This window comes from Hyperoodon ampullatus, assembly GCF_949752795.1.
Source record: "Hyperoodon ampullatus genome assembly, chromosome: 14".
In the NCBI taxonomy this organism is placed as follows: Eukaryota; Metazoa; Chordata; class Mammalia; order Artiodactyla; family Ziphiidae; genus Hyperoodon; species Hyperoodon ampullatus.
The window spans coordinates 24,155,187-24,225,431 of NC_136927.1; the positions used below are offsets into that span (position 1 = coordinate 24,155,187).

At 52.5% G+C, this 70,245-nt stretch overlaps 2 protein-coding genes and 1 pseudogene across 3 annotated transcripts in view; 2 read left to right on the forward strand and 1 right to left on the reverse strand.

The window, feature by feature from the left end:
• ZNF205 (zinc finger protein 205) overlaps positions 1–4,610 on the forward strand; it is a gene marked incomplete at its 5' end in the record, with an annotated part of 17,570 nt that extends 12,960 nt beyond the window's left edge. The window contains 5 exons of the mRNA XM_079718985.1: positions 389–602; positions 866–957; positions 1,316–1,436; positions 3,003–3,104; positions 3,365–4,610. Of these exons, the coding sequence (XP_079575111.1) occupies positions 389–602; positions 866–957; positions 1,316–1,436; positions 3,003–3,104; positions 3,365–4,431 (1,596 nt within the window). The 3' untranslated portion in view covers positions 4,432–4,610. The remainder of the gene's footprint in view (positions 1–388; positions 603–865; positions 958–1,315; positions 1,437–3,002; positions 3,105–3,364) is intronic.
• Positions 4,611–10,060: 5,450 nt separating this feature from the next.
• On the forward strand, positions 10,061–14,520 carry ZNF213 (zinc finger protein 213; the record flags this gene model as incomplete). Its single annotated transcript, XM_079718442.1, has 5 exons — positions 10,061–10,459; positions 11,210–11,333; positions 11,525–11,592; positions 11,793–11,916; positions 12,973–14,520. The coding sequence occupies 5 exons, from the start codon at positions 10,061–10,063 to the stop codon at positions 13,614–13,616; spliced, it is 1,359 nt and encodes a 452-aa protein (XP_079574568.1). The 3' UTR covers positions 13,617–14,520.
• A 9,717-nt stretch (positions 14,521–24,237) lies between these two features.
• LOC307063018 (mediator of RNA polymerase II transcription subunit 10-like) lies at positions 24,238–36,906 on the reverse strand (annotated as a pseudogene). The gene is made up of 4 exons: positions 36,883–36,906; positions 33,682–33,808; positions 33,248–33,447; positions 24,238–24,674 (listed from the first exon to the last, which is right to left on the reverse strand). The product of its transcript is annotated as a mediator of RNA polymerase II transcription subunit 10-like (transcript).
• Between the last annotated feature and the right edge of the window lie 33,339 nt (positions 36,907–70,245).

Below are 70,245 nucleotides of genomic sequence, written 5' to 3' on the forward strand. Positions count from 1 at the left end.
ATAAGGTCACATTCTGAGGTTCCGAGTAGACATGAATTTTGAGGGTACACTATTCAACCCAGCCAGCTACACTCAGTTTCCTCATATATTAAAAGAATAACAATCCACACTCCTGTGGGAGGTGTGAGGCTCGAATTGGGAAGAGGCGTCTGCCCTGTGGGCACCCAGCAGGGCCTTGATGAGCCTCCCCTCCTTCCCTCACTGTCCTGCCTCACAGGGGTGAACCATGGATGTGCAGGTCTTAGGGACGGAGACGGAAGCAGGGCCAGCCTTGCATCTGGGTGTGCGTTCTGCCACCCTCGGTGTCTGCCTCTGCAGGTCCCCGGGCGTGGAGTTCTGCTATGTTTCCCATTCTCTGTCCCAGTGCTGATGGGGCTGTTATTTCTAGACTCCAGGTCATGGGCATTCTTGTCAAGAAATGCTTTCCGAGTCAGAGGGGACAGTGCTGTTGGGAGCCGCTCAGGAGTCACCCCACATCAAGATGGAGCCGGAAGAGCCGCACCCTGAGGGGGCATCACAGGAGGCCAGAGCTCAAGGAGTATGGGGCTGGGTGCCCCTAAGCCAGGGCTCTAAGGAGAAAGCGCATTTCCTGCCTGGCGGAGGTGAGGATGGGGATGTGGAGAGAGGCACTTTCCCAGGTGGACGCTCAGCCCGGGTGGGGAGACCCTGATATCTGCCCCACCTGCCCCTTGGAGGCCACCCCTGCTCACCCTCAGAGCCCACTGACCCTCTTCTTGGATCAGGTCGGGGGTGGAGTTGGAGGCACTGTGGGTGTCCCTGGTGGGCCTGGCATGAGCTCACTGTGGGGAGTGGGAGGGCCAAGTGGGACGAGGTGGCCGCCCTGAGGACCTCTCTCCTCTCTCAGCCCTCCCCTCCCCCCAGATCCCTGTGCTCTCTCACGAGGGGAGGACCAGAGACCGGCGGATGGCTGCGGCGCTCCTCACTGCCTGGTCCCAGGTGAGTGTCCCCATCCAGAGCTGGAGCCGAAGGACATGGAGGGACAGCGTCTCTGAATTGTCCTCCGGATCTGAGCGCTGGACCTGAGGGTGGGGACTGGAGGTCCTGAGCTTTGGCAGTGTTGCCGAAAAGAAGGATCCTTGTTTTCGTCTCTTGTCTTCTGCTGTACACAAGCGCTTTGTTCTTGCCCCCAGAATCCTTCCTTGGGCAACTGTCCTGCTTCACCATCACACCCGAGGGCCAGCCTCACTTTAGTCAGCAGGATGGGAGTCGGGGTCTTGCCCTTGTCCTGGCACCACCGTGCCCCTCCACCACGTCCTGGCATGTCCTAGAGAGTGGGCATTTCATGTTGTTTCAGATGCCAGTGACCTTTGAGGACGTGGCTGTGTACCTCTCCCGGGAGGAGTGGGGGCAGCTGGACCACACACAGCAGAGCTTCTACAGGGATATCCTGCAGAAGAGGAATGGGCTGTCCTTGGGTAAGGGCTCACTCGTGCTGGGGTGCTGCTTCCTGAGGCCCTGGGAAGTCAGCGGTGGGGCCTATCTGCCATCACCTCCTCCTCCCTTTCCAGGGCTTGAACCCCCTCTTGTGGTTCATCCAGACCTCGCTGTACTATAGAAGCTTCCTAGTGATGGATGTGTTCTGGTCGGTGCTGATATGGTAGCCATGAGCCATATGTGGCTATTGACCCCTAGAAATGCAGCTAGGGCAACTGAGTTCTTTGTTTTATCTCATTTTAATCAGCTCAGATTTGAATTGAAATAGCCACACGTGGCTAGCGGCTGCTGTGCTGGACAGTGCCGACCTAGAGACTGTGCTTCTCTCCAGTTCTTCCCTAGCTTATTCCAGTAGTTCCCCCGCTTCCAAGCCCAGCTTCAGAGGTATCTGACCAGAAAGCCTGGCTCTGGGCTGGGCTGCTAGCCCAGGGGATGGGGAACAGTGCCAGCTAATCCCTCCAGGCCTTTGACTCTGAGCTGTCACATCCACCCCAGGGCCATGTCCTCTTCTCAGAGGGGCCTTGGCTCCCTTGGTTTTTCTCATGGTAAGCAGTAAAGTCCCAGGGCTTTGATTCCTCAGTTTCAGGCTCTAGTTTTCATGGCAGACTTTTATGAGGGCTTATGGAAAAATCAGCATTCATTCATTCATTGTCATTCATTCGGTCATTCAGTCTGTTTGTCTGTCAGTGCACATCTGTTGCACACCTGCTAGTCCAGGTGGAGCCAGGATCTTGGTAATTCCACCCTCTGACTTTGATGGTGGGCCAAGACCCCTGCTGTCCCTGGTGGGCCCCAGGATCACAGCAGCTGCTGTGCTCACACCTTTAATTATCTCTGGTTTGCTCACCACCCATTGTTAGCACTCTCCGGGGCCCAGGCCAGCAGGTCCAAGCAAGTCCTGGGAGATCAGAGGGAACCAGCATCCACTCCACAGCCCCATGGCAGGCCTCACAAATGCCCTAAAGCACCCAGTTGGTCCAAACATTCCTTCCCTCCCATGGGGCTTGGATCAGGGCATGGAGGCCAGGGCCCCTCTGCTCTCTTCCTGACTTGACCAGAATTCCCAGGCCCTCACCCTGGGGTACTTGGCAAATGGGCCTTTGGTCCTTGACTTCTGGGTGGTCAGTGTCCCTGGCCCTCTTATTGCAGGCCCTCCCACTTGGCCTCTCTTTGCCCACTGCCCCTCCCCCAGGAGCCTTTTTTGCCTGTGATCCTGGGAAGGTGCAGGTGCAGGATAGGAAGACTGCATCTGGTTTCTGACATTGCTGGACTCACTGCTGGGGACAGTGTGACATAGAGGTGGCCAGCAGCTGACCTTGCCCAGCTCTGAGAAGAGTGTGCCTGTAGGTTGCCCCGGAGTGTGCATCCTGAGAGGGCATGGCCATCTGCCCCCAGTGACTGTTGAGCTCACTTGGTTTTGCCCCGTGTTTGCAGAGCTGCATCCCCTCTTCTTTTGCTCCATCATCTCTCCGGGGAGGTGGGGGTGGTTTCTCCTTGCTGTGCAGCCCGAAAGTTCCTGACTGAGCACAGCATCTCTTCCCAAGCAGGGTTTCCCTTCAGCAGGCCTTTCTGGGCCTCTCAAGTGCAGGGCAAGGGCGAGGCCTCAGGATCCTGCCAGCAGATGGGAGATGAGGAGGAGGAGAAGAGAGGTGCGTGCAGAGGTGACAGGTGGGCGGGGCAGTAGGGTCGTGGCTGTCACTCCCAGGTGCCCCATGTCAGTGCGGGCTGTTTCCTGTGGGGTGCAGACACACAGCCCCTCCTGGGGCAGGGCCGCCAGCCCTCCCTCCTGTGTGGAGGGTGGCTCTTGCTTCCAGGCTTCCCAGCAGGTCCTTGCCCTAATTTCTAGCTCCACAATTCCCCCGGGGCCCTCATGAAAGCCTCTGCCTTGCTGGAATCCCTCTTTATCCAGGAGCCGTGGAGGTGGGCAAGGAGGAGCTAGCCCCGTCCCTGGGAGCCCCTGGGGATATGAAGTCCTTCAAAAGCAGGGTGGGGAGAGCCCAGGGGGACGCCCCACGGTGTGGGCAGCGAGCGGCCGGCGGCCAGAGCTCAGGGCCAGCCAAGGACGATGTGCAGCCGGGTCCTGCGGTGGAGGCACAGTCGGAACCAGCCCCGCCTGACATCGGCATCCCGAAAGCCCAGGAGGGCCGCCTCCCAGAGCAACCCAGAGAGGGGGAGACGACCGCCCCTGAGAGCAGCGAGGAGGGCCTGGCCCCTGACGGCGACGCCGGCAAGAAGACCTACAAGTGCGAGCAGTGCGGCAAGGCCTTCAGCTGGCACTCGCACTTGGTGACGCACCGGCGCACGCACACGGGCGAGAAGCCCTACGCCTGCACGGACTGCGGCAAGCGCTTCGGCCGCAGCTCGCACCTCATCCAGCACCAGATCATCCACACCGGCGAGAAGCCCTACACCTGCCCGTCCTGCTGGAAGAGCTTTAGCCACCACTCGACGCTGATCCAGCACCAGCGCATCCACACAGGTGAGAAGCCCTACGTGTGCGACCGCTGCGCCAAGCGCTTCACCCGCCGCTCGGACTTGGTCACCCACCAGGGCACCCACACGGGCGCCAAGCCGCACAAATGCCCCATCTGCGGCAAGTGCTTCACGCAGAGCTCAGCCCTGGTCACCCACCAGCGCACCCACACCGGGGTCAAGCCCTACCCGTGCCCCGAGTGCGGCAAGTGCTTCAGCCAGCGCTCCAACCTCATCGCCCACAACCGCACGCACACCGGCGAGAAGCCCTACCACTGCCTCGACTGCGGCAAGAGCTTCAGCCACAGCTCGCACCTCACTGCCCATCAGCGCACCCACCGCGGTGTCCGGCCCTACTCCTGCCCCCTGTGCGGCAAGAGCTTCAGCCGGCGCTCCAACCTGCACCGGCACGAGAAGATCCACACGGCGGGGCCCAAGGCCCTGGCCATGCTGATGCTGGGGGCAGCCGGGGCTCTGGCGGCGCCCCCTCCGGCCCCCACCTAGGAGGCTGAGAGACAGGGGCCGGCCCGGAGACAGGGAAGGAGGGGGATTGGAGCGGGGGCAGCTGCTGCGGGGGTGTGACCTGGGAGGCCCAGGAAGGGAGTTGGGGAGGTGCTGGCATGGGGGTGGGGCGCGGCAACACGGGAGGAGCTCGGGTGAGGAGCAGGCATGCTCACTGCAAATTAAAGGCCTTGGAACTCGAGCGACAGTCTGTAGCGCTGTCTCGTGGGGCCCTGGAGGCTGACCCCGGACTTGGCGGGGGGAAGTGGGGGCTCCGGGGTCAACGCAGTGTCTCCTCACTCAGCCACCCCTATGTCATCCCTCTGGGGGCTTGGGCACCTTCCTCCCCAGCCATCACCTGGCTTGGACCCATTCCAGAGCCTATAGCAAAGGCTTCTGAGCACAAAGGTTTGCATACCTGAAGTCAGCTGGCCACTTCTGAAATTGTGGACCCGGTGGGGTGGTCTGCTGCTGTGGTCACTTGTCCCAGGCATTGCCCACTGAGCTCTGGACCCTCCCTGGGCTCTTCTCTTTGGGAGCCGGGAGGAGGGCCAAGCCAGCATGGAAATTCATGCTCAGTGTCTCCTGCCTTCCCTGTCTCCTGTCTCAGGCACTGGTGCCTGCATTTTGTGACTGGATGTTTTCACCTGCGTCCCTGGGGACCCAGCTGTAATCCAGTGAGGATTTCTCACTTACCAGGGACCCTGCCCCTCCTGGTCCTTTCTGAGGCTGCTGACAGCTCCCTCTCCTACTTCTCACCTCCTTGGTCTCTTTGCACATGTCCTTTATAATTTGCCCTATCCGCCCCTGCCTGGCTGTTCTACTCCTGGCCTTCTGGTTTTTTAGCTCTGAAGCTTCCCATTCTCTACGTTCCCCCCCCCCCCACCCGGGGAGGGGTGAGCTCAGCTTGCTTATTGTCCTAGGTTTGCAGCTCAGCTCTCACAATTACATTCAGTCTGACACCAAATGACCTTGAGGACGTCTGCATCAGGGAGGCTGTTGGGACCCCACCTGTCTCTGCAGATCACAGGGCCAGCAGGGCAGTCGCAGCCCCGGTTAGCTCCCAGCCAATAAGGGATGAAATGTCTTGAACAGGACAGCGGACTGAGAATAGTAATAATAGCTGCCAGTGTCAGCTGCCCTGTCAGGCGTGGGGCCAAGCACCATATATACGTTTCCTCAATGCTCTACAAGTCTAAGCAGTGGGTTTCATCTTAGTTTTATAGAGGAGGAAACAGACCAAGAAGTCCAATAACTTGTCCAAAGTCATTCAACCAGAGAGCTGGAAGCTGGGGCTCAGGTCCAGGGTTTTTATTTGTTTGTTTGTTTGTTTACTTGGTTGCACTGGGTCTTAGTTGTGGCTCACTGGCTCCTTAGTTGCAGCACATGGGCTCCTTAGTTGCGGCTGCAGGGCTTCTCAGTTGTGGCTCACTGGCTCCTTAGTTGTGGCATGCGAACTCCCAGTTGCAGCATGCATGTGGGATCTAGTTCCCTGACCAGGGATCGATCCTGGGACCCCTGCATTGGGAGTACGGAGTCCTATCCACTGTGCCACCAGGGAAGTCCCAAGATATTTAGGGAGTTCTAGACAATGCTATAAGACTAAGAAAATAATGAGTATAAATTCTGGAAATGAATATAAATTTTCTGGAAAGAAAATTTTCCCTTTTTACATCATAGAAAAATAAACTAAAGCTATCAGAAGGAAAGTACAATAAGGTGGTCAATTTCAATATAATTATATACAAATTATTTATCATCCATCAGCAATGCCCAATAGAATATATGGTAGGTGTGCTAGTTATTAATTTATTGTCCCTCAAACCCCCAGTACACCCTTTTTGTCCTGCTTTGTGGTAATGGAGCCGGATCCCATGGATGTTTTTCCTTTGCAAGCCAACTTGTTAATCTTTGTCAGTACAGGGTGAAGAACAATGTAAGGGCACACTGGAAAAAGGGACTTTCAAGTTCCTTCTTCCTTGTTTAGTTTTCCACTGGGGCCAGTAAGGGGAGAAGAGGGAGCCCAGTAGCATCCACTTCAGCGGTCTTCTTAGAACAGCCTGGGCTCCTCCCTTCCAGCAAGTAGTTCAAGCAAATGCAGGAAGGTGTACGTAGTAAACATCTGCAAATGGAAAAATGGAAACAATCTAAATATCCACGAGTAAGGGACTTTAAATGAAATATGGAACTTTCATGCTTTGGAATACTATGCACCTTGCACAACAGATGGATTTTGATAGACTTTTTCTTTTTTAAATATTTTGTGTCTCCACAAGGCATTACGGTAATCTGAGATGAATTTTTTTTAATTTGTTTATTTATGGCTGCGTTGGATCTTCGTTTGCTGGGCGCGGGCTTCCTCTAGCTGTGTCGAGCGCAGGCTGCTCTTGTTGTGGTGCGTGGGCTTCTCACTGAGGTGGCTTCTCGTTGCGGAGCATGGGCTCTAGGTGCGCAGGCTTCAGTAGTTGTGGCTCGCGGGCTCAGTAGTTGTGGCTCGCGGGCTCTAGAGCGCAGGCTCAGTAGTTGTGGGGCTCCAGCTTAGTTGCTCCGCAGCACGTGGGATCTTCCTGGACCAGGGCTCGAACCCGTGTCCCCTCCATTGGCAGGCGGATTCTTAACCACTGCGCCACCAGGGAAGTCCTCTTTGATAGACTTCTGAGCCAACAAAAATTCATTAAATAGAATGATTCCAGATTTACCTTAGAAATAATCATAGATGTAGAACTTAAGACTAAAATATTAATAGTGCTTATTTCTGAATGGCCTTATTAGGGATATTTTTAACTTTCAGTTATTTTAACCATCAGTTTTTCAACAAATATTGTGCCAGGCACAGGATTTAAGTTCTGGAAGTAGGGCAGTGAAAACAGTCTGATATCATGAAAATTATAGTCGAGTAGTGGGGGGCAAATATACAAATATGTCAGGTAGTGATAAAAGTTAGGAAGAAAAATAAGGCAGGGCAGAGGCAAGGCAGCGGGGGCCGGGTGCTGTTTACATGGGGTTAGGAAAAAACCACTTTGAGGGAGTGCCATGTGAGCTGAGTGAGGAAGCTAGCTTTGTGGATATGGATGCCTTTAAAATTTTCCGTACTTTATTTTCTTTCCTACACTAAGGATGCAATACTTGCATAATCAAACAACAACAACAACCACAAGAAAGGATTTTCTATTTCAGAAAAAGATCTGGAGCCTCATATCTCCAAGGGGAGTAAGAAGAGGGTGGGAGCAGGTCCAAATGCATAGAGCTTCCCCGACGCGGCCGGCCTGCTTTAGATTCTCCCCAGCCTGGAGAGCCCCGCTGTCCTTCAGTCAAATCTGCTGGTCGGGGTCAGCGTCCCCGACGGCCGCGTCCTGCCGAGAGACCCTAGCCGACCCTCGGGAACAGAGGATCGGCGCAGGAGGCTCCCCGCCCCTCACTGGACTGCATTTCCCAGCAAGCTCCGCGCCCTGCTAGAAGCGGCTAAAGACTATTTGGGTGGGTGCGGGACCCTAAAAGCTATAAACGAGTCTCCTAAGGCTGAGTTCCGGCTCCTGGACCACGGCCCCCTCAGCTCTCGACCCACTGTGTAGCGGAAAGAGCAGGGGACGGAAGGAAGAGTCCACGCCCGAGCATCCCTTGCGGCGGAGCAGGCGATTCACTCGTAGCTGGGCCCAGCGACGTCCCTGCCCAGCAGGCCAGCCTTGGCTTTCCCTTTTCACCCTTCACGGGCCAGGGGAACACAGGAAACTGAAAGACAAGGGGAGAGGGAGAAAGCGCGAATCTAGGGGCAGACCTCACCCTGGGGGCATGGGTGTTGACCACATGACGTCACTGCCTTCTGATTGGCCATCCCTGGAAATTCTCACCGTTCATTGGTCACCCGTCAGGGAGAAGGCCGGTATAGTAGGCGAACGCCCTCCTGAGGAGAGTAGTTGGGCGGGCTTGTCTCGGCGCATGGGCTGTGTCGTTTCCCGGCGAGCCCCGCGCGAATTTCCGGCGCTGAAACCTGGAGGCGGAAACTGGGAACGCCTGGGCGGCTGTGGGAGGTGTGAGTCCCGGGGGGCGGGACAGGCGACGCGGCCCGCCTGGCTCCGAGGTCGAGCGCAGGGCTCCGGGCGGCCGGGGCCGGCGCCCGGAGGCAGAGGCCGAAGGGGGTGCACACCTCAGGGAGGTGCAGGGGAGAAGCCTGGGGCGCCGCACCCGCTGCCCGCCCCTCCGCCTCTCATCTCTGCTCAGGCAAGGCTGCTGGGACCGAGCACGGGGCTCTGGCCGGGTCCGCGTTCCCGACTGCCGAGTCCTACTGAGCGACCCTGGTGAGTCCCTGGCTCTGTCCGAGCGGAGCCTTCTCCTCGGTCACTGGAGGATGAGCATGGAGAGCGTACCTTTCAGAATAAAGTAAATAAAGTGCTTAGTGTGTAGTAGAAAAGAATTGGAAGCAACCTGACTGCCTCACTCGGGTGGGTATTCATTAAGAAACGAGTACATCCATACCGCGGAATCTCCTAGAGCGGCTGAAGCAGCACTGTTGGGTAGAAAAGCAAATGACAAAATAGTATTGCGGTAAGACCTGATTTATGTAAAAACACGCACAAAGCACTTTTCCCCCGGTTTCTATGGATATATTTCCAGTAAATGAACAGGGAAAGATTTGGGAGGTCATATGTCAGACTGTTAATGGGGGTGCAGCTGCAGTGTGGAAGGGAGAGTTTCTCTTTTATGTATTTCTGTATTGTTTAACCCTCCCTTTTTATTACAATGGTTTGTATCACTTTTTTTGTTGAAACAAAAAGCAATTAAAAATACTCTAAAATATACACCTTTCAGGACTGTTGTGAAGAAAAGCAATAAGGTATAACTATGTCTCACGTTCATGTGTATCTGGATAAATGGCTCAGGATGGTGTCTGTGGGCCCTTTGCTGATACACTAGGGGCCAAAATTCGAGAAAAATACAGTACATGTATTGTATATTAAATAACGCCGCCAGCGCAATCTGGTACAACACTCAGTAATCAAAACATTAGTTTAAAAAAACATTTTTTTTGGCCGCACTGCACGGCTTGCGAGATCTTAGTTCCCCACCCAGGGATCGAACCCGGGGCCCCTAGCAGTGAAAGCGCGGAGTCCTAACCACTGGACCGCCAGGAATTCCCAGTTAAAAAGAATTTTTTTAAATTGAAGAATAATATACAGAAATATACATCAGAAGTACAACTTGATAGATTTTTACAAACTGAACAAATACATTAATATTTCTCCCATAGAACATGTGAACATTTACATTAAGTGAGATAAATGGAGGTTATAAATATGCTCATCTCGTGTCAGTAGACCAGGTAGTGAAAACCTCGGAGTTTTGGATTTTGGAGCTGAGGATAAGGAGCCGCGGATCTGTATTGGTAGAAGAGAGTCATGTGAGCACGTCTTTATAGGAGAGCCTAAAATAGCCTTCAAGGCCAGGAAGAACGGGAGCTGGAGTCCCTGGATGTCCCTCAAGGCTGGTGATTGCTCATGTACCGCCCCCCTCCTGCTAATCTGCTCTTTTCCCAGGAGTGCCTGTCCAGATGCCAACCCAGCTGCCACTGGGGATCCCTCTGGGAGATTGAAGGCCCAGGTTGAGGCTGACCAGCCCTGAGCCTTAGGCCAGGGGAATGGCAGCCCCCCCAGAGCCTCAGGACCAGGCCCCTGGGGAGGGAGAAGGGCTTCTGATCGTGAAGGTAGAAGATTCCTCCTGGGAGCAGGACGCTGCCCAGCAAGAGGACAGCAGGGATTCAGAGGCGTGCCGCCAGCGCTTTCGGCAGTTCTGCTACGGGGATGCGGGCGGGCCCCACGAGGCCTTCAGCCAGCTCTGGGAGCTCTGCTGCCGCTGGCTGCGGCCCGAGCTGCGCACCAAGGAGCAGATCCTGGAGCTGCTGGTGCTGGAGCAGTTCCTGAGTGTGCTGCCCGTGGGCGTCCAGGGCTGGGTATGCGAACGATGCCCAGGGAGTGGCGAGGAAGCTGTTGCCTTGGTGGAGGACCTGCAAAAGCAGCCAGTGAAAGCTTGGCCACAGGTGAGGGGCCCCTCCCGCATCCAGGGGCACCTGGATAGCACCTGGACTGAGGAGAGGTGGCCATCTCTATAGAGATGAGTCCTCCAGGGGGTGGGGCGGGGGTTGGGGCTGGGGGAGGACATGGAGAGCCAGAGGGAGTGTCCACAGGAGCTTGTCATAATGTGGCCTTTCTGAAAGACACTGTCCAAGTGAATCTGGTTTCTTTTTGGTGGCTTTGGAGGGCAGCAGCAGGACCAAAGTGGGCGTGCTCCAGGAAGGCAGGTTTTAGCTCCACAGGTTCTGCAAACATTTATTTGTGTTCTGCTCTAGGCCAGGCCCTGGGGATACAGTGATGTGCATAGTGAGAGCACCAAAGGGGGTGTGAGAAGGTAGAGCTGTCCCTGTGAACCCTGCTATCTTGTGGGGTGTTGGGTCCTTGACACTGGAAGCGTCTGGGGAGATGCTAATGTGTGGCGGGGGTGTGGGGTTCTGCCTTTGACAGGAAGGTCTCCCCCACTGCCCCTTGCTAAGTGGCTCTTTGATTCTGGTCTTTGGGGGCTGGTTCTTGCCTCACGCTTGGTTGGGGAGTGTCCCTGGGCACATAGCACTGCCTGGTGTCACATTCTCATCTGGTCTTTCCTGGGGCCCTGTGTTGACCTTCCCCACACCCAGCCTCCTGAGGGATGTGTCCTGTGTCTCCTTCCCAGGGATTAAACTCTGTCTCCCCCATCTGGTCTTGGTGCTGATGAACATGTTGTGGTTCCTGCACAGGATGTGCCCTCAGAGGGGGCGGAACCTGAGGCTGCAGTCCAGGGATCGCAGGCCCAGGGGCCTCCCCGGAAGGCAGGGACACAAAGCCGGCCACCTGTACCCTGGGAGCAGCACGGCCATGGTGGTGAGTAAACTTGAACGTGGCAGAGTGGCTGGACAGGGGCCTGGGTCTTTCCTGGACGTTGCCCTGAAGGGAGCAAGTAGGGTATTTCTGTTCTGAGAAGGCAAGGTGTACGTGTGTGTGTGAAGGAGAGTGTGTGAGATCTCACTCCCGGCCTGGGCTGGCCTCTTTGAGGCTCCATTCTTTCCCTGCAGCCCAGCTTCCAGCTCTTCTTAAAGAGGGGAGCACCAGAGAGATGACAGATACCTGCTTTGCCTCTGGGGTGAGTAACCAGTTCCTTTGTCCCCTCTGATGCTGATGAGTCCCTGTAATGGGTCTTGCCTTCTCACCAAGGCCTCTTCCATCCATCCTTTTCTGGCCTGGACCTGTCCTGTTTCCCATCCGCCTTCCTGTCTCTGCCCATGACTGCCTGGGAGTCCTGAGCAGGGCAGCCCTGAGCTGGGTTTTCTCACCTCATTCCAGGGACCTGTGACATTTGGAGACATTCCCTTCTATTTCTCCCGGGAAGAATGGGGGTCTCTGGACCCTGCTCAGAGAGATCTCTTCTGGGACATAAAAAGGGAGAACTCCCAGAACGTTGCCCTGGGTAAGCAGTGGGCACAGCGAGGGGCCTAGGGGTCCTTGGCTCTTTTGAGCTGGAGGCTCTCGCCTCCTTGGAGTCCCAGCAGCAACGGGTGGGCCCAGGCTGGCCCCACCCCTGCACACCCTGCTGGAATCCTCAGTCTTCCTCCCAAGTCCTGGCTTAGCTGGCTCCAAAGAGGGCTTTCCCTGCGTCTCTTTAAGAGCCCCCGGAGGTTTCGTTTGTGCTGGTGTTCACTTTTCTCTGCCTGTGATGGCATGGGCAACATGCCAGGACTGTGCTGAGCACGGGTACAGGCATTTTCTCATGGGATCCTCACAACCCACTGCATGAAAGCGTGTGCACGTTGATAGACGAGGGACCTGAGACTCAGAGAGGTTGAAGGACACTGAAGGGACGGAGCTGGGACTTCGTGCAAACGTGGTTGTGAGGCCCCCTCAGCCTGCCCGGTGAAGAGGCGCAGACAGACACCTGCTCACTAGGGGCCGCGCTGCTGGGTTTCTCTCCAGGTCAGGGCCTTCCTAAGCACTGTTTGGGGATCATCTCATTTAATCCGCGCAACCCAGTGGGACCAGCTAAGATCCCTCCCGATCCACTTCCGTTTGTTCTTGAGCTGAGAGGCCAAGAGCTCGTGTAGCGAGAGGAACCATATTAGCTGAGCCCTGTGGTTCCTTGGTTGCTGATAACAAATGGTGAGGGTTGGGATCATTTACAGATGACCTCAATCTATGCAGTTTTGGAGTTTGAATAGCCAGGGCTTGGGGTGGGACACTGGATCGCAGTGTGGGAAGGGGGCGTAGATTGGTTAGGCCTGTAGTTAGTAAGTACCTCTGCTGGAGACGCCCAGCAAGCCCCTTGCCGCTTACTCTGAACGGTTTCTCTGTCGTCGTTTTCTCGTGTCCCCATTCCATGGAGGAGGAAGCTGAGGCTGGAGTTTGCTGGAGCCCAGGGCTGTCTGAACCTGAGCCCCAGGCGCTGGCCGGGAGCCTCGTTTCTGCCTCCCCTCAGCTCTGTCCCTGGAACCGCGTGGCACTGAAGAGGCCGCCTCCTCCCCGCTTGCAGGTTTGGGACTCACAAGCCACAGCGAGAGATCCCGGCTGGAGGAGGTGGTGACGGCGCTCCCGGGCCAGGCTGCTGGCGACGTGACCGTGTCCTGGAGGCTGGAGGAGGCCGAGGTCCGGCCGGGGGCACCCCGGGGGCGGGCAGCGGGGGCGCGGCGGGGGCGGCCGCCCACGCGCCGGCGGCAGTTCCGAGACCTGGCGGCCGAGAAGCCGCACAGCTGCGGCCAGTGCGGCAAGCGCTTCCGCTGGGGCTCCGACCTGGCTCGCCACCAGCGCACGCACACGGGCGAGAAGCCGCACAAGTGCCAGGAGTGCGACAAGAGCTTCCGCAGCTCCTCGGACCTGGTGCGCCACCAGGGCGTGCACACGGGCCAGAAGCCCTTCTCCTGCTCCGAGTGCGGCAAGAGCTTCAGCCGCAGTGCCTACCTGGCCGACCACCAGCGCATCCACACGGGCGAGAAGCCTTTCGGCTGCAGTGACTGCGGCAAGAGCTTCTCACTGCGCTCCTACCTGCTGGACCACCGGCGCGTGCACACAGGCGAGCGGCCCTTCGGCTGTGGCGAGTGCGACAAGAGCTTCAAGCAGCGCGCCCACCTCATCGCCCACCAGAGCCTGCACGCCAAGATGGCCCAGCCTGTGGGGTGAGGGCCGGAAGGGCGGCCCAGGCGGGGTCCCCACCCGGCCCAGTCCACCATCTCCACTGCCGGCAGGACTGCAGGGTCCCCCACGCGCAGAACCCATCAGCCCTGCCCGCCTGGGGACCTGGCCAACGCCCCCCAGGCATGGAATCCCCTGTAACCTCGTGGCCATGCCCCTAACTGCTCTGGGGTTTTTCTTGCTCCCTGGTTTCCTGGAGCCCCGGCACATTCCAGGCTGGTGGCGTGAGCACAGGGGAGAAGCTGGGGCACAGGGATATATGAGGACTTGGGCAGGCCTGGGGTCTCCATCCCAGAACCCCTTCAGCCTTCCTTGGCCCCGTCGTTCTCTGTTCCCGGCCTTCTTGGCTGGGTCCATGAGCTGGGCCTTCTGTCCTGCCATCCTGTGCCTTCCCACGGGGGGGAAGGCTAAGCCTTAGGGTGCTACTGGACTCTGGGAGGGTCAGTCAGCCCACACCCATGAGGACCTGGGTCCTGGGTGCGGCCACAGGGGCTTTCTGGCCTCCACCCCTTCCCATATCCAGACATTGACCGCTCTGCCCTGTCCCAGCAGCATGCAAGCTGCCTGCCTCTGCCCTCAGTCAGCTCGCCCCCAGCTGAGTTCCCAAGAGTCACCCTCTACCAGTCTGGGGAGGGTGGTATCAGCTCCGGGGACAGAGGCCAACTGTGCAGACCAAGAACAGGGCCAGCGGAGGCCCGCTGCCCCCGCTGCTCCCCAGTCTCCTGGAGTCTCGGGGTTTATGGTACTTAACACTAGCACTCCATCAGCACCTTGTCACTAACTCCTGAGGCGCTATATTCCCTGCAGAAGGGCATTCACAGGGAGAGACCACAGGCCCTCCCAAGAAGCTGGCCCAGCTGGCCTCAAAGGGCAGCAGAAAGGTTGAATAAACATGAAAACTTCCTCCAGGCTGTTCTTGTTCCTTAGGTGGCTGCTGGGGGTTGGGGGGACCTGGAATTCGTACCCCTGGGCCTCCTGGCCTGGTGGTCCTAGTGGCACGTGATGCTGGATGGTCATCAGGTGGAGCCACATTCTTGGCTTCCAGGTCACCTGGGCCCCAAGGGCTGCCATGAGCCTTGGGTCATTCATCCTGTCAGCTAGTGCCTGCCCTAGTCTGAGGACAGCTCAGGATGGGACAGCTGGTGGCACCCCTCCCTACTCATCAGGAGATTGAGGGAGCTGACTGGGAGTGGGGTCTTTACGAGGCCACTCTCTCTCTCCCTTTGATGAAATGAGGAACCAGGCTCAGAGTCCGTGACTGGTCAGGGTGGTGGCTCATGCTGCCCGTAGAGGATCTGGAGCGCTAAGCTGGACCCTGTGCTCAAATCCCTTAGGGAGAGAGTGCTGCTGAGTCAAAATGGGCCATGCCCCAGCCCCACCCAGCCCCCCCCCCACCCAACCCCTGTCCCCAGGCTGGGCCCCGTGGAGCTGGTGGGCACGTGCTGAGACCATCTTCTACCCCACCAAGTCCTTTCTGATTCACCAGGTGGTGGCCTCAGGGGCCACCTGAGTGGCGGTGGGGGTGGGCTGAGACAAGATGTTTTGTCCTGCAGTGTGTGTGTGCCAGCCTCTCTGCCCCCCATTTAACCCGGGCTTCATCCTGAGGTCACTGGACAGACCCCATTTCCCAGATGAAGCCGCCGGGGTCTCACTGGACAGCTGAGTCCAGCCCGGGGTTTCTACCTCTGGGATGATGCCCTTCACTGCTCCCCATGCCCTCAGGCTGGCAGTTGTGTGTGTGTGTGTGTGTGTTTGTGCGTGCACACGTGTGGGTGCCCTGAATGAGTGAGTAGGGGTGATGGGTGGCGGGAGCAGTGCACACATTTCTTTGGTGCTGGTGGCTGGCTCAGAAGGGAGACACTGGCGTGTAACGAGATCAGATAGCAGGTGGACCAGGAGCTAAGAATAGGATTGGATGCAGGCTCCTGGTGCAGGTGGGGGCCTGTTAGTGCCAGCCAGGAAGCAGCCTGCTGGAGTCAGGGAACAGAGCATGGCCTGGGGTCGTAGGGCCCAGAACGCAGGGTTCCAGGGCAGGGGACAGGGTCCAGCTCAGCTCATAAACAGAGCTGATAGGACGGGACTCAGGGAGAGGCCAAGGGTTGGGACCAAGAGCATTGGCACTGGGCCTGGGAGGTGAACTCTGTGCTCGGAGGGAACCCCCACATAGCCCCATGGCTTTCCTGGTGTCTGGGACCCTGCAGGTGGCCTCGCAGATGGCAGATGCTCGGGACAGCATGAGAAGAAAGGTAGTCGGAGGCACTCCCTGACCCAGCCCAGCTGGCTCCCAGCTGAGCCCCACCCTGGCCCGACTCTGGCCTTGCCTCCCCAAGGTAAGTACAGTGGGCAGGGGCCAAGGGTGGCCCTGACACTCAGAAGTCCTGAGGTGTCAGCCTCTACACTCGCTGTCCTGGAGAGTGTGTTCCGGACGCTGGGCTTTGAGAGCTGCCAGAGGCGGGAGGCCTTGGTCCAGGCGAGCCCTCGCCTGCCTCTTCACACCTCCGCCCCCAGTCCCACCTGGGGCCTCCCTGGACTCAGGCCCAGCACTCGCTCTTGCCCTAGGGTTTCCGTGGGGAGCTGGTTAGGTTCCGGGAGCAGCTGGATGCGCACGGAGGCCCTGTGGGCTGTGCTCTAGTGGCCTTGGTGGCCCCCAGCGAGCAGCTGAGGCAGCCCCAGCAGCTGGTCCAGGAGCTGAGCCGCTGTGAGGCCCTGTGGGGCTGCCCCAAGTCTTCCTTCTGCTCTCCACTCCCCCCCCGGGGGTGAGTGGGCTGGCCAGGGACCCCCAGTTGCGGGGCAGGGCAAAGCGGGTCTGGGGGGTGGGCAGGAGGGCTGAGACCCTCCCTCCAGGCCTGTGTGCTGTTTCCCCACCCAGCTACCCCCAAGCCTAGAGCCTTCCTCACTGGCCTGGGTGAGCTCTGTGGCCGTCGTCCCCACTGGTCGCTGCTGCAGCTGCTGACCAGGTGAAGAACCAGAAGGGGCGTCCAGGAGGGGGGCTGTGGCTCTGCTGTGTTGTCCTGAACCCATTACCCCCATCCATTCATTCCACAACATAAGGCCGTGTTGTCTGGAATGGGTGTCAGCTTCAAAGCCTCGCCTCCCACCCCCACCCACGCCCGTCCTCACAGCCCACTCAGGGTCCCCCACACGTTGCAGTATCTTCTCAGCTCCGTGCCTTTGCCCAGGCTGCTCCCTCTGCTTGGCATCCCTCCCTCTCGACCTAGCCTCACACAGACCCTTCTAGGCGTCAGCCATGCCCCTTACCATCCCTGGGTTGACACTTGTATTCCCACCCACCCCTGTTCACACTTACCTGGCAGTGACTGTCTCATCAGACTGTGGGTCCCTAGGGCCCAGGGTTGGGGATGATTCAGGTCTGGTCCCGAGGCCCAAAGGTCTCAGTGGGCAGTTGGGTGGTCACTGGAGGTGAGAATGGGCCCCAGCTCTGCTCCACGGTTCTCCCCGGCCTCCCCAGGCGATGCCCACCCTGCAAGCCTTCCCAGACAGGCCCTGACCCGCTCTGGGAGCGCCCCATCTCTGTGCACGCTGATCCCTGGACCCCGGGGAGCAGCATGGCTAATGGTTCAGCCACTGCCTACCTGAGGCCACCCACGTCCTGGGAATCCTGTGACGTTCAGCCTGAATTAGGACCCCCCTAGGGCCCTCCCTTTCTTTTGTCTGTCTCCTCCTCCCTCCATTCTGGCAGGGTTAGTGTCTGGCAGGGTTAGGGTCTGGTTAGGGTCTCTAATATGCCCCCAGCTGTGCCAAACTAGTCCTTACCAAAGAGACTGTGGTAGCCAGGAGCCTGGCCAAGCTGTTCCCTGGAGCCAGGGTCCTGCTCCCCCATAACTGCACCCGCACGGAGTGGCTGCCTGAGGAGTTCTCCGGCCCTACCCCCCACCAGGTCTTCTGCTGGACAGCTGAAGAGTCCTCAGGGGCTACCTACTGCCCAGTCTTTGGGAGCTCCTTGAGGGTGGCACTGTGCCTAGGGGACGTGGAGCTCTGGGGGCCCGAGATGAGGGGGACAGGGCTGGGGTCCAACCATGTGGCAGCAGTTTCTTTTTTTTTTTTTTTGACATTTATCATGGTTTATTTTATTTTTTAATACATGTTTGCTTTTCTGTGGCAATAGTTTCGACTGGGAGAGAGGCTCGGGAGACCTGAGGCGGGGAGGCGAGGAGCTGGGAGGTCCTCAGACCACTTTGAATCCACCTTAATCCTGTCTGTAGCCAAAACCCAGCCCCAGCGCACAGTATGACCTGCCTGGGGCCAGGGCCGCCCTCCTCCTGGTCGTGAACCAGGACCGGCCTGGGGCCCAGCACGATGTGGAGGCACTGGGGGCCTGTGCCAGGCCCTGGGCTTCGAGACCACCCTGAAGACAGACCCTACAGCCCAGGTGAGGGGAAGCCCAGAACTTCTGGTGGTGGTCTGAGGAAGGGCACCCCCCACCAGGACCCTGGGCACTCTCTCCTTAGCCTCTTACCAATCATGGGCAGGAAGTGCACCCCCAAGTCTAGCCCCCATCCTCCCTGCTGCACACACCCAGAACCCACTTCCCTGCCTCTGGAAGCACAGTCTCCAGGGACCCTGAAACCCCCCACACTGGCCATTTCTCATCTCCCCTGCTCAAGGCCCTGGCTGGACCCTCAGGCTTTTCCTGGGAGGGTCTCAGTTTCCTTCCCAGACACCTGTCAGCTCACTGCCCTCCCCTCACAGCTCTTAACTTTTTGGTGCAGCTTCTCCAGGGGGGCCAGAGAACCAGCTGCAGGAGGCTGGACCCATGTCACCTCCAATGACGCCATGCAACAGGGGCGTTAGAAAAAGAGCTTGTGGGACTTCCCTGGTGATCCAGTGGTTAAGAATCCGCCTGCTAATAAAGGTGGCACAGGTTTGATACCTGGTCGGGGAACTAGGATCCCACATGCCATGTGGCACCACCAGAAAAATTTTTTTTTAATTTAAAAAAAAAAGAAAGAAAGAAAGTAAAAGGACTTGCTCCCTGGGCCTGAGGCTGGAAGGAGGTGGGAGGTAGTGTGGCAGGGGGTTAGAGAAACCACCCAGAGAGAGGGCCACCAGATGCTAGGGAGGCCGTGACTGTGGCCCTGGCCTGATCTCATCCCCACCCCAGGCTTTCCAGGAGGAGATGGCCCATTTCTGGGAGTGGCTGGATGCCTGCAGGGGCCCTGTGAGCTGTGCCCTTGTGGCCCTGATGGCCCATTGCGGGCAGCTACTGGGGGCTGATAGGTAAGAGGTGCAGCCAGAGGCGCTGGTGCAGGAGCTGAGCTGCTGTAGGGCCCTGTGGGGCCGCCCCAAGATCTTCCTACTTCAGGCTTGCTGTGGGGTGAGCAGGGCCTGGGGCCCTCCCTGGAGGCTTGGCCGGGTCCTGCCCTGCAGCCGGCCTCCTGCAGCCCTGGCTCTCCTCACCCAGCCCTCAGCCTCCCAGGACTTGCTGTCCACCTCCTCCAAGAAGCCTGAGTGAGCCCTGCCCTTTCCCCACCCCCTCTCCCAGCCTCTCCCAGGGGTCATGTCCATGAACTTGAGCACTTCACCCTCAGCACCTGTCATTCGGTGATCTGAATGTTTCCAGCCTGGCAGCCTGCCCAGGAGCTCTGGGGGCTAGAGCCCTGGAAGCACCCCCAGGTGTCTCCTGAGTGAAAGGACCTGACTGTTCCCTCCTTCCCCAGGGCACAGGGACGCTGGCGTGGGACGCACACTCTCCCCTGGTTGTGGCGCTGGCTGCGGGCACCACCAGCCACCCCCTCCCTGGCCGATGTCCTCCACATCTATGCTGATGTGCAAGGTGGGTCTACCTACCTCAGGGAGCCTGGGCTTGGGCGGGCCTGGTGGGGGGAGCTGTCTGGAGAGCACTTCCAGGGCTCTGAGCTGGGATCCTGCTGCCACCTCCTTCCTCTCTTCGCCAAGAAGATGGGAAGGAAAACTTTAAATGGCTAAGGCCTTTGAAAATGGAGAGTTTCTTCCCCTACTTGAGCCCGATACAACCCTGGAGACAGGAAGGTGAAATAGCTTTTCCGAGGTCACACAGCTGGTAAGAAGTAGCAGGGCTGAGATTTGAAACTTGATCTGTCTTTCCTGCTCTGCACTCTTTCTACTGCCCTGTGTGCCCTTGAGCAAGACTGGAGGAGACCCTTGGGGCTGGTGGAGTCCCAGGACGCTGGGTAAAAGGCATTGGTCCCTCTTGCAGGCAGCTTCTCCAGGGGCCCCACTCCAGGGAGCCCTAACCAAGCAGACATCTTGATGGTCTACACAGCCACTGAAGGTAAGGGGATGGGTCTTCACAAAGTCCATTACACAGGGCCTAGCCTCCTGGCCAGAGATCTGAAGTGGCTGTAGGGGCATCTGGCGCTTGGCTGTTGGGGTGCAGGGGCACCAGCCTCGCTGCAGTTAAGCCATCTTCCTTCCATGTATATTATTTATGATAATAGTAACAATGGTGAGCACATATTGAGGGCTGGCTCTGCTAAGCACTGTACCTACATCCTTTCCTCTAGGCTGTAAGTTCCATGAGGGCAGGACAGTTCTGTCTGTCTCAGGGCCCTGGCCAGTGCCTGGCACGTAGTAGGTTCACAGTAAATGTTTCTTTGATATTGAATCCATTGTATATTCACTACACAAACATTGAGCAGCAACTTGATCCAGAAGCGAGAAGTTCCTGCTCCCTGCCCCATTCTCTTGCCTGACTGCTGGGGTCCTGTGTGCTTGCCCCCACTTCCACCAACAATAGGCCCCTGGGGATTGGAAGGCAGCTGGCAGGGGCCTGAGTCTGACACTCTGGCCCTGGTCCCTTGGCCTGGGCTGTGTAGCCTTTCGGGATGAGAAGGGCTCAGACTTTATCCAGACGCTGGTGGAGGTCCTCAGAGCTGATGACTGAGGTGAGTTGGGGGTGGGGGGTCGCCTGGGGAGAGGAGCTGGATTCATCCTTCTTCTCAGCCCTGGTGTTCTGGTCACCTCCTATTCACCCCATTGCAGAGGGAGGGATGCCCTGCCCTCAATAGTATGAGATGGTTGAACACACAACACCCGGCCCTGGACAGTGAGACAGACAGCAGTTATTAACCACATATACTCACAGCTGGGGGAGGAAGACACCTCAGGCCATTCAGGCCACTCAGTGTTTCCCTGGGGAGCACGGGGAACCAGCAGGGGCTGTAGACGCAGACTTTGTAGTAACGGGGTGGGGTACTAGTTTGAATAATTTCACAGGTTGGCAGGGAACTGAAGCCCCTCAGAATGAGAACTGGGGTAGAGTGTGGCTGGTCTGGCTGGTGGGGGAACTAGCGAGATGGTGGGGCCTTCCCTGCTGGGTGGGGGGGTACAGCTGACAAGAGCAGGGAAACCAACGGGGCCTGTGAGACCCAAAGATGTGAAGGCAGCTTAAAACTTTAGGCCTTACAATACACTGGGTGCCAGGCTGGGCGCTGGGGGACCTGGCAGTCCTGGGCACAGGCTGGGTGTGGTCGGCACAGGTCAATCGGCAGGTGTGCAAGCTAGACGTGCTGGGTCGACGTGCTGGGTCCCGACTGTGATGAGCGCCGCAAGGCCTGTCTGGAGATCCGCAGCTCGTTGAAGCGCTGGCTCTGCCTGCAGGCCTGACTGAGCCCGCGGCTACAAAGGGGGTGCTGACTGTGGGTGGCCACACACCAACGCCACCCCTGACCCCATCCGCTCCTCGGTTTCCTCATCTAAAAACGGCGCGATAGCACGGGAGGCTCAGCCGCCATGGAATAAACATGATGATCGCTGTACACGTGAATAGCGCCTGCACGCAGGGAGCTGTGACACTAAGTGAGATAATGTATGCGGAGTGCCTGGCACTTCAGAGGCTGGGCCCACCGGGTGAGGAGGGGGAGCAGGGGAGGCGCCAGGGCAGCCTCCGGCTCTAAGAAACCCAACATGGGCTAGGCTGAGCTGGATGTCCTGGGAAAGGGCAGCGCGGGGTCCACACCATCCTCCCAGCACGCGCACCCCACCTGCACACCACGCTGGGGCCACGGACAGGGCCTCTGCCTATACAGCAGTCAGAGTCCATTCTGGGGCCACAAGACTGGAACAGAGCATGGCAGGTTTAGCGGTGCTGTGATAGGGGAAGCAAAGGGGCTGGGGGAGCAGAGGGCAACTCCTGACCCACCGCGGGCCGGGGGCACGTGGGAGAAGAGATCAGGAGCCTCTCGGGACAGGAGGGGCTTGGGCGGCCTCACCCAGGCTCGAACCCTCACTTGGGCTGTGCTCAGTAGCGCTCAGTCGCACAGCTTGGAGCCCCGCTCACACCGAGCCCGAGGGGCGGGGCTCCTCGCCAGTGTGAGCATGCGCATTAGGGTATACTGAACAGGAGCCTGAGAAAGCTTTATGAGAAAAGCTGCAAACCGAGTAAGGGCAGGGCCGCGTGGCCTAATGGATAAGGCGTCTGATTCCGGATCAGAAGATTGAGGGTTCGAGTCCCTTCGTGGTCGTTGCAGGGATTAATTTTTCTACTCGGCGTACGGAAAAAAAAAAAACATTTTCCCTCTCTCCAGACTGCTCCCTACGCGGGCCTAGGATCCTCGGGCTGTGTCCGCCACTCGACCTCCAGACCCTCGGACGTAGCCCTGCACCTGCAGCTGCGTAGCTCGGGACGCCTGGGAGACCCCGAGGGCGCCGTGAGGACCTATAGTGCTCAGATCCAGGCGGAATGCTGACTCTGAAGTCCACCGGCCATGAGTGCCGGGAGCCCACACGGGACTGGCTGCATGAATATAGTTCAGACGACGAGAGCTGCGACAGATGAGGGGTTGAACTTTTGCACGGGTAGGTCACCCCCAAGGGATCAGTGGACAGGGCCATTTAAAAATATAATAGATTATTGTGATGAAGAAGTTTTGGAAATAGATAGTAATGATGCTTGCACAATATTGTAAATGCAACTGATGCCAGTAAATTGTACAGTTAAAAATAGTTAAAATGGCAAATTTAACCTTACGCATATATTTTACCACAATAAAAAATGTAAAAAGAAATTAATAGATTACTTCGATTTCTTGCAGTGAGAGTATGCCCTTAAATGATTAGTGTGAATGTTTTTTTAAAAATTTAAATGTAAAGAATATGCCCAGGATTGAGTCATCATTTTACCTGGAAAAAACGACTCTACCTGCGGAACCGAGTTCTTACCAAGGGATTCTGGCTAAGCGGAATGACCAAAGTGATGGGACCTCCTCCCACCAGGGAAAACGCTGGGGGAATGGCAGCTGAGCGTGTACCCCTACAGTGGGCGCAGGTGACCTTGGGGTCATGAGGAGTGCCACCATCTCCTTTATCGTTTTTGTGATGTCTCAGTGGTTTACTAAGGGCTCATAAATAAAAAGAGAAACTTCATTAGGATAAACATTTTTATTATTTCCCCTACTTTTATTGAGATATAATTGACATACAGCACTGTATAAGTTTAAGGTGTACAGCATAATGATTCGACTTACATACATCATGAAATGGTTATCACAGGTTTAGTGACCATCCATCAACCTGTGATGAGAACTCATAGGATTTACTGTCTTAACTCTTAGAATTAACTCTTCTTATAACGTACAGCAATGTTAATTCTCTTTATCACGTTGAACACTACACCTCTAATACTTACTTATAACTGGAAGTTTGTACCTTTTGACTACCTTCATCTAATTCCCCCCACGCCTCCCTCCATCCTGCCTCTGGTAGCCACAGTAAGACAAATACTTTAGAGATGGCAAAGAATACCCATCTTCTGGTGGGAAAGTAAACGCTGGGTCCTCTGATACTACAGTTTCATGCTCTACCAACTGAGCTGGCCGGGCAGATACAGAGCCATTACGGAGCATCCTTAGGACAAAGACCTAAGGCCATTGGGCTCTGCTAAAAACTGCACAGACTTGGAACCAGGAAACACTTTTGGTCTAAGGGGCAACGTAGGGAGGAGGATGAAGATAGGGACCGACACTTTTCCCAAGCGCCCGGCTGTTCCCTCTCTCCCTTCCGCTCCCACATTTTGCATAGCGAACGCCTTCTTTTTTTTTTTTTTTTAAGTACTTAAAGACTTTATTATATTAGACTAACTGAAATCTATGGAAACACAGTTCCATTGAACACATTCTTTATGCACTATACTTAAAAATATAAAATACAAAACGAATTTAAAGTACTTATATTAAACCAAGTTTTCCTTTTGTTTTTTTGTTTAGCTTTCTTTGACACCATAAAAGAAAGAAAGAAAGAAAAAGAACAGAAAGAGTATATTAAAAGAAAACTATTAGGTAGAATTGTTTTAAACTTTTACTTTACCTATCATATTTAATATTTCCAAGACTATTTGGCCATGGAGAATCATACACATCGCACTCAAAGGTGTGTGATCACCAGTCCCCCGAGAGCTAGAGGACCAAACAGAGCACGTCAGGGAGAGGGGATAGCTGGCGGCACAGCCCCGCACGCCCTCCAGGCCCTGCCGTCCCCAGAGGCCAACGACGAGGACAAGGTGGCGGGAGGATGGGCCCAGGAAACAGCATCGGTGCCGCTCAGTCAAGGCTCCCTGAAGGTCACGGCCACTCGTGCAGGGCTAGGAGGATCTTCAGACAGACGGAGGAGGGAGTTAGGAGGGAGGATGGTCTTCCCCCCGGATGCTCCGGTACTTAGCCATGTCCTCAGGAAATACTTTAGAGAGTTGAATCAACAGGCTTTTAAATTTCTTCATTGTGTCAATCTTGCCTTTAACTTGTTCATTTTTAGCCAGAGCCCTCTCCAGGCACTCTTTGGCATAGAGTGGGGATTTCGACCTTGATCTATGTATTCAAAAACTTCTAAAGGGACAGTAATATCGTGAAGTTGCTGTCTGCACTTATCGATATCCTGTAAGCCAGTAACAATAAAATTCAGCTTCTGGTTGAGCCCGGCCTGGCTGCTGGGCTGGAAGTCGCTGACGATGATGCCGAGCTGCCGGATGTTCTCCACGAACTTCTTCAGGTGCTCCTCCAGGTGATCGAACTTCTCGGCCACGGCCCGGCCGTCCGCACCGCCGCGGGCGCGCTCCTGCTCCCTCGAACGCCTTCTTGATGTTAATTATCCCAGGACTCGGATTATCCTAAGAAGAGGTGGAAAGGGCTCATCCGCGACTTGATCCGCAGACTTCCTACATCCTAAGAGAGGATCGTACCTCAGCTCCATCCGCGCGTGCGCGATCTCTCCCGAGCCTCAGCATGCTCGGGAACCGGCGGGATCTAAGAGGATGCATCCGCCGAATACGGACGTCAAGGGGATCAAGGACCCGCCGAGCTGGAGCCGGGAGGCTGTGCGTAATGTGTAGGAACCGCGGGGAGGTGACAGAAAGACTGGTTTAAGACTGTTGTAAGTTGTTCCTCATCAGCCCCGGTGGCCTAATGGATAAGGCATTGGCCTCCTAAGCCAGGGATTGTGGGTTCGAGTCCCACCCGGGGTATGGGGGGTAGCATTTTAAACTTTCTGCCAAAGGAAAAATGAAATGAAGCCAGCTGTCTAATTACCATAGTGGGAAATTAAGGGGCCCTGGGGTTTAGCCAGATGCCACCCTATAGCGAAGTTGGGCAAGGCTTACTTTTCTGATAAAGATGTGCGTGTTTTCAGATTTCGTCCATAATAAAGTTTTCTCTTTTTTTAATCCATGCCTTCATCCTCAAGGTAAAAATCTCCCAAAGTGCAGGACATGGTGGAGTAAAATCAGAAGCCTCCTTTACCACATGCCCAAGGAGGAGGTGGCCGCTGAGGCTTTGTCATATATACACATAGTTCTCTTTTACTTTTAAAAACCATGGATGGGACTCTTCTGTGCCTCCAGCTCTGGCCTTACTTCTGCTTTCCCAAGCACCTGAGGTCCCATCATCCCTACTCAAACCAGGGACCTCATCTCAGTGCAGCATCTCCCACCATCATATGTGGCCTGCAGAGAACAGCGACCACAGAGCTATCCAAGGCTGCTGGTGCTTCCCTCACCAACGTTTCTCAATGTCTTATTGAAGGGAATGTCCCTGGGGCCCTCTCAGTGGGGTGGTGGGTGTGCTTTTCATGTATGATAGACCCATTCCAGCATTTCTGTCTCACAGAGTCTTTGGATTCCTTTCTCTACATGATGCCAGGAACATTCTTGAATCTTAATCTCCTTAAACATAGGCCACCATTGAGTTCCATGCTTAGCCAACCAACTAAGAAAACTGGCAGAGCCACGTTCAGCTGCACAAGATAACACATTAGATACAGGCTTGCTGGGAAGTGCACCCAGAGAAATAATGTCACCAGTTGCAAAAATCATATCCCGTCCTCCTTATTCTAACATCCTTGGGTCCATTCCCACACACATTCCCTAGTTCTCTGCTGGCATAAATGAGCAAAATTTGCAATTCTTTTGGCATATGAATGATTTCCTCCCAGGCCAGCCTTTGTCCTTCTCCTACAGCGTGCTGATCTGATTGTAGTTACAGGGCAACCAGTGTTAGGGGGCAACAAGGCTGGCTGGTGTGGGCTTTGAGGAGAACTGTCATCCCCTGTCTCACCTGTCATGCTCCAGGTGAGATTATTATAGGATATTCAAACACAGGAAGGCTACTCTTCTCAGATATCAGAGGACAGGCTGCTTTCACTGGCAAGGGAGGCTCCAAATGACTCAGGGGTTCAAGATTCTCAACTAGGTCTGAGCCTACCTAGATGTCCCCAGGCTTCTGCTCCACTCCTTCATAATCAATGCCGTTTCTTCCACATGAAAGATCTCCCAAGGCTATGAACTCAACTTACATTGTCATTCCGCAACATACTTCATTCGATTATGTGTTTGATTTTCAGCCCTGCAGCTATACGATTATTTTATGGCTGCCAGAAAACGTCCCTGGATCTCTGAACATGACTTAGGTTGAAAATTTAAAGGCCTGATCTTGTCATTTTCTTTCTTTAAGCAAACAGATGCACCCAGGAGAATCCTTTCCATGCCACAGTCCTTGTAGTCACCTTTACTGCCATAAGAGTCAGGTGCAGCAGCCAAGTGGTCCCCCAGGGCACTTGCTTCAGTCGGCACTTCATCATAATCAACCAGGTGATAGGTGGCTTGATAACGATGCCCTTGCATGCCACGAGTCACCAGTATCCCATTTCCCATTGGCAAGGAGCTCAAGCCCAAATTCATTACCAAGCCAGGGTCCACGCAGCAGTCAAAAAACCCATCCGTTGGGGCGCGGGGGTAATGGGGAGAGGTTGGTACAAGGATACAAGCTTTTTTGTGTGTGTGGTACGCGGGCCTCTCACTGTTGCAGCCTCTCCCACTGCGGAGCACAGGCTCCGGACGCGCAGGCCCAGCGGCCATGGCTCACAGGCCCAGACTCTCCGCGTCATGTGGGATCTTCCTGGACCGGGGCACGAACCCGTGTCCCCTCTATCGGCAGGCAGACTCTCAACCACTGTGCCCCCAGGGAAGCCCGATACAAGCTTTTAATTATAAGACGAATAAGTTGTGGGGATCTAATGTACAGCATGGTGATTATAGTTAATAATACCGTATTGTTAACTTCAAATTGCTAAGAGTAGATCTTAAGTATTCTCAAAACACACACACGCACACACAGAAGGTAACTTTGTGAAGTGATGGATGTGTTAATTAGCTTGATTGTGGTAATCATTTCACAAGGTATAGATATATCAAATCCTCACGTTATACACCTTCAATATATATGATTTTTTTTTTTTTTTTTTTTTTTTGCGGTACGCGGGCCTCTCACTGTTGTGGCCTCTCCCGTTGCGGAGCACAGGCTCCGGATGCGCAGGCTCAGCGGCCATGGCTCACGGGCCCAGCCGCTCCGCGGCATACGGGATCCTCCCAGACCGGGGCACGAACCCGTATCCCCTGCATCGGCAGGCGGACTCTCAACCACTGCGCCACCAGGGAGGCCCTATATATGATTTTTATTTGTCAATTATACCTCAGTAAAGCTGGGGGAGGGTAAGAAAACCTATTTGTTATTGTAAGACTAATGAAAACTGGTAACTATGTAAAAAGCATTGTTCCACATGCCGCGGAGCGGCTAGGCCCGTGAGCCGTGGCCGCCGAGCCTGCGCATCCGGAGCCTGTGCTCCGCAACGGGAGAGGCCACAACGGTGAGAGGCCCGCGTAACGCAAAAACAAAAACGAAAACAAAAAAACACCAATCTCTGGAAAAGAGGAGCAGCTCAGCTGAGCTCAGAGGAGGGTCCCCTGGGACTGGCGTCCCCAGACGCCTGAGGAGGGGACCTCAGTCAGCTTGCGCAGGTGTCTCTCATGAGCCATGATGAGGGTGGTTCTGTGAGTGCTGGGAAAACTTCAAACTGGATTCAGCTGCCATTTCTGGAAAGAACTACTATTGCAGGGAAAAAAAGTGAGGCTGGGTGGGGTGGGTGGCAGTAGGAATGGGAAACAAACAGGATGTAGAGTCCCTTCTTCCTCCGCCAGCCTTTCAGCCTCTCGAGAGCCTCCTATCGGCAAAATATGACACAGATCCTCTGGCAAAGCGCAGTACAGTCAGTCCCCCACATACGAACCTTCAAGTTGCGTACTTTCAAAGATGCGAATGTGTGTTCGCATGTCTAATCACGTAAGTTAGTTCACGTGTCTGGCGTATATTGTCACATGCGTGCATCCTATACAAGTGGTTATGCTTTTGTGTACTTTACTGTACAGTACTGTATAGAGGACAGTAGTACAGTGTCTTTATTTCAAGCCCAGGATGTCCGGAAGCAAGCATAAAAACAGTGGTGATGTAGCTGGTACTACTGTACTTTTCAAGATACTGTACTGTAAGATTAAAAATGTTTTATTTATTTTGTGTTTTTTATGTATTATTTGTGTGAAAGGTATTATAAACCTATTACAGTACAGTACTATATAGCCGATTGTATTAGTTGGGTACCTAGGCTAACTTTGTTGGACTTAGGAACAAATTGGACTTATGAACGTGCTCTCGGAATGGAACTCGTTCGTGTGTAGAGGACTTACTGTGTCACTAAGCGGGGTCTAGAGGGTGAGTTTGAAGCTGAGGGATAAAAGTTTAAATACTGGCCCACGGGTCTATCCTGCTTCCCCCGCTTCCTTACAGATGCCTCCTCAGAGTGTTCCCTTCATGTACTGATAACACAAAAATCCCTGGAAACTTGTCCTAAAATAGTTGGAAACAGGCTCTAAGAATGAGACTGTTACCGAACCAAACTTGGATCTGCTCAGCTTTGTGCAATAAAGCCAATCTACTGACACCGGGTGGTGGTGAAGGAAAGTGCAGCGTTTATTGCGCAAGGAGTCCAGTAAGCTAGCGCTCAAAAGGCTCGAACTCCCCAGATGGCTTTCAGGGAAAGGTTTTTAAACACAAGGTGAGGGATGGGGGTTGTGGGGTGTGTGATCAGCTCATGGACATTCTTCTGACTGGTTGGTGGTGAGGTAATCGGGAGTCAACATCATCAACCTTCTGGTTCCAACCGGTCTGGGGTCTACGTACGTGCTTTTGGGCAATCTACAGTTAACTTCTTCCACCTGGTGAGGGTTTCAGGCTCTGCAAAACAGCTCAGAATATTATCTACAGCCCTTGAGAAGGAGCTAAAGGTGCTTGACTTTGTTTAATGGCTAAACCACTGTCTTGCTTGACTGTTTTCCTTTCTTTCTGCATTTTCTCACTTCTTTGATTAAATTTATTCTTTGGAACTTGGGGAAGGCCTAGGAGGCTAAAGTTTTCTACAGATGAGCAGCAGGTGGAGGACATGGGGGTATCTGTCCCTGGAAGGCCCCATAGGTTCCTGCTCGGTTACAAGATTCCAAGGTTGAATCACCTTCTGGCTGCCTGGCACCAAGGAGAACATCACTGGTGGTAGGTAGACTTCTGAGAGACCCGGGTATGCTGGAGCCATGCAATTATTAAGCCTTTTGTCCCCGTTGAACTGGGATGGCTGTATGGGGGGGAGCTCACCCCATGTCTCTGGCATTTTGGAGATACAGTGGAAATGTGATCATTGTAACCACTGTGGAATTATGTGTTGACGCATTGAAACAAAAATGTTTCAATGTCTTTAATGCATTGAAACCCGAGAATGACAGGCTCCGGTGGACTAATCACCAGTTCAAAGCAGTGTGAACATCAGAGGCTGCTCTGGCAGCATTGAAAGCAACCTACATCTCCTACAGCTGAAGGGCCGATAAAGCTGAAGGCCAGGCTCAGGAGCAGGCCTTGAGGCAGACTTGAATTCTCAGTCTCAGCAAATTTCCTGGACCAATGTCAGGGTGCTGATAGGGAAGAAATGGGACCCTCAAACTTGCATTGGGGATATCTGGGTAGCTGCATTGAGAACCTTGAACGCTCGGGGCCATCAAACTTGGAATGGATATATCTGGGTAGCTGCATTGAGAGCCTTGAACTCTCGGGGCCTGCTGTGGGGGCCCAGGCCTCCACCCCCTTGCCTGGAGACTAGGAGGAACCTCAAATGAGGCAGGTATTTTACAAAACATTTGGTCACTTCAGACCTGCTCCAACTTCCCCTCCAGGCCACCATACCACATACTAGGGTCACATCCCAGCATGACTCAACTGGGAAAGTACTGGGACTGCTTCTGTAGGATCTGGATGACGTGTCAGCAGTGACCTGGAGAGTCTGCCCGGAGTGGATCCTGACGGTCCTGGATCTGGGTGAGGAGAATAAAAAGCTGGAAAGAGGAGAGATTATTACATGGGATACTCTTCCATGACACAGAACTTAAAGCCTGGCATGGTCCCTCAAACTGGTTGTGATACTCAGCTGGCATGGCTCTTGGAAGGATGGAAAAAGCAATGGCCTATATTAAATGAAGTAGAATTGCCAGAAATGCCATGGCCAACTGTGAAGGAAGGAATCAGAAGGGACAGAGATACTGGTGCGCTAGCATGGCTCTACGGCATGCTGCAATGGAACAAGACCCACCAGCTGACTATGGATCTTGGCAGTGCCTGCAGGAAATGCTATTCACCGAGGCAATAAGACTTGCATGGTTGAGGAGACACACCAGCATCTCTGAGAAGCTTGAGAGGTACTGTTTTCTGGTCTGGTGCCTACTGGGACATATCCAAAGTAGAAGGTAAGCTTTTGTACCTTGTCTCTCCTATTATTAAGAAGGAAGCCCAGCACTTTTTAAAAAATTGAAGTATAGTTGATTTACAATGTTGTGTTAGTTTCTGCTGTACAGCAAAGCAATTCAGTTATACATATATATATATATATATATATATACATTCTTTTAAAAATTCTTTTCCATTATGGTTTATCACAGGCTATTGAATATAGTTCCCTGTGCTACACAGTAGGGCCTTGTTGTTTATCCAGTCTATATATAATAGTTTGCATTGGCTAACCTCAAACTCCCAATCGATCCCTTCCCTACCCTCCTCCCCCTTGGCAACCACAAGTCTGGAAGGAAGCCCAGCACTTTGACAGGACCCTGTGATGAGTAATTTTGTGTGTGAATTTGGCCAGGCTATGGTGCCCAGATGTTTGGTCAAACACCAGTCTAGATGTTGCTGTGAAGGTATTTTTAGATGTGACTAACATTTAAATCAGTAGAGTTGAGTAAATCAAATTATCTTCCCATAATGTGGGTGGGCTTCTCCCAATCAATTGAAGGTCTTAAGAGAGAAGACTAAGATTACCCCCAAGAGGAAAGAATTTTGCCTTGGACTGCCTTCTGACTCCAGTCTGCAACATGGACTCTTGATGGAATTCCCACCCCGCACATTTCACTTTGGGATCCCCACAATCGTGTGAGCCAATTTTTACAATCAATCACAATCTCTCCCTCACTTTCCCCTTCCTCTCGCTCTCTTCCTCTCTCTCTCTCTCTCTCTCTCTCTCTCTCTCTCTGAGTTCTCCAGAAAAACAGACTACAACAGAACTCTGAGGAATATAGTCTCTCTCTCTTTTGGACGAGTAGGGTGCCCCAATCCAGGCACCAAGAGGGACACAACCTGGCAGGCACCTCCCCACTGCCAAGCCCTCTCCTGCCCCCCGCTGGCCCCCACCTTGGAAACCTGGATACCCAGATGACCCGACATCATGAGAGCCTCAGGGCCGGTGTTGCTAACCCTTCTGGTTCCCCTACCCCACCCCAAGAAAGGAACTCACATTTCCCTCACTGCTGCCTCTCGAGGAGAGGGACACCCAATCTCTACTTGGAGTAGCCCACGATTTCCAACTTTCTTTCTACTTTAGAAAGGGGAGAGGGGCTGGGACAGGACTAACGGCCAGATGAGGGGCTCCCTTCCCTGCCGCATCTCTGTCTCAGGAGGGAGGAAAGCTGCAGCAAATGCAGATGGGGACACACAGGGTTGGGGGAGGCGAGGGTCCTGGGTGGGGAACACCCCCGGATACACATGGAGCATCACGTAGGTCCCTGCTTAGGGCCAGAGTTAGCTGAAAATCCATTTCCAAGTCTCCTATTGTCACTCTCGTTCCGCGTGTAGAACTGAGACTGAATGGGTTCGAGTCCTACTTTGGGCGATAATTCTTGGTCTGATAAGCGCTTGCCCCGATTGCGGGAATTTCAAGAATGTTCTTAGAAAAGGAACCTCTCAGAGGGGCTCCTGACCCACTCTGTGTGCTGTATCTGGAACCGTGGAGTAAGTTTCAACTTTTAAATTCCAAAACGTATATAATAAACTATTAATTAGACAAAAGCAAGTTGCTCGGGTGGGATTCGAGGTTGGTGGCCACATGCCGGCCTCCCTGGACCAGCAACAGATCCTCCTTTGGAAGAAGCTTAGTTTATATGGATCTGGTCACTTCTGTAATATCATCCCTGCTTACCTGTGAAGCCAAGCCCTGAGGGCAAAAGTTATGCCCAACGTGGGGCTCGAACCCACGACCCTGAAATTAAGAGTCTCATGCTCTACCAGCTGAGCTAGCCAGGCAAAGTTAAAAAAAAAATGATACTCCTCATAAACTAGTTGGATTTCTTCAGAACTTTACTGTCCTAAAAATGGTAGGGACAAACCCTGGATCCTGTGCACACTGCATCTCGGGCACTGGAGTGCTGAATTCTTGGGTCCTTTCAGCAGAGGATGAGAGCCCCAACAAGTTCCTATCTGCTGTCCGGCCATGGGTCTGTGTAGTCCCAGCAGCTCCAGGGAGCTGGAAAGTCGGGGGCAAGGGCACGAGGTTGGGTATCACTAGAGACTAGTAAGGATCGCGGTGTGACCCTCGCTTAGGGTGTGGGAGGTGTCGGGTTCCAATAAGGGACGATTTCTCATCATCAAACTCTCAGCCCTCTTTTGGACGAGTAGCCTGAAGCAAATCAGGAAGGCTCCATGGCCTCGCCTCGGGGACAAGCCAGGGAGGCCTTCCTTTCCAGGGGGATGCTGGACTCCTTGCTAGCGGGGCAGCGCCGTTCAGGAAGAAGCGAGCACCAACCCCAGTTCTGACCCCTACATCAGGGTTCCAGAACTGTGAGGGTTTTCTGGGGCCGACCTCAGGCCAAGAGGGACCCCGAGATGCTCGAGGCTCTCCCAGGCTGGCCGGTTGGGAGGTGGCAGAGTCTCATTCGCAAGGTCCTGGATTTGTGTCCCATATTGGGTGAAATTTCTGGCCTGGGAGACTTTCACACTCACCCGGGCCACAGGGACTCCCTCCTCCTCCTGGTCGCCTGTCCCTCGTGGGTGGCCCTCGTGGCCTGGGGGAGTCTGGCTCTGCGGTTCTAGGGCCTTAGTGTGCGGGACCCCCCTCTCCGTGAGGTTCCGGCAGCGCTGCATCTGGAATCGAAACCGAAACCTCCTCCGGCGCAAGTCCCTGCGGGGCCCGGCTGCCAGAACTCAGCCCAGGATCGGAGGGCGGAGCCGCGGTCTCAGGCCTCCAAAGACAGACGTCAGGAGCTAGTTAGGCGCCGGCTCGCTGGTCTAGGGGTATGATTCTCGCTTATGGGTGCGAAAAGTCGCGGGTTCAATTTCTGGATGAACCCCACTTTCTTTTTTTCAGACATCCCCAGTTTTCGGGTTAAGGCTCCGGAGCTCTGCGGAGTCCTGAGCGAGAGGATCTTGGTCCCCGCCTGCCGCGATCCGATCGGGCTGCGCCCAGTTCCGTGCTGCCAAGTGGCTATCGCTCCGCTTGGGGCGGGTGTTTCCAGGCCGGAGGCTTCGTCCTCGGGGCTCCGGGACTGGCCTGGAGGCCTGACTCTGGGGGAAGGAGCCCGAAGGCGGGGTGGGGGGGGCAAACACTTCTGTCTCCGCTCGCGGGAGACCAGGTCTGTGTGCCAGACGGTCACTGGACCCGGGGTGACGATGTAACTTGGTCTGGGCGTGTATTTTTGCTTTGGGTCATAAATTCAAATTCCGGACAAGCCCACGTTTCAACGTCTTTTTCCTACTTGAGGGGCTGCCAAAAGGGCCTTCCACGACCAAGGGAAGGAAGGAAACCGCATCGGAGACTGATCATGGGGACCGCGAAGGACCTGGGGTCTCCACAGGTGTCCAGAGGGCGGTGCTCTAGACACGGGTCTCTTCTCCAAGTTGGAAGAACGGCAATGTTTACATAGATTTTATTATTATTCTCTGAGGCCAACAGATCCAGCCATTGAGAAGATGGCTTGTTACTCACAGTTTCCAAGAGGAGGGGGGCACAGGGGAAGCACCAGAGTCAGTCAGGAGGCGAAAGGAATGAGAAGAAAATGTGGGCAAAAGAGGCTTTATTGTGGTTTCACGAAAGGTGAAACAGGTGAGGCAGGGAAAACAGGTTTAAATGGGTTAGTTTGAATAATTTCACCAGGCTCTGGGGCATAGGTGCTGTCCCTAGTTGTCTGTTTCCCAGCCTTGAGGTGATTCTGGCAGATGGGTTGTGGCCCAGAGTGTAAGAGTCTGATAAAACAGGTGGTTGTGGACTCTGGATTGGTTGGTTTGTATCTGAAATGCCTGCTGGCAGAGGAATTGTTTACTATCTCCTAGAATTGGCCAACCTTGGGAGGGGCATTCCCTCCAGAGTCAGCAAGGCTCCAGACATCAAAGAATAAGAATACAGAAAAGAAAAGACATGCGTGACACGGGCGGGGACTGAGGCTTTGGTTGAAATTTCAGGTCCCCCAATCTGGGAAGAGCTTCCTCATCCCAGGCCCAGGGGATTATGGCACAGAGCCTCTGCCAGGCAAGCTACCGAAGAGCCAGATTTTCCCAGAACATGCAGAGGGGGCAGGGGGCTGGTGGGCCTCTTCTCTGACCTAAATGCTTGGGTTTCTCCAGTTAAGCCCAGGGTCGTGCATGCTGGGTGCCCCTTTCATGCCTCCTGACTCTCAAGTCCCCGAGTGAGTGGGTTTCCTGCACAGAACCCCGGGCCCCACTTGGATGTCCAGGGAGGCCTCTCCCACCCCTGAGGCCTGGTGGGGGTCAACCGGGGTAACCAGGCTCCCTGGCCAGCACTTTCTTCTCCTATAGCCAGAGCCTTTTAAGACTCCCCTTTCCTTGAAGGGAAAGCACTACTGCCTCCACCAGCAGGTTAGTTCCTCTGCAAAGTCCTCTTCTGTGTCAGTGGTGTCCCGCCCTCAGGCCTGCCTTAACCCCCTTTGGCACCCGGTGGCGTCTGCTCCCCTCTACCCATGCCCTCAGTCTAGGGCCTGCCTCCAGTTGGGCATTTGTCCAGTGAACAGGAAGTGCGAACTGCAGAGGAAGGTCCCTGTGGAGGAGTTCTTACCCTCACTTTGGCTTCAAATCCCCGAGGAGCCCAGTTTGCTTTTTCTGGTCATTTTACGGCAGAAACGGAATCCCTGGCAGAGCTGGTGTGGGGTCGGGGCCTGTGAGGATGGATCATGTGCAGGCCCAGGGGGTGGTGGACCCAGATCCCAGTTGGACTCAAGTGGCCAGATCGGGCCTGGACACTGAAGTCTGGTGTCTGGGTGTGCTCAGCGGACAGGGAGGGGCCGTGACCCAGGTCACAGCAGTGGCAACGGCAACGCGGGGTGGAGAGTGTCCCCTGAGGGCTCCCTGGGTTTCCTCAACTTCCTCCTTCATCCTTTTGCTCCCTACCTAAACCCCCTCGCCGGGGCCCCTTCCCAGCTGCTGTCTGCACTGGGACGCGAGTCTGGGGCTCTGGGAGGCAGTTCTCTGGGCTGGACGGGGTGTGAGACTCGGGACCCCGCGGCGGGTCTTCCCAGTGAGTGGCGTGGGGGTGGGGTGGCGGTCCCGGGGGCGTCCGGGGAGCCCGCCACGCCGGGGGCGGCGGGCCAAACCCGGCTCTCAGCTTCACTCCGCTGCCCAGCCCTTAGCCCGGTGACGGAAGAGGGACCTGGGGACGTTCTCCTGAGCTGATCGTCTCGGTTTTCCACGGGCGGAGAGGAGAGCAGAGGAGCGGGACCTTCCAAAACCCGCATCAGGACTTGCCGACTTGGGAGTCTCAGAGTGTGGCAGTGCTGAGCCTTCCCATCCCCCTCCTGTCCATGGAATCAAATCCTTCCCTGACATTCGTGGGGAAAAGGGAAACGATCCATGGATGAGAAAACCGAGACAGTCTAGGCCAGCGAGGACAGAGCCATACTGAACTTAAGAGGAGAGCAAAAAACCATGGCAAGGTGGCTCGTTGGTCTAGTGGTATGATTCTCGCTTAGGGTGCAAGAGGTCCCGGGTTCAAATCCCGGACGAGCCCACCTTTTAAAGAGTAGTTGGGATTGTGTCCCGGGGAAACACCGCTGTGGCATTCAGCAGATGTGGACATGCCCACCCTGGTTTTCACCCTCGTCCTTCCTCACAGTGGTATGGGCTCCTCTGCCCTGTAGGGTCACTCTGTTTGAGAGACGATTGTGACTTGGAATCGGGTACACCCCTCACTCCCAAAGGAACATCCTAGTATAAGTTGAGCTTTTTACACCACGCTGTCCTGCAGATGCAGAGATAATAGTAGCAGCTCGCTCCGTCGACTAAATAAACCAAAGGAGAAACTGGTGGGTGGCTTTTCTCTGGTAACCAGGTTCAAATCTTTGATGGACCCATTTCTAAGTTTCCTTTGGTTAAAGAAGTTGAGGAATCAAGTGGGTTCGCGGACCCACTATAAGGAGGAGACACCAGGCCTGTGAGAGCTTGGGCGGGGTGACTCACTGCGAAGTGACAGGCTGAGGATGTGGCAGCGTCTGGACCCGGTTCGTCGGACTAGCCTTTGGTGCGTTTTGTACCTAAGCCGAATGCCAGGAATTGCTTAGAGGTTCTGTCAAAAGAACGCCCAACGTGGGTCTCAAACCAAGGACGCTGAGATTAAGTGTCTCACGCTTTACCGACGAAGCTAGCCGGGCACCCATGCTTGGTAGACTGCGGCCACGTTTGGAAAGTTGACTGGCTGTGGATAACCCAAAATGACTGGGCTGGGTAGGCCCCGGGGTCAGCGGGGACGTGGAGCACCCTCGGGCGACCTGCGTGTTGAGAATTCCTGGAATTCGCCGTGTCCCCAGCCGGAGAGCCGCTGGGTGGGGGGAGGGGTAAGGCTCCACACTGACCAACGGACGGAAGGGCAGACAGCGGCTCTGCCGCCCCCGGGAGCCCTGAGGCACGGATAGAACTCGGGGCGGGCCAGCCCGAGATGATCCCGCGCGGACACGCGGCCCGAAATGGGGAAATGATAAGGGACCCACCACCGTATATGCGCAAACAAGCCCGTGAACCCAAAATAATTGTTAGACTTAACTGGATTCCACTTGTTCGCATAACTCCATCCATACTTCCTTTGAATTATCTAAAAGAAATTTATTTTTATTTAAAAACTTATTTTGCCCCAACATTTCTTGGTCTGTCCTTTGGACGATCTTGAGTTGCTGGAACCAGCGACCTGGCGGTGGATTGCTGGAGGGGATTGGAGACCCTGTGGCGCCTGCCGCGACACCTACCCTGCTCACGCCCTCTGCTTTAGGATCCAATCTCCCGGGATTCAGGGTCAGAAATGAGACGTCACTAGAGGGAGCAAGCGGATCCTTCCATGCCAGGAGTGAGACCCGGGAAGGTCGGGGCTGGGGCAACCCCTGCCCCAGCCCCCTCCCGGCTTGGCTCTCCAGAGCAGAAAGGAACTTCAGATACATGATGGACTGGGAGTGGGATCTAGGGGTTGTCTGCTCCTTCCCTACCCCAAATTCTGGAGACAGGGAGCCTCGGAGAATCTGCTGAGGACTCAGTGAGATTTCAGACTCCACCAACCTCGATGTGTGGACCTGGCCTGCATCCTGAATCCAGCCAGCCAAATGCGGAGTGGAGGTTAGGAGGCAGCGGGAACCCGCATGCGCACTGAGCACGAGAGAACACTGCAGCATCACCGTTAATGTTGTTGGATGTGCACATGGCATTGCGAGTATTTTAGAACAAAGGACTTTATTTGTAGAGATATTTGGTGGGAAAAAAGGCAAAAAGCTTTTACGGGTGAAGCAATGCTATATGTGCTTTAAAATACGTCAGAAAAAAAGGAGAGGGAGATAGATTTCAAAAACACACGGGAATGGGCCGTGTCCCGCGCGCGCCGCCGTCATGGGCGCGGGCGGCGGGAGCGCGGAGCGGCCGGTGGTCCCTGCTCCTAAGGCGCGGGGCTGCGGCCTCGGGGCCCGCCCGCCGCCTACTCCCCGACGGTGGGGACCTTGAGGCCGCGCCCCCAGGCGCCGGGAAGCGCTCAGTCAGGTTGCCCGCTGTCGTCTTACGGGCGGTTCCAGGTGAGACCGCGTCCGCCGCCTTCCCGTCGGGGGGTCCCGCCCTCTGGGCCTCATAGCCCCGCAGGCATGTCCCCACGTACCGTCACGGTGGGGTCAGACCTCAACCTAGGGGTTTGGGGCGGACACCAGCGTTCGGCCCGTAACAAGATGGGAGCCGCATTTCCCAGAAATTCCTCTGGAAGTTCGAGTTTGCCGAGGAGAAATCCGGAGGCAGCCAGAAGTGTGGCCTTCAGGGCTGCTCTCCAGGGAGCCTTCGTGAAGCAACTGCTTCCCTGCTGCAGACGAGAGACGGGCGAGGGCTCTCCAGGGCTGGGGACGGCAGTGGACTCCCTCGAGCTCCAGACCGTCCACCTCGGTGCTTGGGCTGAGGTCGTGGCAACAGTTTCCCTGACTTTCCTCCCCCACCTCATTCGGTGCAAGTCCCTGATTTCCCGTGACCCCAGACACCTATGGTCGCTTACGTTTTCCTGATGGACCGTTGCTTGATTTGGCTGTGGGTTCTGGAAGGGTGGTAGATTCTATTTTCCCCAATTATTGGCTTTCTTCCTTGATGTTGAACTTGGCCATGTGACTTCAAAGGCATCTGTAAAGTAACCAGAGCTGACTTTCAGGAAGAAACTGTAAAAGCTGTTGTGAGGGTCACCCCTCCCCTTCCTGCCCACCGTGTGAGAACAGCATGTGCACAATTAGGGCTGCTTTTTCACCCTGGACCCTGGAATGAACCCACAGCCACAGCCAAGCTACAGCCACTGCAGCTGATAGGTAGCACCAGCACGAAATAAACAGTTGTGATACTGAGAAAAACAACAACAACATGGGAATGGAGAAAGCTGTGGTGTTTGGGGGCAGGGGGTTATGTAATTCTGCTCGATTTTGTTATTGTTTTTTGAGAACTCTAACAATAAGGATTATTTTGAAAACTTTATTCTTTGATCAAAGAATGGAGAGGTGCGAGTACACCCTCTCCTAAAGTTTATTTTTTTAAAAAATCCACTGGAAATTTTCAGCTACTATTTCTTCTAAAACTATTTAGCCCCATTTTTCTCCTCTCTTGGGTCTTCAGTGACTCCAATATTATATATTTTGTTAAAGCCCCACAGATCCTTGAGGCTCTGTTATTTGGTTTATTTTATTTTTTAAGTTTATTTTCTCTGTTCTTCAGACTGGGCAACTTCTATTGTTCTGTCTTCAAGTTTACTGATTCTTCTGTCTTGTTCATTCTGCTGTTGCCCATCAATTAAGCTTTTTATTTTGGTTATTGTATTTTTCAGTTCTAAGTTTTCCATTTGGCTATTCTTTATATCTTCCATTTATTTGAGACTTTCACTTTTTAAATTTGTTTCAAGTAGCTTGTAATTGCTACTTGAAGCATTTTTACCACAGCTGCTTCACCCACCTTTACCCTCCTTGACAGATGGTTCCAACATTTGAGTCGGTGTCTCTTGTCATTTCTCCTTCAAGTTGAAATTGTCCTGGTTCTTAGTTTGACCAGTGATTTTCAATTGCATCTTGGACATTTTCGGTATTACGTTATGAGACTCTCATTTATGAGAGTCATTTATGAGATCTCATTTAAATCTGGTTTGCAGACTTCTCTGACTAGATGCCCCTCTGGTAGGTAAAGAGGGGGCTGCCCTGTTGCTGTCTGGTGGGGGCAATTCACACAGGGTGGGACCTCCTTACTGCTGGGCTGGAGTAGGTGTTCGTGCTCTCCACTAGGCCTCGGCTGATACCCCCTGTCTGGGGGGAGGAGGGGTGCCTCTTACTGCTCCCCTTGTGGACAAAGAGAAGGTTGGGGCAACATGGATGTCCATCATTAGAGGCTGGATTAATGCAGCACGAGGGTGTTGTTACTAGGTTCTGGGCCACCGGCTGAGGTGGCTCTGAGGTTTCTGTTCAGATCCCAGGAAGGGAAAGGGGAAGTGAGAAGAAACTGCGGCCGAAGTTAAGGGGTCCCCTTCGTGAGGTGCACGCTCAGGGCAGTCCTACCCAGCCGCCCAACTCTCCCATTTCGCCCCGTTGGGGGGGGGGTCTCTGGAGGCTCCCCGATCCTCCACTGGTCATTAACAACAGAAGCAGCGCAGCCCGGCGGCCAGAGCCTAGCTCACCCGCAACACAGTTGGGGGCTTTCCCGGGCTGGGGCCCGGGTGGAAGTTCCCCGATTCCCAGCCCAGCAGCGTCGGCTCGGCGCTCCCTCTGGCGGCCAGAGGGGAAAACCACCTGGGAGTGTTGAGCCTCAGAGGGATGGGCGGAGGGCGAGGTGTCCCAAGCTGAGGCTGTGGCCTCCGGCTGTGTGTGGAGATCTCTCTCCTTACCTCCCACTCCCTAAACTAATATGGAGCCCAAATTCAGGACTCAGATTCAGGGCTTCTGGCCCTTCCGATCAGGCTGGCGGGCTGAATGTGGGCGGTGGAGGTCGATGGGCCCTCAGAGCCATATTTTGTTCCCGCAGGAGTCCCTGGGCTGGGTACCCTGGGAGTTCTTGGGATAAAAAGAAAAGAGAGCGGGTTCGTCCGGGATTTGAACCCAGGACCTCTCGCACCCTAAGCGAGAATCATACCCCTAGACCAACGAGCCACAGTAAACCTGAACTCCTGACTGCCTATTCCAGCTTATCTTCACATCATTTCCCTGTGCAGCCTCAGGTCCCCGTTTTCCCCATTCCGAGCGGCCCCCACATTGAGCTCGGATAAGTTTAGCTCTCGGCCCTCGAGAAGAGGATAGAGCATTGTCACCACCCCTGTGAACACCAGGTCTCGGAGGCTGACGCTCTGCGGATCCGGGACTCCCTTGTGCCTCTCCTAGTCCTGGGCTCGGCTGGCGTCTCCACGCCCAGAAGACTGACGCCTCCACAGCAGGGAAACTTGAGGGTCCTTTCTTCTCTCTACAGCCCAAGGCTCGGGACAGAGCTAGAGTCACGGTGCCTGGATTCCTCTGTCCCGACGAGCCCACGTGCGACGCAGCTGTCGCTCTCCTCCATTGGAAGCGAATTGGGATTCAGAGAAATGTGCGTCTTGTGAGGCTTAAGGACCAGGCGCACCGGTCACCCCAGAGGACCAGTTAGTGTGGCCTGGGCCTTTCCCGGGGCCCTCCCGTAAGAGCCTCCGTCCCTGAGCTGGTGGCCTTGTCCACAGCCCCCACCTCTCCCAGCCCCGGAGGCTCTGTCCTCTCCAGAGCTCTGCAGAGGGTCCCCAGTCCGCTCTTCCCTGTGCATCCCAGCGCCAGCACTAAAATATTCAGAAGAGCTCATGCCTAGATTCCGATGGGCTTTCTCACACCTGAGATACTACCCTCGCGTGTCCCTCTTGCTCCTGCGACCTCGGTGACCCTCCTCTCCACCGAGCATTCTGGCTCCATTCTGCATTCATCCCACAAACCCCCTGCGCCGGATCCTTAGCCAGGCCCCGCGCTGAGAACTCTGCAGGGACAAGATTTGTGGGGACCTGGAGAGGCCGTGATCTCTGAGCACGGAGAGGCACACACCTGGAAGGGAGGGGTCACGGGCTGGGGCAGGGAGGCTGGTTCAAGTCCTGACACAGGGGCAGAGTGAGGAGGGGGAGATGGGGGAAGGGCAGAGTGGGTGGGGTTGACTGGAGTGCACGATGGAAGAGGGGCTGCTGCAGGGTCAGAGGGTGGAAGGAGGGGAACCACACAGCCTTGTTGTGGGGGGAAGGCCCATGGCCTAATGGGGTCTCGCAGGTCTTTTAAGCCAGAGATTGTGAGCCCCAGCTCCACCCGGAGCAGGGACTGCGTGTTGGGTCTTGGAGAAGGTTTCTGTTGCCCGGGTTTGGGGCAAATGAAGCTCCAGCTTTGGACATCGGCATAACTTAGCTCCTCCTACAGACCCCCGAGGCTGGGATGAGGGTGTTCTGGTTACTTTGTTAAGGCTGGGCTGTCATCCTTGGTACTGTGGGGGGCTGGGAGGGGGTAAGAGGCTCCTCATTCAGTCTAGCTCTTCTGACTTTTCAGTAGCGGCAGCTTTTCTAGAGTCTGGGACTTTGTGGGGAAGTAGAGGGAGGTCAGGAACAGAATCCCACCCAGGATCGGTTTTCCTAGCTGAGCAGGAATGGTAAACGATGTGCCCCTGCCCCAGGGACCTTCTGGACAGATGAACCATTGTGGGTGGGACCCAGGACCAGGTTCGGATTTTTCCATTATATTCCCAAGACATTGGTGGTCTTGGGCAGGCTGTGGCTCTGTGGAGTCACAGAGGCGAGGACTCTACAACGAGGCAAACAGAACTGGCCAACGAGCCCTCCCCTCTGGGACTTCGTGGGCCTCTCTGTGGCCCTGCACATAGATCCGCAGAGGAGTGGGAGGGGGCTGATTCTTTGGGTCACTTTAAGAGAATTGGAGCCATAAATAGGCAGGGGCTCGGTACCGAGTCAGGGTTTGGGTTTATGCAAGCAGAGGGAGTGTCAACCTAGGCTCCCCTGATCCTCGAGAGACGCTGTTCCTTGCCCCCATCCTCAACCCCCAAGGACCACCCTGAATGACCCCAACCCAGGGCTGTGGCTAATGGCCCCACGCCAAAAATTCCACTTTAACACCAGGTGAAACATTCCCTGTCTGTTGACAGCTGGCTGAGAATGGGGGGCAGGGTGGGGGCGTGGTGCTGGGTTTGGATGTCCAGAGTCCCAGGCAAGGACTGTGTCCAGCTGCCAGAAGGCCGACTCCGGGGGTGGCTGCACCTTTGCCATTTTTTGCTGGACCTGCCTTTGGGACCCTGAGGAACAGGGCGTCAAAGGTTGCTCTTGTCTTTGCCTGGCTAGCTCAGTCGGTAGAGCATGAAACTCTTAATCTTAGGGTTGTGGGTTCGAGCCCCACGCTGGGCCCAGCTTTTGCCAAGCTGGGGTGAGGGAGTTCAGATTCTCTCCTGTAAAGCAAGCATTCACGGAATCCTAGCCAGACCAATCACAAGACCCTTGGACAAATTCCAGGACCTCGACCCACCATTGCCTGAGCTAGGGTTACAGACTATCGTGGAGCTCCAGAGAAGGCATGGGACCTTTGCTTGGTAAAGGAAGGATAGACAGGGTGAAGTGGGTGAAGACACCTGTATGGTCTTTTTTTTTTTTTTTTTTTTTTTTTTTTTTTATTGTTTGACCTCATGGAGGGGCCTGCTGGCTAGGAAGAGACTGCCAACCCCAGGGTCAGCTAATTCTAGAGAAAGCAAACAGTTTGCAAACCAACCAATTTCCAGTCCACACCCTGACCCAACTCCTTATCTAACTTTCACACACCAGGCCAATATTTCCCCTGCCCCAAATCACCCAGGGCCAGATATTAGACCCCTAAGGACAGCCCCTATACCCTAAAACCCACTGAATTATTCAAACGAGCCAGCCACTGTTTACCACACTCTGCCTTACTTTTCCCGCAGAAAGGATTTGCCCGAACCGCAGGAGGCTCCCAAGGGGGTCGTCGCCCACCCTGCGGCGCTTTGGGGATCAACAGGGAGAGCCAGAATCCTCTATAGGAGCTCTCTTCTCCCCACCGCAGGCTGGTAACCCCGGAGCCCGGCGCAATAAGCGGAACCTTCCCCTCCTTCCCCCCTATTCCTCCTCCCCTAGAGATTCTAGGGCAGGGGCCCCACCGTAGGACCAGGGCCTACTTGATGCCGGTCCCCTGCCTCCTGCCTGCTCCCCAGCCACAATCCACAGCCCCACGGCTGTCAGCCTGAGGCTCGGGTTCCCCTGGAGAGTAAGGTGCTCTCCGGGTCACCCAAGCCTCTCGTCCCCGCCCCTCCCCCGCCCCCACATTTCTGCTCTTCACTCCCCTGGGGCAAGAATCAATCCCCTGTGGTCCAGAAATCAATCCCCGCTGCCCTGTCCGGGCTTAGCGGACCCCTCTTTCTGCCCCTGCCGGCCTGGGTTTCCTGGGCCTCCCCGTTGTGATTCCAGTGCTCCTCCCAGTCCACTTCGGGATAAACCCTAGTCGCCGGGCCATGGGAATAGTTGTGAAGGAAGCACTGAAAGATAGCTCGTTAGGGAGGCTCGTTGGTCTAGGGGTATGATTCTCGCTTCGGGTGCGTAGAGGTTCCGGGTTCAAATCCCGGACGAGCTGAAGTTGTCTGTTCTGGTTTTTCACTGTTTTAAAGCTCGGGGATGAGAGACCGAGCCTAGAGACTCATCCGGCCATGCGTGTTGCGCTCCGCTCCAGGCCCACCCCTGCTGACCCGGGCCCCCGCGCCCCCGCGTCCCTCCCCTCCTCCCCAGCCCACGGAACCTAACCGCAGAAGTCCAGGCAGCCCTTGAACTCCCCAGTCCCCAAAAGCAGCTACGTTGAGTTCTTCGATCAGGGCAGCTCTTCCCCGGCTGGACACTGGTTTCCTCCGGCTGGTCCGACTGAGATTGCTGCTTTAAAGTGTAAAAATACGCATTGGCTTTTGAAGGCTTTGTTCAAAAAAAGTAAGAAGTCTGAGTACGTGCTGAAATGATACTTTGGATATATTGGGTTAATTAAAATACATTACACTTAATTTTACCTTTTTACTTATATTTTTTAAATCTGTGGGAATTCCCTGCCGGTCCAGTGGTTAGGACTCCGCGCTCTCAATGACGGAGGCCTGGGTTCGATCCCTTATCTGAGAATTAAGATCCTGCAAGCTGCGTGGCAAGGCCAAAAAAATAAAATTTAATTTAATTTAAAGACTTAAAAAAAGATCTGCTGCTAGATGAGTTTAAATGACAGATGTGGCTCGTTTTTGTGGCCTTCAACAATGGACTGCGCTGGGCTAGAGACATGACTTTTGTTGTTGGGGACAGAGGTCCCAGGTCCAAATGCTGACCGAACCCGTAATTGTAAAAACATTCCCTTCTGTTTTAGACCCTGCAGGGGGGGAGGGGGGGTCGCATTCCTCCCAACCCAGGCTCTGGACTCAAGACGTTTAGCCCTGTAGGCCTTAATTTCACCATCTGTTAAAGGGGACAGTTTTGGTTCAGAACAATTTATTTAAAAGACCGTCCTTTCCCCCACTGCTTTGTAGTGCAAACTTTCACAAATCAAGAATCTGAGTACGTGTGATTCTAATTACTGCGCTGCTTTGTTCCATGATCTGTTTACCCTTGTGACCAAAATAATTTCGGTTCATAATAAATCTTGGTATTCAGGAGTATAAATCTCCAAAATTTGTTTTTCAAATTTGTTTTTGTTATTGTTGGTCATTTGCACTTTCATATAAGTGTTAGAATCAGCTTGTCAATTTATACAAAAATAGTGATTGGGATTTTGATTGGTCTAACATTGATTCTGTAGGTCAGCTGGGGGTGATTTGATATCATTACGAAAATGTCTTTCAACTCATGAACATGATGTATCTCTTCATTTATCAAGGTCTTCTTTAATTTATCATAATAGTGTTTTATATTTTTCTGAGATAGGTCTGGCACATCTTTCATTAGAATTTTTGCTAGGTATTTGATTTTGTGGATGCTATTGTAAATTATATCACTTTGAATATAATTTTCTGTTTTTCAGTTACATAAAAATACATTTTTGTATATTAATCTTAGATTCAGTTACATTATGAAACTCATTATTTTTTATTATTTTTAATCTGTAGGATTTTCTACCTATTCAGGCATGTCCTTTGTGAATCATGGCAGTATTGTTTAATTATTTCCAATCCTTACTTATACCTTTTAACTACTTTTCTTGCCTGATTGCACTAAGACCTCTAATAAGATGTTAAATTGAAATGTGATAGGAGGCATTCTTGTTTTGTTTCAGAATTCATGGAGAGAAGCTTTGAAAATTCTTCCATTAAATATGTTTGCCATCTTTTAGTTAATAGTTATTATTTGTCAGTTATTATTGCTATGTAACACTCTCAGATGTAGTGGCATAAAGCAATATTTTATTATGCTCATTGATTCTGTGGGTCAGGAATTCAACAAGGAAGAGCAGGTATAACTTGTGTCTGTTAAATTTGGGGCCTGGCTGCAAAGACTTGCAGTCTAGAAACATCTGGAGGCTCCTTTAACAACACATCTGTCATATGAAATGAGATGAATCAAAGACTGAGCTCAGCTGGTGCTGTGGAATGGAGCATCTGCACATGACCTCTCCATGTGGCTTGGGCTTTCTCACAGCATGGAAGATTCAGGCTAATTGAATTTCTTACCTGGCAACTTGGAACCCCATGTATGTGCTCTACTGAACAAGATGGAAGTTGCATCCCCCTTCATGATTCAACCTTGGAGGTTCTACAGTGTCACTCCTGCCATACATTATTGTATGAAGAAGTCACAGCCCACTGAGGCTCAGGGAGAAGAGACACAAGCCACTTCTCAGTGGAAAGAGTGTCAAATAATTTTGTGGTCATTAAAAAAAGTTTTATTCAGACTCACAGATATAGAGAACAAACTAGTGGTTACCCGTGGGGAGAGGGCAGTGGGGAGGGGTATCACAAGTGCAAGGAGTTAGTAGGTAGAAACTATTATGTACAAAATAAGCTACAAGGCTATCTTGTACATCACAGGGAATATAGACAATTTTTATAGTAACTATGAATGGAGTATAACCCTTAAAATTTTTTTTAAATTTATTTTTGGGTCTTCGTTGCTGCACGTGGGCTTTCTCTAGTTGCAGCTAGTGGGGGGCTACTCTTTGTTGTGGTGCGCGGGCTTCTCATTGCGGTGGCTTCTCTTGTTGTGGAGCATGGGCTCTAGGTATGCTGGCTCAGTAGTTGCGGCTCGCGGACTCTAGAGCGCAGGCTCAGTAGTTGTGGCCCACGGGCTTAGGGCTTAGTTGCTCTGCAGCATTAAAATTGTGAATCACTATATTGTACACCTGTAACTTATATAATATTGTACATCAATTATACTTCAATTTTTTAAAGTTTTGATATATAATAAATTGTATACATTTAAAGTGCACAATTTAATATGTTTTGACATTTGTGTACACCCAAACCATCACCACAGTCAAGATAATGAACATATTCATCATCCTCAAAAGTTTTCTCATAGCTCCTTGCTCTGTCTCCTACCCCTCAACATCAGTTTGCTGAGAGTTTTTTAAAAATCAGGAATGGAGGTTGGAGTTATCAAATGCCTTTACTGCATGTATTGAGGTGATCACATTGTCGTTTCTTAGTCTATAAGATGTACATTGATTTTTAAATGTAAACATTCTAGATAGTTTAAAAATACATATCAGAACTTTAAAGATGTTGCACCTCTGTGAGATGCCCCTCACCCCCCAGCTAGCCTCAGTGGGTTCAGCCCCAGGTGGCCCCAGCTCCCTTCTTTCCTCACCTTCAAGGGTGTAAAGAAACACCCGTCCCCTAACCTCGGGGGTCCTAGAAGGTGCAGCTCTCAGGGGCGTGGCTGACAACAGTTTTTGCCAGCAGAAGCCACCCCAGCATAGCAATGCCAAAATTGTGAGTGATTACCCCGGGTGGGACTCGAACCCACAATCCCTGGCTTAGGAGGCCAGTGCCTTCTCCATTAGGCCACCGGGGCACACTACCTGGTAGCTGGCTTCCCGTCGAGGACCCGCCCCCTTCCACGCTTCCGGCGCCCGATGTCTGTTCCAGCATTTTGCTGTGCTGGTTGCTTTGTTTAGGGCCCATCTTGGACACCCTCGTGCCCGGTCCCGTTGGGTCCTGGGGCCTCCCCAGCTCATCGGCCGGTCAAGTCCCCGCCGCGCCTGGTGCGGATGGAGGAGGGAGCCGGGCCGTTGGTGGAAGCCGCCCTGCGTGTGCATCTCCGGGACTGGACCCCGGACCCCAGAACACCGAGCCTAACTTCACCCTCCCCTTGGAGGTATCGGGACCGAAACTTCCCCCAGGTTCCCTCCCCCGGAGTGGAGAATCCAGCCTCTTCCCCAGATGTGGGAGTCAGGGTGACCGAGTACCGGGAGCATTCATCTTCGTTCTCGCTTTTTGGTTTAAGGGTATGGTGCTAGCCTTGGGGGCGACCGACCCCTCGCCCGAGTCTTGGGCATCCCGGAGTTTTCAGACCCTGTCTGTTTCAGGTGGGGCAAGCCGGGAAGGCTCCGAAGCCCCCTCCAGGAGGAGGAGCTCCACCAGGTCTCCCCTTTTTAGTGCCCAGCACAGGGGAGGCGGTCGCTTCGGATTTTTCCAGCTGGAGTAAGTGTCCCTCACCCTCCGCTCGTCTCGCCTGGAGGCGAGGGGGGACCGCGGGACCCTGTTGGGAAGGACACTGGGACCTGTGGACAAGGACCGAGGTGGGGATGCGGGGAGAGCTCGGAACCTCTGCACTCGTCCTCGGACCGGCGCGGCACCTTGTCCCACGACGACGCCCTTGAGGCTCGGACCCAGGACCTGGCCCCAGGATCATGCTCAGGAAGAGAGAGGAGGTCGCAGCTCCTCGGATTCCGGGCATCCAGACTGTGGACTCAGCGACCTCAGACCTCAAACCACCCGACCGGAGCACGCGACAAAGGGGACCCGGTTTGTCTGCGGCGGAGGCTCCAGTGAGTGGGCCGCTGTCCAGGGATCGGGGCCCCGACATTCCTCTGCGGCGCTGGAACTTGAGCCACGAGTGGGAGTCTGAGCTCCAGGATTCGGCGCCTGTACTTGCCTGCGGGACTTAAAGGATGGGGAGAAAAGGGGTAGGAGTAGCCAGTCACCTGGGGCCCACCTGCAGTTGTGCTGCCCGGCTAGTTCAGTCGGTAGAGCCTGAGACTTTTAATCTCAGGGTCGTGGATTCGAGCCCCACGTTGGGCAAGTCTCCTATTTTAGGGATCCCTGTCTCCTGCCCAGGCTTTCAACATCTTCGAAGGCTGTTTGGAGAGATCTTCCCTAGAAAACAAACACAAAATCCCAGTCTCCTCATTCTATGAGGAGGAAGAAGGAACCCCGTTTTGGGGTGTGATTTTCCCTCAGAGGAGACATTTGAGGTGGGGGAGGGGAAGGGGTGTGGCTTAAACATGGAAAGGCAGAGCCAGGCCTGGAGGGGTCCCCACCCTATGGGTGTGGTCTAGCATCTGCTCCTTTACTGACTGGGGTCTCCCTGCCTCACTCATACCCTTGAGTTGGCTTTGTGTGGGACGATAGGGCCCCCTACATCCTCACACTAAAGGAGACGCATTCTACTCCTCTCTATGGGTGGGTGGTAGGGTTGTCTTACCGCAGGGAATGCTCCAAGTGAGGGTGCCAGAGGGGAAAGCATCCAAACCTGGGGATCGGGAGGAAAAGAGGCCAGGTCAGACGGGGACACCCACCCAGGAGGCAGGGTCCTAACATCCCATTGCCCTTTGACTGAGGATCTGTGGTCACACTCCTGCTCCTAGCAGAGGAACAGGCTTGGATTTCAAACCACCCTCAGCCTCCTCCACTGCTGCCTCTGTCTCTGCAAGCAAAGGGCCTCAGAGCAGCCCTGACCAGAGCCCAAGGAACTCAACCAGTCTGCTCCTCCCGACCACCCTGGGCCAGAGTCTGAAGACTGGTAGGGACCCACACCTGTATCCTGGTCTCTGGAGGCTCCCAAGGCATGGGAATTAGGTGGAAGGAGCTGAGGACCCTCTCTGGTCTACCTGCCTCCAGGGCACCAGGCTCTGCCTTCCTCTTAAAACACTCCCTCATCCCCCTAAGGCTGCTGCTACTGTGGATGCAGGGGAGGTTGCTGAACTGAGGCTCTTATCTCAGGGATGTGGTCTGTACCACACCTTGGACATGCCTTTTACGGCTCTGGACCTTTGGGTTTAACTGAGGCCTCCACCCAGATACTCTTGGGCTCCCAGCATGAGTAAATATTACTATCTCATTGTGGATCCCAGAACAACCTGGAGTCCACAAAATAAAATAACCCATAGGACACCCCAAGATGTGGCCTCCTGGCCTTTTCCAGACATATTCTGTTCAGACCAACAGGAGAGAGCTGGGCCCCCCTGGGGAGCCCTGTGCAACACCCTGGCCCCTGCACGGGTGGACAGAGGAGGCTGGGAGCCCAGGTGACAGAGAGGATAGTATAGGAATAAGGAATAGACATGTTTAAAATTAAACCTGACCCCAGCATCAGGGGCCAGATTCTCTCTTATTTTAGGGGCCAATTTCTACCCTCCCCTCTCAAATGCAGGCAGCCCCACACCCGCTGCACCCACCTTCCCTGCCCCAGCCCTGAGATGCTTCTCTCCAGGGACTCCTCCCAGCATCCAGGAGACCCTGTTGCCATTCACAGTCCTACCATCACTGTGGTTCTGTGGGCAAGTTGGTATTCAGTGTATCCCCAGCCTCAGCTCAGGGCCTGGCTCAGCCAATGGTTGTCAGAAGAATGGACAATACAGTCCCCACCTAACAGGGAGCAACACCACTTCCAAGGCAGGAAGAGAGGCAGGGGAAGTAACTGACATTGATGGATCTCTAGGGGTATATGTCTAGCTTTAGGAGTGAGAAGCCCTGGATTCAAATCCTGGACAAGTCCTTTCCTTGCACTCAGGACACTTTTGTGGTGTGGATGGAATGGTGGGCCCTGATTCTAGGTGCCTTACGTTATGATGGAGAGCAAAAGGGTTGAGACAGGAGACAGTGAAGAGAGGGGGTCCTGCCCTCCCCCCTCGTTGTCCAGGTCTCACTTTGGGACACTGTGGGCTGACCCATGTCCCTGACCCATGCATCCTTACTTCTATGCACAGACTCCATCCCTGAACCTCAGTTTCAGGAGAATTCTGTGCTTCCTGGAGAGATCCTGAACTGGGAAATCTCCACGGCCAAGTGGCTTGTGGTCTGGGGTCTTGAGACTCCCCATAAGTGTGGAAGCTCAAGGACAAAAATCCTGGGCAGTTCTTTTAGGGTTGAGGGAGGGTTGCAGGACCAGGCTCCTCTATTCCTCATCTGGACTTCACAGATCTGGACCCACCAAGCCTGGGCTCTCAAGGGCCTCAGTTTACCCATCTGTAAAGTGGGGATAGTAGCAGCTCATGTCTCAAAGATTTGGTTGGGATCTTAAGTTACTTAATTTTCTGGTAAAGCATTTAGAACAGTGCCTCAAGACTCCTGCCTGAGTTTCTGGCCTGTCTGCCCACCCCAGGCCACCCCAGGCCACCCCAGCCACCTCCCTGAGCAGGGCAACTCTGGGCTGGTGGAAGCCCAGGTTTTCTCCCTGAGGCCCCTCCCAGTTCCCGGGGCCCCTCTTGCCTCCCCACCTCACACTCCTCCCACCCCTTTGGGCAGGAACCTGAACAGTCTTGTCCTAGATTGGCAACCCCTAGCTCTGGATCCTAAGGGCTTGCTCCCACCAGGTGATCCGGCTGGACTCAGAGTCAGGGTTCAGCAAAATATTTCAAGGGCAGGAGGAATCCACGGGTCAGGACTGCTTTCCATCGCTCTGAGGAAGAGGCTGGGTTCCCACATCCCTGGCGCCACCTCAAGCTGGCGCACCCACCTCCCCTGGCCTCAGGATGGTGCGGGGACCCTGGCCTCAACAGGTGGGCCTCAGGCGGTGTCAAGGCCCAGAGAAAGACCGGATTCGACTCGGCGACCGGCACCATCCAGGATCTCAGACTAACTTTTGGGGTTGGGGTTGAGGGCAATGCGTGCAGTTGAAAACGTCCATGATCTGGAACAGACCCTGGCATCCTCCTGAGCCGAGACGCGACTTTAACCTAGATATTCAGCAACAGCATCTATGTGGCCCCCTTGTCATTTTTGGGCCGCGGGGCCGCGAGTCCCGGGATCAGCTCGGGCGCGGCAGCCCTGAGTTCTGTCCACGCCGCAGGGCTTCCGGCGGCTGCTGAGCCGCCGGCCGTTCGTCCGTCCGTTGGTCAGTGAGGCGCCTCACCCCCAACCCGGCACAGCTGCTCCCTGGCCTGTAGACGCCGAGGATTCCAGGCAGTCTAGACCCGCAGAATGCCCTAAGGGGACTCCATGTCCTCGCTGACCTCAGGACCTGCCCCATTCAGTCATTTGGGAATGGTCCACAGCCAGTCAAATTTGAAAACTTGGCCGCAGTCAACCGACCACAGTTGCCCGGCTAGCTCAGTTGGTAGAGCATGAGACTCTTAATCTCAGGGTCGTGGGTTCGAGCCCCACGTTGGGCGGGCTTTTTGGCGCCTATTGCGGATTCCGGTCCCAGGTGGGGTGGTTTTCTGTTCCCAGCTGTCCACCCCCGACTAAAATGTGCCCGGTTGGAGGCACAGTGAGCTGAAACACACAAATTGCTGCTCACTGGAGGAATCCGGGCTGGGTCCTGCCCTCGGAGTTGTCTGTTCCTTGTAGCGGGTGGGGCCTCTCATGGCAGCTTCTAGACTCCCAGGACAAGGCAAGAACCAATGCCCTTTAAGGCCGACAAGGGTTTTCCTCCTCGGGGAAAACTGTCCCCAGTTAAAATACAAGAAAGTGTGAAAACCTGGGCTCCTCCAGGAATTTGACCCTCTTGCACCTAATCGAGAATCATACCCCTGGACCAAGGAACCATCCCACCTAACCGCCTCCGCCTCTCGCTCGGAGACACTGCTCCGTTGAGGGAGAATTTGATCCAGGTGTCGATCATGTAGGTGTCGATCAAGTAGAGGAATATAGGGCTGTTCAGTAGTTCCAGTGTCTGTTTTGCCTCCCTCCCTCACGAGGCCCAGGAGTAGATACCCCCGATTGGTCCCGTGTGGGGCCGCTTGCGGGCGAGCTGTTCACCCTGGAACAGGGCTGCGAGTCTCCTGCCTCCATGTGTAATAGGAAAGCCGTGGTTTCAGGGGCCTCCAGAGAACGGAGAGCCGCAGCTGCGCGGTCTTCCTCTGGCTCCCGCCGCAGGTGGAGCAGATAATCTAACCCTCGGTCTGAAATCTGACAGCGGCTGCGAACCCGCGAACCCACAGAGTCGGATTCACAGGTGCGCAAGCTAACAACTGAGCTATCGGGGCGAGCTTCGCATAAATCATCTGTAGAAGAGCTGAGAAAGAAAAGAAATAGGCTGATGTGGTGGCTCGTTGGTCTAGGGGTATGATTCTCGCTTTGGGTGCGAGAGGTCCCGGGTTCAAATCCCGGACGAGCCCTATTGTTTCCCGGGTTCAAATCCCGGCAGCGCCCTTTCTTTTTCTTTCAGCGTTTTCAGCAGAGGACGGAAGATCGACCAGTGGAGGCGTCGAGGAGATGCAGACGGCTTCCTCTGAGAGTGGGATCGGCGCGCAGAGGAGATGACTCCGGCAAACAGCGAAGGAAGGTGCGTTATTGATTGCTCTAGGGGTGCACGTCTTATGGCTCGGGATGGTCACAGCTCAAGTCGCAGGTGAGCCCTACTCTTACTTAAAGTTGCGTTTTAGTGGTGGGGAGAGGGAGGGAGAGAGAGAGAGAGACAGACTCCCGGACTTCCCTGGGCAGAACTTCAGTGTTGGGTCCTGCGCTCGGCCCCGGGGCTTCCCAGATGAGAGAGCGAAGAAATGGCGCCACGGATCCAGAGGGGTGGGGGAATGGTTGAACATCTGGGAAGGACATACCGACTGCAGAGCATGCCCCAGAACCCGACCCCCGACTCCTGGACGCGGCTCTCGCTGTTCTGATGGCAGCGTCCTCTTACTGCCCAACAGGACCGGAGGAACCTCCTCCTCCTCCCCCTGGTGAGCTGGGAGGGGCATCATGACCCGCCCAGGTGTGGGGTCTGGTTGGTGAGCTAACCCGCCTCCCTCTTGGGGCCGCCCCCCACCCCCACCCCCCCGCCAGGCCATCCTAGGACATCCGAGGCCAGGACCGTAGCTGGCCGGCTGATTCAGTCGGTAGAACAAAGCGACTCTCAAAGTCAGCCTCGCAGGTGGGAGGTTGGAGGCCCCACGTGCTCGCTTGCTTGGTTTTGATCTCACCGTGGCGGGAGCTGGGAGAGGAGCCGGGAGAAGCGGGAGCAGCGCTGGGAGGCAGAGGCGGTGGTGCCCGTTTCCTCCGTGCACTCCTCAGGGGTTTGGTGAGCAATTACTGGGTGCCAATACTTGGGGGTTCGACTTTTTCCAAAGCGAGCGTCCCGGCGATAGCGGCCCAAGGACTCTTCGCGCGACCCGCCGGCTCTTGAGCAGTCCGCCTGCCCCGCGCGGCCAGGAGCTGCTCGCCGGCTTTGGCCTCGCGGGTCCCCAGCGCGCTCGCGGCTGCAAGGAGGCCAGCAAAGTGACCGAAGAGCGGCGCGGGGACTTAAGGCCGGCCGCCCTTCCTGGCCGGGGGCTCTTTGTCGTCCGAGCGCGGAGGAGAGGCGGCGGGGACCACCGCATTGGGGGGAGCGCAAGGGCTGCTGCCTACTTTGTCGGCACAGGGAGCGCTGGGATTTCTCCCTGCCCATGGGTCCTGGAACTCTACACTTCCCGGTGTGTGTGAAATTGGAGTCTCTTCTTCGAGCCACTTCATTGGCCTTGTCAGTCCCGCCCTCGGGGTGTCACAGCGTCATAGGGGAGAGCCAAAGGATGCAGGTCGGGTGGCTCGTTGGTCTAGGGGTATGATTCTTGCTTGGGGTGCGACAGGTCCCGCATTTAAGTCAAGCATGAGCCCTACTTTTTCCCCAATTGCGTGTCTCAGCCCCACTCAATGCCACCCACTGTGGTTTAGAAAATTTCATTGAGGACCAGTAGCCAAAGCGTCTCCACGAGTCTCGCAACAAGCTACTTTTGTCAGTCCAGGTTCGAGGCACCGAAGACGGGAGAGGTCTTTCCTTCCTCTGTGCATCAGGAGCCCCGTCTTCACCAGCTGGAGGCCTCTGAAACGTCAAGCCTGGGCCCAGGCTTGGGTCAGGAGGCCCAAGGCAGACTTGGGTCAGACTGCCTGGTCAGGAGGCCAAGGCATTAGCCTGGGGAGAAGCGATGGGTTGCTGGCATTTGCAGCCGGCGTCCCGAGCCCGCCCCCACCCCAAATCCAGTCGCTCTACCTGGCGTGGCCTGCTGCGTCTCTCCTCCTTCCCTGCCAGAGGTCAGTAGGAGTACCGTGGCCCTGGACCCCAGCGCCCGCCAGAAGCCGTGTCCCCTCTGCCCTGTTCTGCAGCTCAGGGGGCCGCTTTCGTGAGGCACAAGAGGTGGACACCAGGAGCCCAGACACCAAGCACCGGGACTTGCTATCACGGGAAAGTTCAAAATCTAAGCATCTGAAGAACAATAGTGGGTGTGTTGTTGGTCTGGGGCTATTATCCCACGTGGTTACACCCCCACCCCATGTCCTGCCAGCTCAATAATGTCAAGCAACAGATTCAGGACAACACACACCTTACCACTATCAGAGAATATCTAGGACCTGTGAGTAAGCCTAACAAAACATGTTCAAGAACTCTACAGGGGTGGACCTCTGTTGTGCAGACCCCTGAGGTGGGGATGGCTCCAGACTCCAAATTCCTACAAAACACTTGCTCAGTGGGAAGGCACCTTTCCTCAAAGTACCCGGGAGTGAGAGGAAATCGGGAGGGAGGTTAACTCCTCCAGCCTTTCCCACTTCCCCGGGCACACTGGCCCAGGAAAAGTCCCCCCCACCCCCGTGGGGTCTCAAGTGCTTGCTGGCCAACGTCTTCAGCTTGTGCTGGAAAGAAGAGTGCCATGGGGTGCCAAGAGCATTTGCCTCTCATAGGATCTTAAGGATGGTTACGCTGGAGAGAAGGAAGCAGAGAAATGGGTGGCAGAGGGTCTTCCTTTTTGTTTGGGATGATGAGTTTGTGTGCCATGAACAAAGGATCATGAATAATCCAAAGCTGGGAACTTGAGGACCAACTGGGGTGGGGGGAAATCAAGTAGAAAATTTAGTTTAAAGTGACCCATGACTGGTAAATCCTTAAGCCCCTAGCAGAAGTAAACAATTTTCTGTAGAGAAATACACTTTTATTATAGATCTCACAGGATTCCCCACACAAGGAAAATGGGCTACTCACAATGAAAAATAACAAGGAAACGAGGCACCATGAACAACAACCAATGAACAATAGACAATGGAAATAAAACTGGAAAGATTTCAGATGCTAAGATTATCAGACACAGACTATAACACAACTGTCTCTACCATGTATAAAGACATGAAAGACAATAATGAAAATATATTTGAAAACAGGAGCTCTGTAAAATGCTTTAGAAGAATGAAACAGGACTAAATTTTTCTAAACATAAAAGTATGCAAAAAATGAAACAAACCTCAATAGATGTATTAACAGTTGGTTTAAAAAGATGAGAGAAATGGTAAACTAAAAATAGGTCAAAATAATACAAAAACAAAAAACCCCTAAAATATCCTAATATGATTACAAATTAAGCAATACACTTCTAAAAATTCCATAGGTTAAGGAAGAAACTACAATGGGATTTAGAAAATACTTAGAAATAAATGATAAAAATACTACATACCAAAACCTTTAAGACATGGCTAAAGCAGTAGTTAGAGGGAAATTGATAGCCTTAGATGTGTATAATAGAGAAGACAGGTTGAAAGCTAATGACAATAAGTTAGAAAAAGTACAGCAAAAATAAAATCAGATAAATTAGAACAAGGGAAGAAATGATGAAGAGATGAACATAATGAAGTTGAAAACAGGCATACAATAGAGATTAATGACAAATCTTGGAAGGCAGGTCTTGGAAAAAGCTAATGTTATTGATAAAACTCTGCAAAAACTGGTTAAGAAATAATGACAGAAGACACACATAACCTATATCAAGGAATGACTTTACACTTATTGCATAATTTAAGAAGATAATAAAAGCATATTCTAAACAACTTTGTAAAAATTTAGAAAAAAACGTATAATTTTTTGAAATATAAAACATGCCTTAATGGAATCAAACTTGAATAAAAAGGTAAATGATCTTAAAACTAATAAAGTGAATCAATAGTCAAGTATTACCCTCCAACGAAAATTCTTGACCCAGATGGCATCAGTGGAGCACGCTAACAAATATTCAAGAAATAAAATTTTAGTCTCACACAAAATCTTGCATAGAAGAGGAAACCTCTGAACACGTTTTATGAGGCTAGCGCTATTCTGATAACAAACTAACCATGGACAGCATGAAAAAGACATCTAAAAGCACATAATCTTGCTCATGAAAATAAATATAAAATCTTAAAATATTAGCCAACCAAATCTTACGAGATGTAAAAAGAATAATATGCCACGGCCAAGCTGAATTTATCCTAGGGAATGCAAGGTTGATTTGACATGAGAAAATTGGTAAATGTATTCAATAAATTCAGGGGAAAGTATCTGATACAATCCAACTTTCATTCATGATTTTTAAAATTCTTAGTAAATTATCCAAAGAAGGTAATACCCATAACTTCTCAAATTATCTACAAAATACTGCAGCAAATTTCATATTTGTGGTGAAACCTTGAAAACATTCTCTTTGTGGTTAGAAATGCAAAAAGGATGCTGACACTCTCTACTTCTATTGAACATTTTATTGGAGACAGTGGGTCACCACACATGTGGGGCTTCCCTGGTGGCGCAGTGGTTAAGAATCAGACTGCCAATGCAAGGGACATAGGTGTGAACCCTGGTCCGGGAAGATCCCACATGCCGCGGAGCAACTAAGCCCGTGTGCCACAACTACTGAGCCCGCGTGCCACAACTACTGAAGCCTGCGTGCCTAGAGCCTGTGCTCCGCAACAAGAGAAGCCACCACAATAAGAAGCCATGCACCGCAATGAAGAGTAGCCCCCGCTCTCCGCAACTAGAGAAAGGCCGTGCGCAGTAACGAATACCCAACGCAGCCAAACAAACAAACAAAAAACCACACCTAAACATGTAACTACCATATGACCCAGCAATTTGGGTATTTATCTCAGAAAAATGAAGACTATGTTTGCACAAAAACCTGTACACGAATGTTTATAGCTGTTTTACTTGTAACAGCCAAAAAAACTGGAAATAATCCAGAGGTACCACTAACTGTGGTACATCTCGCCCTAGGTTTTCACCCTTGGCACCACTCCCTCCGTCCCCCTACGCCCAGCTGCTTCTCCCTACACCCGATGTCAGGTGGGCCGGGTGGGCACAGGGGCCAGACCGGGTTCCCTAGCTACTGGGTGGTGAGGGAAGTCCTGGACTAGAAGCGCCCTTGTTGCAGCAGGGAGCATCGGTGGGGAGTGGAACCTGTGGTGGGGAACCCCCTGTGAGGCCCAGGAAGCTTTGGCGGCTGACCCACCCCTGGTGCCCTCGTCTAAGTCATTAACCATTCTAGGTCCCATCATCTTCACGTTACTCCCCATCAACATGTACAACGATAGTCCCAGTTCTTGGGTGCCTGGCTAGCTCAGTCGGTAGAGCATGAGACTCTTAATCTCAGGGTCGTGGGTTCGAGCCCCACGTTGGGCGAGCTTTTTTTTCCTGGTTTGGACCTTTTGTTTGGAGTCCTGAGAAACTCAGCAGGTAGCGACTAGTAACCAGGATACCACACCTGGGGGAGCGGGTTTTCCAAGCAAGGCATTCCTGTGACCTGCCGTCAAAAGGCACTCAATGCAGGGCAGAAATAGAGACACAGATGTAGAGAGCAAATGTAGAGACTCCAAGGGGGAAAGTGGCCGGGGGTGGGATGAATTGAGAGATTGGGATTGACATATATACACTAATATGTATAAAATAGGTAACTAATAAGAAACTGCTGTATAAAAAATAAATAAAATAAAATTTAAATGATAAAAAAAATAATTAAAAAAAAAAAAAAGGCACTCAACGCTGCCCTGCCAGACCCGGAGTTGCTTGCTGGCTTTTACCCCAGCGCGGCCACAGGCGCGCTCCCGGCTGCAAGGAGTGTTTGCTAAGTGACCTAAGGGCCGGGCAGGGATGCACGGATCGCTTGCCCTTCCTGGCCTGTGGGCTCGTTGTTGTCTGAGCGCTGGATCCACCAGATTTGGGCTGGGGGGTAGGGTGCAGGGGCCGCTCCCCTATTTGTGGGCATGGAGAGCTCTGGGGTCCTTGCCTCGCTCACTGGTCTTTGAGCTCAACACTTCCAGGCGGGTCTGAAATTGGAACCTCCTCCCCATACCACTTCACTGGCCCCTCTTCCACATCCGGGACGCCAAGACGTCTTAGAAGAGAGCCAAAGGGTATGGTTTGTGTGGCTCGTTGGTCTAGGGGTATGATTTTCACTTTAGAGTGTGAGAGATCCTGGGTTCAAATCCCGGATTCACTCACTTCTTTTTACACAAAAACAGTTCCTCTGTAGAGATTTGGGAACTACCTGAGGCCCCAGACCTTGGGTGTCGAACCCAGCACTGCAAGAGAGAATTAGAGAAAATATTTCAAAGCCTCAATGTGTCTCCAGGTGCTTTTAAAATTTTAGTAGGAGTCTTGCGGGGGTCCAGTGGTGCGGACATCCCGGTTCAGGGCGCTGCGCCTGGGGCTTCGATTAGGTTAAGGCCGGCAGGGGAGAAAATCCATGAGAGGCAACAGTCTCCCAAAGTCACATAGCTTTCAGGGTTCAAGACCAGCAGTTACTCCAGTGAGACTCAAACATCCCTGCTAAGTGTCCAGTAACGTATCCGCCGTGACTACCCAGCTGGGAGGATGGATGAGGCACTTAGAGACGGCGCCCCAGACCTTCCTCCCCTTTCTTTATTCCCTTTTCTTCCTCCTCCTCTTCTCTATATTTCCTGGTTACCCCTCACCTGGGCGCTCCCAGGTCTGCCCTGGTCCCGCTGTCCCAGATCAGGAAAGGGTTCCTGGAGCCTGAGTGGGGTAGTCCTGGGGTCCACGCCATCAGGACAGGTATCCTGTGTCCCGCTCTGGACGTCAGGCTGTGATAGTCCCCTTTTTTGGCGGCTGGGGGTCCCGGTGGGGTTTGACTTTGACCCTTAAGGAGTTCCAATCCCAGAGAGCTGCTTTCCGTAAAGGGTGAAGGTTCCCTGCTTTCGGGGCAACCGTGGGCCGGGGTCACCCCTCAGGCCAAATCTCCTCTTTCTTCCAGAGTCTACAGCAGAACTCCAAGGCTGACTCTTGAATTAGATTTCCTGGGTGGGGGTGGGGGTCGGGGGGGGTGCAAAAGTGGACTTCCCTGGTAGTGCAGTGGTTAAGAATCCGCCTGCCAATTCAGTGCACACGGGTTCGATCCCTGGTCTGGGAAGATCGAACATGCCGGGGAGTAACTAAGCTGTGTGCCACAACTACTGAAGCCCACGCGCCTAGAGCCTGTGCTCCGCAACAAGAGAAGCCACCGCAGTGAGAAGCCCGAGCACCGCAAAGAAGAGTAGCCCCTGCCCGAGGCAACTAGAGTAAGCCCGCGCGCAGCAACGAAGACCCAACGCGACCAAAAATAAATAAAATAAAAACATTTTTTAAAACTTTAATTTTATTGGTTAAAAAATTATTAACAGCTTGCAGGAAGTTACAAAGAAAAATACTCCAGCAGAGAGTCGAGGTTTCCAGTAACACGAATGTGCGGAGTTTTGGGGACCAATCCTCTCGCTAAAAACAACTGAACATGTTGGATATTAAAAACAAACAAACCTCAAAGCAGTGAAGAGCTTGTTTTGGGGAAAGTAAAGAAATTCCGGGCCCAGTTTAAACGGATGTGGAAAACCAGAGGGATGGAGTCCCAAACTGCGGTCGAACCAAGGACACTTGCCAATCCCGGCAAACGCGACCGCTTCTAGACCAAGGCAGAGCCTAGGACCTGCGCCTGGATTCCTCCTTGAATCTGTCACCCCCAAAGATGAGTATGTACAGAAACACACCCGTCCCGTCCCAACGGGCCGCCAACTGCTTCTGGAAAGCGTGTTGCCTGGGGTCTGCTCCTCCTCCCGCCTTCTGCTAAAATGCAATCGATTTAAGAGGAGAGCCTGTGCCGAGACCTCGCGCACCCAGAAGACGAAGCACACCCCCGGAGCAAGGGGGCCGCGTCTACAGCGTCCTAGTTCCTCTCAGTGAAGGCCGCGTTCCTCCAAATTGGTTCCTGTGCAGTCTTGGGGGTGGCGGCTCCAGCCGCTCTCCCGCCGCTTCATCCGGGCCTGTGGCCAGACTGCCAGCACCAGCCGGACAAAGGAGATTAGAAGACTGAATCAAAGTGTGTTCTCTGATTCTGTCCTGGAATTTTTTTTTTAAGTCATAAAGGATGTTATTGGAGGAAATTCGAAAATGGACTGTGCGTTAGATAATCTTGTTGCTCCAAAGATAAAAGATACATTTGGGGTGGGGAGGTGGCGACAGGAGTCTCTGAGGTACCGGGAGCTCTCCTGGGAGGAGCGGGGGTTGGGAAATCTTGAGCGGCTCTGGATTCTCCTGAATTTTTACATTTGGATAAATTACAAGCCTTAGTGAATAAAGAAGGGTGGGTTGCGAGGAAAATTGTAGGGGTGTGTCCAGAAACTCGGGACTTCGGCTTTGTATAGCTCTATGGGGAGGGGTTTGTCCTGGCTCTGGGCCTGGAAAAGCGAGATCCGGTGTAGAACATTCCGCGCGCCCCCAGTCTCCTGTACGTAGGCCAAGCCCTGAGTGACAGCGTCCTGCGCTGGAGGCTGCGGAGGAGGCTCTGACTTCCGCCTGCGGGTGAGCCTCGGAGGGTGTGGAGGAGTCTCCTCCCCTTGCACACGGTGTTGGTCCCGCACCATCTTCCTCCAGCCCTGCGCTCTCCCGGGTCTTCTGTCCAGCCGGGGCCTGGGAGGACCAAACATTTATCACACACACTGCAATCGGTGGTCCGGCCCAACACACCACTGATCCAGCCAGGGTCCCTCACTGCTCGCTGAATCTGTCATCCGGAGGAGAATCCAGGGCCTTCCGGAGCTTGGGACTCCTTCTGGAGGAACCCGACAAGCCAGACTCGGCGGTGCCCGCGCTGGAGGAGCCACAAGAAGGCAGGAGAGCGCGGCGGGCGGCGAGTGCGCGGTCTGCACAGGAGCTCCGCCAGGATCGGCAGTTTCTGTTTTGTTCACGACTGCATTCCTGGAGATTTGGACAGAGGTTGGGACGTTGCAGGGATTCAGCCAAATTTTGAGTAGATACTCAAGCCAGTTGCTGGAGCATTTTCTAGCCAGTGCTGACGAGTTATTCCTTCTTCTCATATTCTCAGGAAAACTTCCGGCAGCTTCCCCAGTGGCCTAATGGATAAAGTACAGACCTTCTAAACTAGGGGTTTTGGGTTCGAGTCCCACCCGGGGTAGTATGAGGAAGGGCTCTGTCTTTAGATGGAGGGGCGAGTTTTGGGTTACAGACACAGAGGAAAATGGGTCTTTATAAAATTCGAATATACGCCACTGACCTTAAGGGAATGCGAGAGTTAAGTTTACAGATGTTTACTTCGAAAAGAAGGGAAGGAGAAAGACTGTGTACCCATACATCTTAATGGAAAAAATGTGGGGTTTCACTCTGTGTTTTGGAAAGCAGTCTGGTGTACACACCTCTTTGATCCTCTAATTCCACTTCCGTGAATCTGTAACAGACAAAACTACGGATGTAGGAAGTTTTATTGCAGCAGTTTGGTAAACAATAAATAAAAGGCAGAGGGGAATGACCATCCGTAGGAGAGAGATGGAATACATTTTGCTTCATTAATAGTGTTCAACCTCAGAAAAGAACGTTCAGTCTATCCTGGTTGACTTGGAAGATCCCGCTATGAAAGCCGTATATGAGCCAATTCTTATAAAACAAACGGTAACTCCCAAACTGCAGCTGTCCCTGCATGACTGCCCAAGAAAGAATCGGGTGTGGAAGGGCCGAGGAGGGAAGCGGAGAAAAAAAAAAAAAGAGACGAGCAAAATGCAAAAATATGCCTGTCAAAAGGTAAACAGAATATGTGGAGAGCAGACGTTGCACCTTTGATATGTGAATGTAAGATTGAATGGGCGCTTACGGAAGAGTTGGAAGTAACGTGGGCCAAAGATAACGTTGACTTTATCTAGGTTAGGACTGTGGGTGATTTTCTGCCTGGATTTCTGTTATTTCAGTATAGCTACTTTTGTGACTTTTTATAGTTCCTCCAGGGTGAGAAAGGGCCCTGTGTCCTCGGAAACATCACGCTTCTTTTCTTTACTTTTCTTTTCTTTTCCTTCCTTCCTTCTTTCCTTCCTTCTTTCCTTCCTTCCCTCCTTCCTTCATATCTAAAGAGGGCAGGGCAAGTATCCATAGAAGGGAGAGAGAATCGCCCCTAAAAATACACCTACCGTGGTTCATATTTGTCTGCTCCGTTAAACTGCAGGCGTCGAGCCTGGTGAGGAAGGAAACAAAAATGAAAAGCAGCAACTTTGTCTGATCCGGAATCCGGCCCCCTTTCTTCCTTCCTCTTTCTTAAAAATCCAATTTGTTAACTGCTGTACCCTTAGTGCCTGGTATACATTAGGCGCTCCATAAACAGTTGAGTGAATGGATGACTCTATTAGGCAAGTGGTCTCTGGTATGTTGGGGCGCCCTTGGGGCCCAGAGCTTACGGGAAGACAGGAAGATGCACGCTCCCAGCTGGAAGGAGCAGCCCGGCCCGGTGGGTTTCTTCGGCTCCAGGCCCGCGGAGTCCCGGCTCCACCTGCTGACCAGGAGACCTGGGTAAATCCCACTGGGCTGCCGTGAGCTTCTCCTTCCACAGGAGCTGTCAATGGTGCTCCTGCTTCATCTTCAGGGTCATGCCAAGTAGTATGTGCATACTTCTCTCTGAAAATATGGATTGCCCTGGCATATCCGGGTAGCTCAGTTGGTAGAGCATGAGATGAGACCCTTAATCTAAGGGTCGTGGGTCTGAGCTCTACGTTGGGCATGTGCCTTTTTTCCTTTGCACCGTAGGCGGCAGGGAAGGGTGACAAAGCCAGGATTCCCCTTAAATACATGACCAGTAGGTGTCTTTAATGAAAGGTTTTAAGTTTAGCAAGACTTAGAAAGATGATATCTATAATACTATATCAGTAAAAAGAAGGACAACCAAGAAAACAACAATAACAGAAAAAAGAATACAAAAGGACAACCAGATAGAATGTACCTCCTGGGGGGATCCTAGAGGCAGCAAATGTCACATTTGTAATTTAAAAATTTCTAGTAGCCCCATTAAAATTTTAAAATGAAATTAATTTTAATAATATATTTTATTTTAATCAGTTTATTATTATTTCCCACGTAATAATATACAAATTATCATGAGGTATATTATAGTCTCTTGATTCAGATGGTTCTCTTTGGTGGGGGGCTGTCTGTGCACTGCAGGGTGTTTAGCAGCATCCTTGGCCTCTATCCGCTAGATGTCAGTAGCCTCCCCATAGTTGTGACAACCAAAAATGTCTCCATACACTGTCCAAAGTCCTCTGGGAGGCAAATTTGTTTCTGGTTGTGAGCCACTTGTCTAGAGAATTGAGGGCATAAATATCGGTGCAAACAGTTCACATGTGGGATCTGACAGGAGGCCTGGCTTGGCACAGGGCCAGGCATCAGGGCCAACTGGGAACTCATCCTGAGATGGCCAACCCAGAAGGCAGCCTGGTGGGGTCAGGAAATAGGCTATGTACAGAGGACTGCACAAATAAGTTAATATATTGAGACTAATGTGAGCCAGATTTCTCACTGGTGGAGCTGGAAAGAGAGGGATTCAATAAATCCTATGGTGTTGCATGGAATTGGAGGTATTAGTGATGTTATTTGATAACTTTGTAAATGCTGTGTTGCTGGTAAAGATGGTTGGTGGTAGTGACTTTATAAAAGCAGTTCTTATATTGGTATATTTTCCTGCCTGCAATTAGTATTTCCTAGTTGTATAATTTTTCTATATTTCTTAACTGGCACTATTCTGTAAAGAAGAGATTTTCTCCAGGAACACATGATGAACTTCAGATCATTTTAAAAAGACAGAGTAAATGCTAAATTCATTCCCTTAATTGTTAATTTTTCACCTTCAGTTATGGCAAATTACCTTAAAAATTCTCTCTTTTAAAGCTAATATTAATATTGATTCACAGATTGTAATATATTTAATATTTTATAATCACTTACAATTATTATTATTATTATTTTTGATTTGTTTTGTTTTTGTTTTTGGCCATGCCACACAGCTTGTGGGATCTTATTTCCCCAACCAGGGATTGAACCTGCGCCCTTGGCAGTGAAAGCACGGAGTCCTAATCACTGGACCACCAGGGAATTCCCTGTTATTCTCTTTGATGCTCATATTATTCCAAATTTAGCCAGTGGGAGAGCCCTTTCAAGCTAGCATCTTTGTTCCTTTTTAAAAATCTCTGTTTATTCACAAATCTTTAACTTGAAAAATTTCAAGCCTGAAGAAAAGTTGAAAGAATAGTACTTTAAACACCATATAGGGATATGGTGATACATATGAAAGTCATTTGCAGTTTACATATGTTCACATTGGACTTTGAGCATTTCCTTATTTTCTGGCACACACATAATGTCCTAGACTCACCTTGGTTTTTTTCTGCCCAGATCTGGAATCAGCCCTTTCTCTAAGGAATCCAATTTCCTTTTAGTAGGGAGTGGCATTTGGAAACCAAGATCTGGGTGCTAGGTGTGCTCAATGATACTGGGATGCAACCTTGTTGCATCTACCAAGTAACGAGACATCTTTTTAATGACTAACTTTTGAATTATTTTACACCCACGTCCAGTTTTTCCTTTTTAAGTGGTATGTTTAGAAGGATACATGCTCCACATATTTTTGAATATTAGAATCACCTGCAAGCTACAATCCACTGATGTCCAGGTCTCAACCCTGACCAAATAGATCAGAATCTCTGGAGGTGGGGCCCCAACACTGAGATTTTTAAAATCTCATGATTCTACTATGCAGTCAGGATGGAGAATCACTGGTCTATTTCACCTTATGTGTTTTCTGTCATGGTCAGTCATAAAGATTGGGTCACAAAAACGCTCACAAGGTTAGTTTTGAGACTCAGATAAAAGAACAACCGAGTAAAATATGAGGACTAAAGTGGATAGTAATATTTCAGGTGAGACTCAGAGGCCCAGGTGGACTTGTGGCTCAGAGCATCAAGAGGTGAAGCAGCGCAGAATGGGGGAAACCCTCTGTGAGCATCCTTGTCGGTTGTCCGATCTTAGGGGGCGGGGTCAGCCGGGCAAGTTTTGATACCAAGGATACAAATCAACATTTGCTATTCCTTCTGTGGGAAGCAATTCTCCCTGCTTTCTTCTCTGGATAGCAACCCCTTCCCATACATTCAAGAGCCAAGTCAAGTGCCACCTCCTCCTCCATGAGGCCTCCTGATTCTCTCTTCTGGTTCTCGAACTCTATTTTTTCTTTGGTTTATTCTTCCCCTCCACAAGGGTTTTCCACATATTATGAGATCCTCCATACCCAAATTCACATGCTATCCACCTTGTACCCCAGTGTCTGGCACTGCTCTTAGACCAAAGGCAATACTCAAATCTAGCTGAAAGAAAAAAATGGATGAACGAATATTGCCTTAACTTCTAATTTGGACATTCTTGCTTGAGAAGAGATTTTTAAAACTTTCTCATTAAAAAATCACTTTTGTTATTTGACAGGTAATACCTAATTATGGAACATAAAAATCATAAAGAAGAAAATTAAAACAAACTGTAAATTTGCTGCTCCAAGATAACCACGGTAATACACATAGTTTTAGAAAGGTTGGCTGAAATTTTTCCAAATAACTTTGTGTTCTGATTTTCCACCTCCTTCTTCCCATGTCAATAAAGGTCTTAGAAATGTGATTTTAATGGCTGTATAATATTTTACCCATTCATGGGTGCAATATAATTTACCCATTCCTTGACTCTGGACGAATTCAAGTGTTTCTGTACTATAAATAATGCTGCTGCACACTTCCTGGTGTATAAATCTTTGTGTTCCTTACTGTCATAGGTAGCCTACATGACCTATTTCCCCAGCTTGGAGTAAAAATTAAGGTCATCATTCCTTTATTTCTTCCTTGTTTCTGTCCCACCCCACCTGTTAATACTAGCAGGGGGTCCAGTGTCACTCTCTTGGTGTCAAAGCATCCCAGAAGCTCATTCAAGGAGTCAGCCCTTCTCACTTTCCACTGCCAGGTGTAGAGAGAGAACCAGAAGTTGGACCCGCCCACTGGCATAATTGTGTGAGTTGCTAGCACCCAGTGTAGCTCCCGAACCTTGGTCTTGTTTGATCTCTTGAGGCCTGTTTTGCTGCAGAATTGATGCTCGTGGCTCACATCTTTCTCGGGCCCACCTATGGTCTCAGGTCGCAGCTATCGGAGCTCAAGTTTACTTTATCTTCCATTAAATTCTGACTCTGTGCCATGGTGGCTACACGCACCAGGACTTCTAGCTTCACTGTGTCAAACTAGCTCTGCCCATGAACACTCAGCTCAGATTTACCCTCCTACCTTTGAGATTCCTGCTGCATCCTTGAGATCTTTTTTTATATGGAGTGGACTTCAGGTTTCTTCTATATCATAGCTATATCTGTGAAATAGAATTCAAATAAGTATATATGAAGATTATAATATTTGGATACTTAATTTTTTTGATTGATTGATCTGTAAGGTAATGAACATTTCAACTATGTTCTTTCTGTATATTAATAGCTTTTACTTTAAACAAATTTATTTATTTTATTTATTTATTTTATTTATTTATTTTTGGCCGTGTTGGGTCTTTGTTGCTGTGCGCAGGCTGTCTCTAGTTGCGGCGAGCAGGGGCTACTCTTCGCTGCGGTGCGTGGGCTTCTCATTGCGGTGGCTTCTTTTGTTGCGGAGCACAGGCTCTAGGCACGCGGGCTTCAGTAGTTGTGGCACGCGGGTTCTAGAGCACAGGCTCAGTAGTTGTGGCGCATGAGCTTAGTTGCTCCGCCGCATGTAGGATCTTCCCGAACCCGGTTCCCTGCATTGGCAGGCGGATTCTTAACCACTGAGCCACCAGAGAAGCCTAGTTTTACCTTTCGATTTGATTTTGGGTTATGGAGGGAATAGAGGTTCATGAATGCTACACGTTCATTATGGATTGTATCTTTTAGTAACTGAAAGATCTTCATCCTCTTTAATCCGTTTTTCATCTTAAAGCATACTTTAGTTAATATTAATATCACATCTCTACTTCCTTTCAGCTTGTGTTGACTCATTCTCTCAGACTCTCTAAAATAGTTGACTTGGGACTTCCCTGGTGACGCAGTGGTTAAGAATCCACCTGCAGGGCTTCCCTGGTGGCGCAGTGGTTGAGAGTCCGCCTGCCGATGCAGGGAACACGGGTTCGTGCCCCAGTCAGGGAAGATCCCACATGCCGCGAAACGGCTGGGCCCGTGAGCCATGGCCGCTGAGCCTGCGCGTCTGGAGCCTGTGGTCAGCAACGGGAGAGGCCACAACAGTGAGAGACCCGCGTACCGCAAAAAAAAAAAAAAAAAAAGAATCCACCTGCTAATTCAGGGGACACGGGTTCGAGGCCTGGTCCAGGAAGATCCCACTTGCTGGAGAACAACTAAGCCCATGCGCCACAGCTACTGAGCCCACGCTCTAGAGCCCACAAGCCACAAGTACTGAAGCACCTAGAGCCCGTGCTCCACAACAAGAAAAGCCACCACAATGAGAAGCCCGAGCACCCTAAAGAAGAGTAGCCCCCGCTTGCCACAAGTAGAGAAAGCCCATGCACAGCAACGAAGACCCAATGCAGCCAAAAATAAATAAATAAATAAAATTAAAAAATAAAATAAAATAGTTGACTTGATGAAGGGTTCTTTCCCTATTGTCAGTATCTTTTTTTTTAAACTTCTAGTACATGAGATAAAAAGAGAGTATAATTCTATACCTAGAAAGGATAGTCAACAATGAATGCCTCCATCTCCCATTCACTGTTAAAAACAAATGAAACTTTATGAGTAGAGAATTAATACATGCTTTGTAAGACACGGTTCTCCATGTGTCTCTTGCTTTTCTGCATATTCTGTGAGCATAGACATTCACTTTTTTGTTCTAGACCATTTTTCCAAGGATGTCTATATAATGAACAGCATTGGAAGATAGAATGGTGTGTCTTTCCAGAGCAAAGGGCAGATTTTTCACTGTCCGGTATAATAAATATAATGTATCCTTCTGGGGCAAAGTTCAGGCAGACTTATTCTCAATGACAAAAGATTTGATTTCCTAAGCTTAGGCTCCTGTAACACATCCCTTGTATATGCAGGTACTGCTTGGCCTTATTCACATCATCCTGTGAGAATCAGAGCTTAGGGAACTGTTGTAAATGCTGGTACTCTGGCTCCTGCTACTGCTGTGAGTAATACAAACATGCCCCGTTTTATTGTGCTTCACAGTTATTACACTTTTTTACAGATTGAAAGTTAGTGGCAACCCTGTGTCAAACAAATCCCTCGGTGCCATCTCCCCTACAGCATTTACTCACTTTGTGTCCTATTTTGGTAATTCTTGCAATATTTCAAACTTTTTCATTATTATTATATTTTTAAAGTGACCTGTGGTCAGTAATCTTTAATGTTACTATTGCAAAAATATTATGACTCTCTGAAGGCTCAGATAAGGTTAGCATTTATTAGCAAAAACGTATTTTTAAAGTAAAGTACGTACTTTTTTTTTTATTGATTCTTCCAATCCAAGAACATGGTATATCTCTCCATCTGTTGGTATCATCTTTAATTTCTTTCATCAGTGTCTTATAGTTTTCTGCATACAAGACTGTTGTCTCCCTAGGTAGGTTTATTCCTAGGTATTTTATTCTTTTTGTTGCAATGGTAAATGGGAGTGTTTCCTTAATTTCTCTTTCAGATTTTTCATCATTAGTATATAGGAATGCAAGGGATTTCTGTGCATTAATTGTGTATCCTGAAACTTTACCAAATTCATTGATTAGCTCTAGTAGTTTTCTGGTGGCATCTTTAGGATTCTCTATGTATACTATCATGTCATCTTCAAACAGTGACAGTTTTACTTCTTCTTTTCCAATTTGTATTCCTTTCATTTCTTTTTCTTCTCTGATTTTCGTGGCTAGGACTTCCAAAACTATGTTGAATAATAGTGGTGAGAGTGGACATACTTGTCTTGTTCCTGATCTTAGAGTAAATGCTTTCATTTTTTCACCATTGAGAATGATGTTTGCTGTGGGTTTGTTGTATATGGCCTTTATTATGTTGAGGTAGGTTCCCTCTATGCCCACTTTC